At 34.3% G+C, this 72,089-nt stretch overlaps 2 protein-coding genes, 1 non-coding gene and 1 pseudogene across 3 annotated transcripts; all 4 read left to right on the top strand.

Annotated features, from left to right (window-relative positions):
• Positions 1–12,533: 12,533 nt before the first annotated feature.
• On the top strand, positions 12,534–13,859 carry LOC116133926 (annotated as a pseudogene).
• A 33,304-nt stretch (positions 13,860–47,163) lies between these two features.
• On the top strand, positions 47,164–47,269 carry LOC116134293. Its single transcript, XR_004128712.1, has one exon. It is a non-coding gene; the product is annotated as a small nucleolar RNA R71 (small nucleolar RNA).
• Positions 47,270–54,186: 6,917 nt separating this feature from the next.
• LOC116133705 (small nuclear ribonucleoprotein-associated protein B-like) lies at positions 54,187–55,681 on the top strand. The gene is made up of 2 exons (XM_031419396.1): positions 54,187–55,198; positions 55,416–55,681. Exon 1 carries the CDS (start codon positions 54,342–54,344, stop codon positions 55,179–55,181), a length of 840 nt encoding a protein of 279 aa, XP_031275256.1. The 5' UTR covers positions 54,187–54,341; the 3' UTR covers positions 55,182–55,198; positions 55,416–55,681.
• A 3,257-nt stretch (positions 55,682–58,938) lies between these two features.
• LOC116133400 (glucan endo-1,3-beta-glucosidase 13-like) lies at positions 58,939–61,963 on the top strand. Its single transcript, XM_031419106.1, has 4 exons — positions 58,939–59,227; positions 60,874–61,197; positions 61,625–61,655; positions 61,767–61,963. The coding sequence occupies exons 1-4, from the start codon at positions 59,176–59,178 to the stop codon at positions 61,864–61,866; spliced, it is 507 nt and encodes a 168-aa protein (XP_031274966.1). The 5' UTR covers positions 58,939–59,175; the 3' UTR covers positions 61,867–61,963.
• Positions 61,964–72,089: the final 10,126 nt, after the last annotated feature.

The following is a 72,089-nucleotide window of genomic DNA, read 5'->3' as shown; positions in this document are numbered from 1 at the left end:
GACGAGAGTCCAAAAAAATCAATAGACTCTCGTCCCTATATTATGGATAAGAGTCCTTTTACTATGGACGGTTGTCCACATTATATGGACGACCATCTATATAATTTTAAAGCATAAAGTATTGAACGTTAGTCCATCTCAATTTTTTTTTTTTTTAAATTTACAATTTCTTTTTCATGTATAAAAACCTATGGCTTGTCTAAGTCAAAATTTTTAGATGAAATATTCATTTTTTAAAGCACAAAACTTTTACATAAAATAAAGGAAAAAAAAAAAACTTAGATCTTTAAAGTACAAAGTATGGATGCCAGTCCATCTATTGAGGACGGTCGTCCATATACAATGGACAACCATCCAAATGAGATGGACTGGTGTCCATACTCAAATAATTTTTTTTTTTCATTTATAAAAAAAATGCAAGGCAAGAGAGATAGATAAAAAGTACTCACAATGTATAATTTTTTAAAGAAATTTTTTTATTAAACTAAAATTTGGGTATAGACGGCCGTCCATCTTACACAAACAGTCGTCTATTGTATACGGACGCCTGTCCATATAAGATCAATGCCCATCCATTATTTATTTTTAAACTTTTCTGGATGAGCGTCCATCTTATATGGACGCCCGTCCATAGTAAATGGACACCCATCCATTGATATTGTCATGGACGATCGTCCATTCGTGATGAACGATCGTCCATAACATATGGACGGCCGTCCGTATAAGATGGACGATCGTCCATTCACAGAATCAGTATTTTCTGTCCAACGTGGCCGCATCGTAGTGGATACCACGTCGTTCGGTAAAAAATCTCGGTGCACAAATTCGATGTCCTTAACATTAATCTTATTTTTATAATACTTTCTAATGTTTGAATTAAATTTATAGAAAAAATAATTTAAACGAGAGAGTCTAATGATTAAATATATGTATTATTACTTTGTGCATTTCATAAAATAATAATACATGGCCCAAAAATAAATTTGATTAGATTATTATAATTTACCAAACCAATATAAGAATATACACAATTGCTTAACAACTTATAAATTACACAAATTCAATTATCCTTGTAATTAATTAATGAGTCAGTTAAATATGATGTTAAACTTAATCAATGTTGGGAACTTGGGATAATGATATTTGTATCTTTTACAAATGGACTAATTTTATTAATTGTAGTAGAGATATTGTATTATTAATTAATTCATCAATTTACCTAGTAAATTATGTTAAGGTTGAATTTAGTTAGTTAATTTTGTGAAAAATTAATTAATTAACAAAGTTAACTAAGCCTAAGCCGCCATATAATTGAATAATTAATCAATTTATCTAATAAATTATGTTAAGATTAGATATAGATATATTTATTTTATGAAAAATTAATTAATTAACTGGGTTGATTAAGCGAAGTTTTCATACAATTAAATAAGTAATCAATTTAACTAGTAAATTATGTTAAGAGTGAATTTAGTTATATTAATTTTATGAAAAATTAATTAATTAACAAGGCTAACTAAGTCTAAACCTCTATACAATTGAATAATTAATCAATTTATCAAATAAATTATATTAAAATTAGATATAGATATATTTAATTGTGTTCGGGGAAAAATCTCTATGGAGCGAATTTCCCCGCAAAGCCTCGTTCATCGGGTCGGGCTGGGATGGGGATGAGAGTATTCCATCTTTATGGGCCGGGGACGGTCATGAGAGTGGATATCGGGGATGGGGAGTGCGGTCCCAAGCCCTGACCCAGCTCGCGTCCATCCCTAGTTTTAAGTTTTGATTCCAGATATTTAGTAACTAAAATTGACTGGTTCTAGTTCTGGTTCTCATTTCATTCCAGTTCTATGGGATTTAAGCTAATACACAAACTCGTCCACCTCTGGTGAAAGCAACATTGGAAAGAAAAGTAGACAGTTTAGTCAGAAAATAAAATCCACCTCATGGGAACATGTGTCCCTTTGAAACAGAAGAAAGCATGACATGTCAGCGAGGCCGGAAACAGAGAGTGGGGATGCACCTCATGGGAACATGTGTCCCTTTGAAACTTACCCTCTACAACAACAATTTTGGATTCTTTCATTTTCAACCTTTATAACAATTTTATACTTTAAGGGCCCCTGAAAGCTTTCAATCAAATTGGTGTTGTATAAATGTCTAGCAAAAAGTGCAGCAAGTGGCGGAATTCTGCATTTCAGCCATTTGATTTTCTTCAAATGATGAAGCATATACCCCCAATTGGAAAATAACTATTTAAAAATATATATATATCTCATGAATAATCATATTCCAGAATTTCAATATCGGTGGGATCAAAATACCATTCACTTAACTAAAAACCCAAAGTGATAATAACCAACTGATAGATATTTATTGATCAATCTATATAACCGAATCGAAATCAATAGGCTTTTACGATAACCGATAGAGTTTCTATCAAATATAATTTTGTTTTGTTTTATGATTTTATTTGATGGAAACTAATAGAAACCTTATCGGTTATTATAAATCATAGATTGAAATCGATATAGATTGATTCGATAAAAACCCTAATGGTTTTTATTGATTGGTATGGATCCGTTATTATTAGTATCGGTCACTTTTGATTTTTAGTTAAGAAAATGTAATTTGAACTATCTTATGCTAAAATTTTGAAATATGATTACTTTTATGAGAGATTTTACAAATGAGTTTTCTCAACTGAAAAAAAAAAAAAAAAAAAGGTTATTTAATATAATTTAGGATGATATTATCAATTTAAGAAGAATTGAATACTGGGTAGGATGAGGACCAAAGGAATGTGGTATTAAATAAAAAGGAGGCAAACTAGCTCAAAAATTAAGAGATATAAAGACATCAATCATGTGATGTTGGTATTGAAATGAAGCTGGAAAAATGATGAGAGAATCAACATTCAACCAAACTGTGGTGTGGGGCAGACAAAATGATCTGTCGTTTGATTTCATTTTTACGGATTAAAAAACAAAAAAGAAAAAAATTTAGATATTAGCACAAAATTCTAAACCATAGATTTTGATGATTGAATCAATGTGGTTAAGAAGTAATCACACATGTAAATGAGTAATTCCAAATTGCTAATCCCACTTTGGAGATCTTGTGGGCCAAAGCTTTATAACTTATTTTTTTTTTCTTTGGGTTTTTGGCATTTTGTCATGTTACTCTACTGTTTTTTCTCAGAAGTTGTCATCAATAATTGGACACTTGAAATATCACATTTTTAGGAGAAGAAAACAGGTAATTAACAAGAGCAGATACCAGGAATTTCTGGACTCTAAAACAAAAACAAAAGCAAGAGGATGAAGAAGCATCAAATGTTTTAAAGACTGTTTACATGTGCAGGCCAAAGGCCAACTGGATTTTTCTTTATTGTATATGAATCTTATGAGACAACTTTATATCATCTATATGTACTGTGAATCACTTTTTATATTTATGAATTCACATTTTAACAGTTTGTTCCACTTACAAGACAGCTGTGATAAAAAGTACGAGAAAATATAATGGCTTGCTTTTGGTTCAAAATTTTGGGTTTTTGGGAATTTTTTTTGAAAAAAGTTAAAAAAAAGTTGAATTGGGCGGGTATTATGATGTAGGATTTATAAATTAATAAAATACCATATGTGTTTATTTATTTACAAAAACCCCCTTATAGTAAAACATTAAAAGTTAACAAAAACACCCCCAACCCACCCTCAAATACGGACAACCGGCCACTACCGTCAGAGGGTGGCCGAAGTCATCGTATCGGGGCATGACCGACTGGATCTTGTCGGTCTTGCGCCGATATGGCCTTTTCCGACCAGATCCACGGTGGATCTGGTCGGCAAATGCTAGATCTACGGCTAGATCTGGCCATTAACGGCCACATCTGGCCGTATTTGCTCGTCAACGACGGCCAACAAATGGTTGTCGTTGATGGTCAACAACGACTGTTTGTTGGCCGTCGTTACCGACTAGTTATGGCCAAAGATCTGGCCGTCAACAGCCAGATCTTTGGCCTTAGATCTGGCCTTTTCCGGCCAGATCCACGGTGATCTGGCCGGAAAAGGCCAGATCTAAGCACTACCGGCCAGATTCAGCCGGTAGTGCGCCATCCTACAGATTTCGGCCATTTTCCGACAGTGGTGGCTGGAATCTGGTACTTGTGGATTATTGGAGTGTTTTTATAATTTTTTAAAAAATATTTAAGGGTATTTAATTAAATTAACAAATTTAGGGGGTTTAAAAAAATTTGAATAATATTGTGAGTTTTTTGGTATTTTACTGTTTAACTTTTTTGAGAATACTAAAAGTAGTATTCCCAATTGGCAACCAAACGAAGCCAATGATATTTTTCTAATTTATTTATTATTCTAAAACACTCTTCCTTCGTATTATTAGATACTCATGGAATCACACGGGTTTAATTTAACCCATTTTATATAACAGGGGCGTTTGGATCATATAATATTTTATTATAGGGGTATATTATATTAACGGAAAGAAAAATCACCTTAAAAATTACTGGGAATGTTTTGAAAATGTGTTTGGTTGGTTCAAATAAATTAATGAATAATATGTTTGGTTGGGAGGATAAATGAGTGGGTATGTTATATAGATTACTAAATTTCTCTCATTTTTAAATATTAATATAATAGTATTTATTATTATTATTTTTTGAACCATTTTTGAACCCCTTATATTTGAAATTTTGCTAAAACACCCCAACTATATAAAACTTTAATTTATAGCAAAATCATCCCTACCCACCCCAAGCCATTGCCGGCAGCAAGCCACCATCGCCGACTGCCACAGGCAGTAGACAGAATGGTGCACGATTGGCTATATATGGCCGGCCTTGCGTAAAAAAAGCCGAAAATGGCCATGGATCACAAATCCATGGCTGGAAAGCTGCTAGATTATGGACATTGCATGGCCAAAGATTTGGTCGTGAAACGGCCATAGAAACACTAGATCTGGCCGTTATAGATCCATGGCTGGAAAATGCCTTACTGATACATGACCGGTTAGATCCCGCTAGTCGTAAACCATTACAACAACTGACACCGGTGGTCGACGATGGTGAATCAAGGTCAGTAGTGGTCTTGTGTGGCTAGGGTTATTTTGTTAACTTTTAAACTTTTTTGTGGATGAGGTGTTTTAGCTAATTTCTCAAATGTAGGGGGGTTGGGGAATTGTTATTTGGTAGACATTTGAGGGCAACTGTGTCCAAAATGGTTTTTAATTAAAGGCAAAATGGGTAGAAAACTCAAATTACCCCGATAATGTTTTAATAACACCCCATAACAAGGTACTAAGATTACCCTCACATTATCAATAGTAAACACTATTTACAATAAAAGATTATAGTAATATTTTATTACTTGCAAACCAAACATAGGAATCTTGCAAAATAAAGGAAGATTACCACTGTTATCTTATTTACCCCTGATTCAAAAGGCCCCAACAGATATTTTTTTTTCCCTTCAAACTTATAAGGGTGCATTTGGATTGGGGGCATATAAGATAATAGGGGTAATCTTTGTTTAATTTGCATGATTTCAGTGTTTGGTTTGTAAGTAATAAAATATTATGGGTATCTTTTATTGCAAATATGGGCCGTTTGGATCGGAGGTATAAAAGATAATAGGGGTAATCTTTGTTTATTTTGTAAGATTCCTGTGTTTGGTTTGCAAGTAATAAAATATTACGGTAATCTTTTATTGCAAATAATGTTTACTTTTGGTAATGTGGAGGGTAATCTTATTACCTTATTAAGGGGTATTATTAAAATACTACCGGGTTAATATGATTTTTCTATCCATTTTGTCTTTAATTAAAAATCTTTTCTGACACAATTGTCCTCAAATGTCTACCAAATAATAATTAACCAACCCTCATACATTTAAGAAATTAGCTAAAACACCACAGCTACAAAAAAGTTTAAAAGTTAACAAAATACCCCCAACCACCCAAAACCATCGCCGGCCGTGACTTACCATAGCCCGTCGCCAACGTTAGTTGGATTGGTGGATTTGGCCGATCATGCGCCAATAAGGCCTTTTCTAGCCATGGATCACAAATTCATGGCCGGAAACGGCCAGATCTAGCATTTCTATGGCCGTTTCACGACCAAAGATGTGGTCATGAAACGGTGACAGATCTGGCCGTGAAAATGGCATGGCCAAAGATCTGGCATTTTCGCGGCTAGATCTGTGGCCGTTTCATGACCACATTTTTTGTTGTGAAATGACCATAGATCTGACCGTTTTCTGGCAATGGATTACATTTCCAGCTTTGTTGATGCATGGTCGGCCATATACGGCAAGTCATGCGCCATTCTATCGACGACAGCTGTGGTAGTGGCTAGCTACCGGTAGTGGCTTGGGGTGGGTGGGGGTGATTTTGCTATAAATTAAAGTTTTATATGACTGGAGAGTTTTAGCAAAATTTCAAATGTAGGGGGTTAAAAGAAATGATTCAAAAAATAATAATAAAAAAAAATACTATTATACAGTATTAATATTTAAAAAGGAGGGTAATTTAGTAATCTATATAACATACTCACCCATTTATCCTTCCAATCAAACATATTATTCACCAATTTCATTTCTAGTAATTTTTAAGGTGATCTATCTTTCTATTAATATAGCATCCCCTATAATAAAATATTCTATGATCCAAACGCCCCCTAAATGAATTAAAATTAACTTAAACCTATTTCCCTTTTGTCTTATGTGGGAAATGGATTTTGATTAAGACTTTTTTTTTTTTTATACACAGTAAATAAAAGATATTTGCATATAAAAAGGAAGTTTTTAAATATCCTATTTGAATGTATGACACTTTATAAAAAGAGGAGGGATGATCATCATTGTATGATCCACATTTAACAAGATAAATATGCTTTTCACATACATATTCAAATATAAAGTATAGTATAATTGGTAAATAAATATATGAGCAAATATAGGAAGACAATGCATTTATAAAAAGTTCATATATAATTAATGAAGTGAAGGAAGTATCGTAAGAAAGTAGCATAACTGAGAACACCCCGCCTTATTCCCGCTGAATTGTTAGGCCGACAATCGGACAAACTATGTCACACACAGACGACACAAACTCTACACCAACGTTTTCATATAATTAATTAATTAATTAAACATGCAGTATTAGTTGAAACTTATTTATTAAATTCAATATAATATAATACATTACTTGCAATAAAATAAATAAAATGTAAATGCAAAAGTCAAGAACTTGATACAATATAAGGACTGTAACAAGTAAACCCAAAAGAAATAAAAATAAAAATTTATAGGGAATGCAAACAGGAAAGGGAATCCGAGTTGAGTTGAGTTCCTCTTTCTTGGTACCATAAGCTGTTGAGATTGTTTCTGTCTGCCTCATTTTATACTATAATAAGTTTTAGTTCTACATATTCTGTCCCACCATCTTATATAAACAATTCTATTATTTAATTTAATTTAATTATTTTTGGGTGAATAATTCATTTTATTTCAATCAAAATTCTCTCCGACGACTTCGCATTTTAATTCCTAGAAATCTCCTGTAGATAAACAATTACTAAGAGACAAAACTTAATGAATATAATTAATTTGGTTAAATCATAGATCAGATTTATGATAAATTATTAATAAGTTATACATTATCATTTATTATAAGATAAAGTATATATGTTAATAGAATGGTTACGTGAGAGTATATTTCGAGATAAAATCAAATTTAATGGCTAAGCCAAGAGATAAGTAGCTCTTTAGGATAGCAAATTTCGAGATAAACGCTAATTATGTAACAACATGATCTCATCAACACAATTTTGTTTCCTAAATTTATACTTGAAATACTCCTCGTGAGGAATATTATTATTTTATTTGATGTAGGATTATTTTTTATTTTTTATTTTTGGTAATCGAAAATGTTTGGACCAGTTTGTGTACACCTTAATTAATCCTTAAAGATCTTAAAACTATCTGTTAGATAAGAGTCCCAGTGACCACCCCATTAATAGCATTGGGGGTTGAACTTAGGAGAACGTGTTAGATCATCATCTTGATATTTTATTGTTAAGCGAACTCGAACTTAAAAGATCATGTTAAATCCTTCTTTGCTCTTTTACTATCAGTAGTTTTTGTTGACGCTATATATTACGCACTTATTTTAATTCTCATTATAGAGTAAGAGTAAACAAATAAGAAGCCAAATGAATATGGGTAATCCAATAGCTATATTTTACTTTTATGAAGCATTTACAATCAATTCAAATTCACTTTGTGCATGGTGAATTCTCTATTTAGCATTATTAATTTTCGGGACTTTCGTTCTCTATTTTGAATGTAAATCCAACTGTTGTTCACTGGTTTAGGAACTTAATTAATAAATCAATGTCAGTTTATGGTATTTGTATATTATGTCCTGATTTTTCTAATAATAAAATTTTTATGACATTTACAGATGGAGGGCAAGATTCCATCAACTTAGGTTTAACAAATTTCTTCTTTTTTTTCTTTGTGATACATAATCTTATTAATGTTGATGTTTGATATGGTTTCCCTGTTTCAATAAATTGAGGATTTGGGTAAATTATTGTTAAGGTAAGTAGCTCTTTTGTATAGCCAATTCCGAGATAGATCCCTGAAGAAACGATATATAGATTCTTATATATATATACACACTCCAACCCTATACGGAAAAAACAAATCTCGAATAGTGGCTTAGGATCTAATTAATGATAAAGAAAATGCTTTCATTAATTTCTAATTGTTTGAATAAGAGAAAAAGTAGGAGAAAATAGGGATTTTCTAATTGTCAATAATTTTCTAATTCATCCATTTTAAGTGTTTATAGGTTGAAGTAAGAGGAGAAAGGGTGCTTAGTTGTTGCAAATTTGACTATTTCTTCACAACTTTGCGAAGTCTTGCAGCATTTTTTTTTTAAATTAGTGAGAACAAAATTAGAATTGCATGATTTTTGTTACAAGAATAATGCCCCTCTTTTTCGTAACAAATCCCTACTTTGATTCAACCAGAACTAATTTAATTTGCTTTGACTAATAAGATTTCTTGGAGAAATAAGAAGTAAATCAAATCTCACACCTTTATATCTAAACATTAACCCAATCCATGCTTATTTAAAATATGAGTAATTTAATGCCAAATTTACAACTTAGAAACTTCAATCTATGATTTAAGGTATCCCTTCATTCGTTAAAAATGGGAATTTGTTAAAACTCTATTCAGTTTGATATTGTTTAAATTTTTTAAATTTTAGTCGAGACAAGTCGATCTTAAATTAGATTCAATGAGATTTCAGTCTGATTTCCGGTGAATCCAATTAATTACTATGAATGAAAATCAATATGTTTTGTCAAAGAGAATGAAAACAATGGAACTTAAAGCCACAAGGGCAAGAAGTTATGAAAGATAATCAATTGAGTTGGTGGTCGCATGTGAAAGAGTTCATGGACTCTTTTTAACGCAGCGAAATGGTTATGGATGGGAGTTAAACCAATTTGCTTGATGATAAGAAAACAACAATAAAATCAATCAACTATGAACATAAGAGTAAAGCACACAATGAGATATATGGTTTGACTAAAACCACTTTTATCCTACATCCATGGAATCTAGTCCATATGTAATACCCCCCTCCAGCCGGGTACCCTCTAAGTATTCCATTAGGATGGAAAGTTAGAGAATTCACGCCTGGAAGGTTGTATAGTTTAAAACGTAAATCCTGGTAACAAACATGTACTATATGAAAATAAATAAATAAAAACTTCTCCTCTCATTTACATTACTTTCTTAATCAACTTGTCAAAATATGAATATATATAAAAAATATAGTTTAAAGAAAACAACAACATCAATTGTTTAATAGCGGAAGCAAATATAAAATATCTCCCATCATTTATAAGCAAAACATATTTATTATTTCATACAACTTAGATTATAAACATTAAACTGTATACATTAAATTCAAAAGCAACATCCTTTATATAACATCATAAGTTTAATTATAACAAAAGTTAACATGCATGCCCCCAAGCCTCCTTGACTGCCGCTCGCCGTTACCGCTTTAACCATTACCTGCAAAACATGGAAACTAGGGAAATGAGTGCTAATCACTCAGTAAGGGTATCGATCATTTAACCCTTTGTAACATTCTTAAACTTAGAAAGCATCTTATTTACTTGTACATGAACCAAACATTAATAACATAAAAGTAATATAATATAGTATATTCAATCCATATCATAATGCATAATGTAATTCATGTAATGCTTTCCTTTAATGTTCATGAATAATGCACATAAATGCCATGCATGTATAAATACATTTTTCTTTGAAAACTTTTTTACTGTCTGCCGATCGGACTAAGTTGAGGCATGGATTATAGAACCTTTGGCCGAATAGCTAACCTTAACTTATAACACAGTCCCCATGGTCATGCACGCTATGGATTGTTCATTTCTTTTGGTCTAGACATGTGCATGAGTGAGCTCAGGTTCCCCATAACATGCCAACAACTTCCATAAAATTTACACAGTGGCGGATTTAATTAATGACTAGTGGGGACCACGACCCCCATCAAACTTCAAAAAATTTCAGATTCTATATATATTTATATTTATTTGCATTTAGCCACTATAAGACTTTGACATTTTGCCCCCCTATAGAACTTTGACATTTTGGGAAAAGAACAGATTTTGTTTTTGATTTTTGAACTCTTACTAGTTACCAGAACAACAACGCACGCCAAGAACCTCTCTTCCCTCTTTTTCTCATGGTGCAGGTGCTCTAAAGACTAAACTCTCAAGTCTCTCTCATCGAACTCTCCTTCCAAGTCTCAACCAATAGTACTTTTCATCAATTTATCAAAAGGTGACGTCCCTAATCCTAAATCCCTAATTTTCTCTATTCAATCGATGTTTTACAGTTTTAGAACTTTTGTTATTGCATTCTTCCAATAAAATTGAGTATTATATATTTAGAATCTGAGATTTGAAGTATAACTAAACCTGAATCCTGCTCCTAATGGCCAACCAGAGTCGTTGAAAGGGCCCTTACCATTTAGCCAATGCGGCAATGCCCAGATGTCCCCACGACTACTCGTGAATTTTGAGAGACAAGAGTGATCCTGTAAACCTATTGGCAACCCACACTAGCTGACACCAGCCATCAGAAGTCTCTCTACAGACTACAGTACCTTTCCCCTGTTGTTTCTCCCTTATAGTAAAATATTCCTAAGAAGCAATATGTCTCAGTAAGAAACTAAGAGTAGTGTAAAAGATTCCAAGCCTGAATTTCCTATATAGTATAATATTCTTAATTAAATGATTTTAAGAGATAATGTTATCCATAAATCAAATTGAATGATTTAGTGATGATATCTTTATGTTCATGAGATGACAATGAATTATGTGGCTGTTTATAATTAGGCTGTTTGTTGTTGATTATTGTTTATGTTTAGTAAAAAAACAACCCAATATATATATATATATATATAAGAACCTATCCTTTTGCTGTATCAAATAAATTATAAGTTATATGGTTTGTGGTCCCTTGATGTTTGTTTGTGGTTTGTGGTGCCTTGATGTTTTCTTTATTGCTTCTCTAATGTTTGTAAGGCCATCACATTTTTATTGTTAAACAAAGTACAAATCAGTTTCAAATATTTTTTCTTGTTGCAGGGAGATCTTTGTCTATTCTTGAAAAGAAAATGAGCACTCAAACAATCTATAGCTGTGAGAATACTTGATACATATATGATATATCAGAACATTGGCACAAATAAATACAAACATAATCCAGGGACCACAAAGCACAAATATGGCAAAACAAAGCACAAAAATGGCAAAGGGCTATTGACTTGCATTAAATAAAATACATAAGATTTTTTCAAAACCTCAATGATAACATGTCAAATGAAAGTTACTACAAAAACTTACTAAAACTTATTATTAACATAAACAACTAATTATTTCTAGAACTTATTACAAAAACTTATTATCAACACACACACACACACACACACAAAGAAACTTAAAAGATGCATATTTAAGATTTTTAATCAAGCACAATGAAAAAAAGGACAAAAAAATATTAGTTCTTTCTTGACAATGTCAAAAACTTTTAAAACTTTATAAACATAAACAACTAATTATTTATTGTTTGTAAAGATTAGCTTGAGAAATCATTGTTTATGTATCTTTTCTTTCATCCTCATTAAATTACTTGACTAAATCAAATTTTATAAAAAGAGTTGACTTCTTTTTTTCTATAAATATGCATGATTCATGTTAAATGAGTCTAAAAGGAATTCAAACCCACAAAATGTCCCATTCTTGTTGTCTTTCCATTACTATGTATGTAAATCACTATGGGTTACTATGTATGTCTTATTGTTTTTCCATTACTATGTATGTAAATCACTATAGGTTATTATTCTTGTACAATTTCTTATTGTTTTATTTGTTTAGAACTTCTTATTAGGTATGCAATATGGATAAATTTCTCAAAAGAAAATCAGCAATAGAACAATCATCCTCATCAGTCCAAGAAAGTAAAGCTAGTGATAAAGAAAATGATCCATTAAAAGAAAGTCATGTAGAACTAGAAGCCATCTTGAAAGATCTTCCATCTGATCCAGCTCTACGACCTAAAATCAATCATTATCATCGTAATTATAGGGATGCAATTCGAAGATTGTACTTGCAAAAGAGTTGTTGCCAGCCTCGAAATCATGCATTTCCACTGACAAAATTTGGAAAAGGATATCGTCGATTTAATCTTGCTTGGTTTGATGTGTATGGCGATTGGCTTGAGTATAGTGTGACCAAAGATGCTGCATTCTGTTTGTATTGTTATCTTCTTAGACCTGCCATTATAAGCCAAGCTGGTAGTGACGCTTTTATTAGTGAATGATTTTGTAATTGGAAGAAACTAGAACACTCTCAAATTCATGTCGGCCAGCCAAATAGTGCTCATAACCAAGCACGACAGAGTTGTGTGAATTTAATGAATCAAAAGTAACATATCGAAGTGGCTCTATCTAAGCAATCAGATCAAGTTAGGACTGCATGCCGAACTCGCTTGATTGCATCCATTGTTTGCATTAGATTTCTTTTGCGTCAAGGGTTGGCATTTCGTGGTCATGATGAAACTGAAGACTCGAAGAACCAAGGTAACTTTCTCGGACTTCTTCATTTTCTAGCTCAGCATAATGAACATTTTAAGAGTGTTGTTTTGAAGAATGCACCTGAGAATCTTAAATTGACAGCGCCAGTGATTCAGAAAGATATTGTGAATGCTGCGGCAAATGAAACGACAAAAGCTATCATTAGTGATTTTGGAGATGACATATTTTCAGTTTTGATTGATGAGTCTTGTGATGTGTCAATTAAAGAACAAATGGCTATTGCCATACGTTATGTAGATAAAAAGGGTCATGTACTTGAGTGATTTCTTGGCATTGTACATGTTAGTGACACAATTGCAGTATCACTTAAGGTGGCTCTTGAGTCATTATTTTGTCAACATGGATTGAGTTTGTCAAGATTACGTGGACAAGGTTATGACGGGACAAGTAATATGCAGTGAGAATTTAATGGTCTAAAAAGTTTGATTTTGAGGGAGAATGAATATGCTTATTATGTTCACTGTTTTGCTTACCAACTTCAGTTGACACTAGTAGTCGTTGCAAAAAATCACATTTTTGTTGCTTCGTTTTTTAGCTTGGTTACTAATTTGATAAATGTGTTGGAGGTTCATGCAAGCGTTGAGACATGCTTCGGGAGAGCCAAGTTAATAAACTTGTTGAAACACTAAAAATTGGTGAAGTTAGCAAGGGACGAGGTTTGAATCAAGAGACAAGTCTAAAATGAGCTGGTGATACACGTTGGGGCTCGTATTATTATACATCGATCAACTTAATCCTTTTGTTATCCTTTGTGGGCGATGTGCTTAAGGTTATTGAAGAAGATGGTTTAAATCTTGAACAAAAGGGTGAAGTATGTAATCTATTAGATTTAATCTATTCCTTTGATTTTGTATTTAACTTACATATGATGAAAAGTATATTGGCAATTACTAATGAGTTGTCACAAGTATTGTAGAGAAAAGATCAAGACATTGTAAATGCTATAGCCCTAGTTAAAGTTTCCAAACAACAGTTACAATTATTGAGAGATGAAGGATGGGAATATTTGTTGAGTGAAGTTTCTTCATTTTGCCAAAAGCATGATATTTCCATTTTCAATATGGATGATATGTTTGCAATTCGAGGGCGGCTATGATGAACAGTTGAGCACATGACAAATTTGCATCACTATCGAGTTGAATTGTTTTATACTGTGATAGACATGCAACTTCAAGAACTTAACACTCGTTTCACTGAAGTTAGTACTGAGCTGCTTCTTTGTATGGCATCTTTAGATCCAAGTAATTCATTCTCTGCTTTTGACAAGCATAAGTTGATCTGTTTTGCCCAGTTTTATCCATATGATTTTTCTGCATTTGAGTTGATGGTACTTGAGAACCAGGCTGAGACTTATGTTATTGACATGCGTTCTTGTGATGAATTTTCTAAGTTACAAGGAATTTGTGATTTGGCTAAGAATTTAGTTTGGTTTAAAAAAGACATTTTGTATCCATTGGTGTATAAGCTTGTGAAACTTGCATCGGTTTTACCAGTTGAAACTGCGACTGTTGAAAGGGCTTTTTCTGCAATGAATCTTGCGAAAAGTCGGTTACGTAATCGAATGGGAGATCAATGGATGAATGATTGTTTGGTTACCTATATTGAGAAAGATTATTTGACACAATTGATGATGAGATGATTATCCAAAGTTTTTAGAATATGAAAACTCGTCAAGGACAATTGTAGAAAAAATGTGTTTTTTGAAGATATGTATTTGTATTTTGTAACTTTTTGTTGAAGCTCATCCTAATGAAAAAAAAAGTATGGTTATGATTGGTTTAAATTTTTTTTTTTTTTTTGTTTATTTTTTGCCCCCATTGAGTGAAATTCCTGGATCTGCCACTGAATTTACAAATTATATTCTTCACAAAAATGCATGTCTATGTACCTTGGAAGCATTTTGCTCAAACTTGGGATCAAGTCCCCCTTTTTTCATCATTAATATGCTTGACATGCTTCATTCTTTTAAAAACATACACTTTTCATATATGAACATATCATTTCATCATGGTCATTTTGTGGATGCATAACAAATTCATAGAAACATATCATACTTAGGATTGTTTATACATACACAAGCTCATACTTAGGTAATACATAACATATTACACACAACCTCCATGGTCATTCATTACATCAAATATATATGTGCATACAATCATTAAATAATCACAAAGATCACTCATTCAAACATGCTTCAAAACCCTTTAAGCATTATTTCCATACTTGGAATCAATCATGGATTATTAGGCTAAAAATAAATTAAGAAATTGGAAGCACTTTTGAGGTATTCATTCTGCACAGGTCATATTCAAGAAGGCATATCTTGAGTTATACACATCAGATTGATATGATCTTGGTCTTGTTTTAAAGATTAGAGAAAGGGCTACAACTTTTATGTTTAGGTCTCAACCAGTTCGATAGGTAAGATGCCCAAAAATCACTCAGAAGGCCACGGATTTGACAATGGCAACCATGGTAACATGCTTATTTTAAGGCCTTTCCATACCTATTTACCTCCACTTACTCCCTAACCTTTCCTAACCATTCTCCCCTGTGAAAACATGTTAAATGATCAATAATAACCTCCCTTGTAATATGTTAAAAACTCATGACACAACTAATTCCATTGATTGTCATCGAACTTTAATTTTCTACAATTCACATATAAATCCATCAATTGCAAATTATAGCATCAAACCAAGCTCAATTTATTTTGTGTAACAAGAATTAAGGTTCCCTAATACTAAACCTAGAAACCTAATTCTTATTTCATATTAAAGGGAGGTTTCCCTTACCTTGTGTGAAGAAACCACACTTCTTTGCAAATTTCCTCCTCCTTATCTCCAATTGACTCTTTATCCTAACATAAATTATAAGAAAACTTCAATAACTTGAAATACATAATATTTATATAAGATAAGGAGTTGAAATTTACCTCCTAATATCCTTAATAAAGGAAGAAGTATAAGACACTTGAAAGATTACAACTAGGAGACTTGAAATTTTAATGGAGGAAATAGAATTAATGGAGAAGTATTGAAGAAGATTATGGAATATTGTAGAAAAATTGAAGAAGATAATGGAAAGTGGAATAATACATGTGTTGGCCGACTCATACCAACTAAAATCAAGATTTTTTTTGCAAAAATTACTCATTTGTCTTTTGCATTTAATGACTTATAACATTATTTCCCTTTTTGCCCTTAATAATTTTCTTTTAATTACTCCTTAATCCTTCATCATCTTTATCTTGTCAAGCCAACAAAATATCATCATTCTTTTACCACTTTACCCCTAAAGCATGTGCATGGTAGTTAACTTAGTACATAAAAATGAAAAGACTATTTTACCCTTGGATGTATTGGTGGGGTTTACACCATATTGAAGCTAATCCACTATAATAAACATTCATAGTTCAATTATAGAGCCAAAGTTAAGCATCAGTTGTAAAACACTCCCTGTTATCACAACACTTCAACTTCACCCTCTGGTTGAACTTCGTTCTACGACGATTAGCTTTACTCTAAGAATCCTCATGGATAGCGTGAGCTCCCCTCAAGCTTCAATGGTTGAAGCTTCCCTTCAACTCCATGGCTTGAACTCCCTTTAAGCTCTTCAATCAAGGAGCCAAGTTCCTACTCTAAAGAACAAAGAACGTGATTGATAAAATAAATCACAATAAAGAGAACCTCAAACAAAATGAACTCTGAAAGTTTCAGAGCATTAATGGAAGTTCAGAATATCAGGTCTAAGGAAACGCAAGGAAGAAGATGAACTTTATATATCCTTGCAAGAACCAATTTCCATCGTACATGTGTCCAACACTTTTAAACAAACTTTCTTGGACCACTCTTGAAGAGAGTGGCACCTGCAAAGTAACATAACAATGCAAATATCATGCATAAAAATAAAATTTGATAAGCAAAAATAAAGTGCCACTTGCATTGAGAAAGACGTTCAACAAAATGTTTGTGCAGAAAGAAAAAATGTGCCCACATATTTTGCTCAACACAAACAAGGTGAACAAAATAAAGTGTGCAACATTTAACAAGATATTACAACATATGCAAACCAATAAATGAATTCACAATTGTGCTAACATAAAACAAATATGCACACGAAGTTCATAAGATAACAATAAAACTTTACAATCTCCCCCTTTGTCAAACTTATGAACAAAACACAATTTGAATTAATAAACAAGACAAACATGTCACGAATAAGAATAAACACAAAATGCACATGACATGAAAGAATATTAACACACCATATCTGAATCAAAGAAACCATACAAGAACATACATATATGTGGAATCAAAAACAACAATAAAACAAAAATTGTTCAAACTAAACAATGCTTCTCAACAATTCAATCAAAAGCAAAAACACACACTAAAAAAAAAAAAAAAAAAAACAACTGCGCAAACAACAAAACTTAAACAAATGGCAGCAAACAAGGAAAAGATTAACTTCCCTTCAAGCTTAAGGAGTTCAACAAAAATAGTAAAAAGAACCCCCCCTCAGGATAATCAACAGTCAATCCAAAAAAAAAAAAAATACTCCTCATGAGAAAAATCACCTCATTCCAACATCAAATCAAATTCAAGACTACTCCCCGTTTTTATTCATAAGTCAAGAGATAAACCTCAATGATGGCAACAACACTTCTTTAGCAGCAAAGTCTTCAGCAGCAAAGACTTGTTAGTGTAGGTGCCCCTAAGCCGATCATATTATTGTATGTTGACTCTATGGATCATGATTATTCAATCTATGAAAGGCATTGTTTATATTATGTAAACCATATTTCATATGTATGTATTAATATATGCCCTTAGAGTGGTTGAACCATGACGAGGGAATCAAGCAGTGATAAGTCTTGATTGTGAGATTCCTATGATCACTTATGATGGCCATTTTAGAAACGTTTGTGGCTGGAGTATTATCTTGACAAAGGGCACATATAAAATGGTAAGGATATCATAGCGTTGAACGACCTTATGGAGGTAGTGACTATCTCATATGTTAAGGTTGTTTGGTAACAACTTGGTGCAATGCATAGGTGCTTGTTATTCACTAGTTCACCATTGACCCATTAGAGGATTCTATATAGATGGTAACACCAATGTCCATGGAATACATCCTCTAACAGATGGGGGTGTATGTGGTCCTTAGACTTGAGATCACCGGAGCGTTGTGTGTTCCTATTGGTGTAGTTTGACACTAACCAAACTTAATCCTAAGAGGGTTATTAGTACGGGAGTGATTGGCTACATTGAGAAGTACATCAAAACTATGGTGGATCAACAAAGGGTTCACCACTCCTGTGTACATGAGATATTATCTCGGTGAGATTCCAGTAAAGGACAACGACCTTGAAATCTGTGGCCATAGTGGAATCAAGTTGAAGGTCGATTGGTCTGATAACCGAACCTGAACATGTCAAGGTGGTTTATACTTGAAGTCGACATTACTTCTATGCTTCAAAACTTGATGAGGTAATAGATGATGAAAGGATTTGATTGCACAGTAACCATATTGTTGACAGGTAGCGAATAAACTGAATCTGAATTCTGTTGGGTGGCCATGATGCCTTCCTAGGGGCCAATCTTGGTCTGTGTGTAATGAGATGATTGATTGGGCGTTAATTGCGATATTACACACTATCGACATGATGAGGAGTCTTCGGGTCACACACATAAAATGCAATCTAAAGAAGATAATATGTGAGGGGCATTTTCATCATTTGTTGACGAAAGAGTATTTTGGTAAATCTTACGGAGCAATTAAATTTGCTGGACAAGTTGATGCCTGGATCCATTCCCATTATATATATTGTAAATAAATAAACTGTCAATATTTAAACGTATATATTGGTGTATATATGTTTTAAATATTGAAAGAATGTCATTAAAGGATAAAAATAATAATGGCTCAATACCTGGGATATGATTTTGTTCCGGAATCATGGACACTAATCATTTAATTAGTGGAAGGGTATTATGGTAATATACCCTTCAAGGGATTTTAGAGCAACCCTATAAAAGACACTTTTCCCTAAAAAAAAAAAAAAAAAAAAACTCTCCCATTTTCTTCTCTTGGCCATGAATAGCAAAGGTTCGTTGAGAGAAGTTCATTGAGAGATTTTTTCTCTCAACCCTTTATCTCAGTCATCTTCTTTAGACTACACAAATCATCTAGTAAATCATTTGTGTTGAGGCATGCCTTTGTGTGGATATCGTCAGTTCGATCCTACACTTGGATTGTGAGTGTTTTTCATCCAAATCGAAAAAGAGGTGGAGCCTCCAAACGTTGGTAAGATTCTAACTCTTTCACGGGTCTTGATAGATTTAAAGCATGTAAACATCATTATATTCATATATGGATTTTGGGGCTTATAGGGTTTTAATCGGTAAATTTTGTTTTCCGCTGTGTTTATCTTTGATTAAATCCTTACAAGACTGAAGACAATGAATTCTTCAAAAGAGTCTTGGTGATGTTTAGCCCTTTTCTAGGCAAGCAATGCTTGATACTTTTCTTTAAAAAATGAGCTATCACAATTCAAGATTGACACAACAATGGAGATTGAAATAGCAAAGAGAATGATATGAAATCAGAGAGAAAAAGCTCAAAGCAACAGCAGAGAAAAGTTACAGCAAAAAGAAGGTAAGCACATAAATGAAAGAGATTTTTTAACAAACAATGTTAGAACTACCACTGACATGTTAGTACATTCATCCCAAAGTGGCAATCTTAATTCTAAAGCAGTAGACTTATTATTTTTGAGCAAAAACAAGAAGACCCTAAAAAAAAAAAAAAAAAAAAAAAAAAAAAAAAAAAAAAAAGATCAGTTTGGAAGTTCTCATAAGCTTTTAAAGAAACAAGTTATGCCGATCAATGTACAATACAAATGAATGTCTCAAACACACAAAAAATCATACATCACGATGATTTCAACCCACATAATTCAACACTTAAAGAAAACTCCCTCAAATCATGCAAGAGATAGTTGGCTTAATCCATATAATGAGTGTGTGAAGTGTCCTCAAGGGGGTAAAATATTACACATTGGTCAAATATTTAATGCAAACTCCCCCTTCCATCATGCCCTATAATTTTCTTTTAAGCTTTTCAAGACATATAATTTTTCTTCTTCTTCTTCTTTTTCTTTTTGACACAATGGACAAAAATTCTCAAAAGTAACCCCACGTAGCTTTCACACAAGCAAGTAGACAACCCTTTTATTGGTAGATCTTCCAAGACATAGGGGTCTCTACAAAAAAGAAGATTACTCAATACGGCTTTCACACTATCAAGCAAGGTAGCTCTTTCACAAGGTGATAGGATTTCAGCACAACAACTCAAGATAGAATAAGGTCATGGTAACGTGCCGAATGCTCCAAATTAATAACCTTACTAATCTAACTACTAAATTGCATATAGGGTGAGCAAGGGTCGATCCCACAGGGAATGCTTCGATTAAATCCTATATTCTGACCAATAACCACAACAAAAATAACAGAAAAATAAAATAAAATAAAATCCTAAACAGTAAACATGACAACAGAATAATGAAAGGGGTTGTAGACAATGCAATCTAAAGTGAAATGAATAAATCTCCAATGGTATAAAATATTAGATTAAAAACAACCAGTTCTCGGTTCAAGATCCATCTAAACATGCATTGTACATGAACTAACCGTAACATTATTCTATCTCGTTATTACGGAATTATTGACCCTAGGAAACAACAAGCTCTGTTACCCGAATTTTCCCTTAATTGTCACTACTGAAATAAGCTCTTCAATTAGATCCTAACCCTTGAACAACCTAGAATAAGCTCTCTAATTTTAATTCAATGGTAGCCTTAAGAATTAGGAAAATAGATCAATCCAAGCAACATCACGCAAGATCAGATTATTAAACTTAGGTATGTTATTCAAGGTGACAGATTGAGAACTTGTCCGTAATCATCTATCATCATGTGTTACTCATTGAATAGAAAGAGGACAATTACGTATCACAATTCCTAATTAACAGATGAAATCCGATTAAACAATTTAGTAGGCCATTACTAAATCACCCAAACAAAAATCAAAAAATAAAAAAAGAATAACATAAAAAATTCCAATAAGAACGAGATTAAGAACATTGTTATGAAGTTAAGTTACACCAATGACATGAATTCAGGCTTCAAAATCCCCTTGAACTGAAGAAGAAAGATTAGCCACACATATTGAGTAGAAAGTAAAAAACTCAAAGAAAAACATCCACTGACGTCCTCTCCCTTGTTTAACCTAACAACTCATAAATAAATAACGTGTTTTTCCTCAGTTCTACCCCAAGAAAAATGAAAATTACTTTCAGACCTTTCCTAAACGATAGACTTCCAAAACGTCAATTCCTTATCAGTATGGAAAAAAAATTGTAATCCAGCTTGCACCAGGATTATCACAATGTAAAAGAACTTTTCTGGGCTTAGTTACTTCATAAAAGTTGTAGTACTGGATGTTTAGATGAAATTAGGCTTCTGAATCACCTGCTTTCAATATTTGAAGCTCTAGTTAGGGCCATTCGAAGACTCAATACTCAGCCAGGAAATCCTTCCACAAATAGGATTCAGGTCCAGTTTTGCAACAACTATGAGGGCCCAACGAACTCGGATTCTCTCCATAATACCTTCCTGGAAGGCTTGATTCGTCTACTTTATTTTTCTGAAGAACAATTTTGCAATTGAGAAATGACTCTATGAAAAACCTGAAAAATGCAGCACTGGTCAATAACAAAAAATCTGTAATTTCCTAATCTTTTTAATATTTTCATAAAGTCTATCCAATAATGCCAAACTCACAAAATAACTCTAATCAACTCAACTAGGCATAAAAACTAACAAAAAACATAGAGAGGATAAAAAATATATAATTACACTCTTATCAGCAGCCCTTTTATTGGATGATCTTCCAAGACATAGGGTCTCTACAAAAAAACAGATTACTCAATACAGCTTTCACACTATCAAGCAAGGTAGCTCTTTCACAAGGTGATAGGATTTCAGACAATAACTCAAGACAAAATAAGGTCATGATGCTCTAAGGTTAAAGAAGTAAAGTCACATCCCAACACAAAAGCACACTAAAAAAGTGAGAACAAATCATAAAAGTGTTAACATTGTCAAGCAAACTTGTAAAATAAAAATAAAAAGAAAAACTTCCTTATGAAAAATCAAAGACAATTACTCAATTTGAAGAAGTCCAATGGACTCCTAAATTAATGAAATTTCGATAGTCTAAAGCTTTTGTAAAAAGATCAGCTAATAAGATTTTATGTTCACATGAGCAAGTGAAATGATATTTTCTTCAACTAAGTCCCTAATAAAATGGTGCCTAATATCAATATGTTTGGTTCTTGAATGTTGAACTAGATTTTTGGAAATGTTTATGGCACTCATGTTGTCATATATAGAAAACAATCACACATTCTTGAAAAAGAACTTAATCACATAACATCTGTATTGACCACAAAACTTGGGTGCAACAACTTCCTAAAGCAATGTCAAACTGTTCAAGCTCCATAGTAGCAACCCAATAGTCACCTTCAAGAGCTTGCTTAGCATTCTTGGGTTTTACAAAAGAAACATAACACAAGTTATTAATCTTATTCATTCTTTTCCTCATTGTTACCATTACCTTATATGGATTTCCAATTATAGTTGAGGGAGGATGAGCATTTTTTATCCAAGTGGATAGACTTTTTCTTGTTGAGGTCCTTCTCTGAGTGATTTCATCTGTGAGATCAACATTTAGTTCAATCTCATCAAATGTCTGAAAAGAGTTCAGAATTTGGATTTTCTCCCACTTGAGCTCTAGTTGTTTTCACATCTGGTGACAATGTTGGCACATTTATGTGAGCTTCTAGTGCTTGAGGTTTAGTCATTGATAATTTGACCAGGTCCTGGAAGTTCATGTGCCCAAGTTTCATATGCCACTATTCTACACTATTTGAGTTCACACTAAAATATGAAGCATTGCTAGACAACAAATAACAATTATCATTCGATATTTTTCCTCCTGACAATGAAACACCTTCACTGTTTAACACTTGACAAATAGATTTCAAAAATTGAACAACAAAGTATTTGTCACATATCTGACTAATACTAATCAAATTTGATTTCAACCTTTCAACATAGAGGACATCATTTAGCAGGGGAAAACCAGGTAATTCAATTAAACCTTTCCTAAGATCTTATCCTTCTTCCCATCTCCATAGTTTACATGCCTAATATCTACACTTTCAAGATTGACCAAAAAGGATTTGTTACCATTCATGTGTCTATCAAGGCATTTTTTCAAATATACAATGAGTTTAAAGCACGTAGGTCTTATGTGACCTTTCCTACCACAGAAATGACAGATTGAAACAAATTTCTTTACCTTTGCGCCTTATTTCCCAACAACAATATCAACAGCAGGTTCTATGGGTTTGACAAATATGCACGCATCAAACATGGATGTGCTAGCACTTGGAGTGCCTCCCACTCTAGATTTGTCTCCAAACATCTTTCGTTTACTAAGTAGTTCATCCAGCTTGTTAGAACCTACATTAAACTTCTCAATAATGGCCCTAGCCTCAGTTAGATCACACACAGTTTGATTTGAAAACAATTCTTTATTAGATAATTCAGAAGTTATAGACACAATTTTGTCATTCAGAATCTTTTTCTCCTTCACTAGACTTGAGTTTTCAGCTTCCAAAGATTTCATCTTCTTGATTTCTCTCAACCATAGGTCATACATCTGATTATAAACTTCTTTCTGCTTAGAGAGATACATACTCAAATCAGAAGAAACACTTTCATTCTTATCTTGATTTATAGTAAATGCCAAGAAATTTCCATCTTAAACATATTCATCTCCCTCAATCTCATTGTCTTCCTCATCACTCTCACTAGAAGAAGCAACCATCACTTTTCCCTTTTTCTTTAAAGAGTTAGCACATTCACTTTGGATGTGCCCATATCCCTCACACTCGAAACATTTTATGCCTTTACTCTTCTTTTCATTCTATTTTGAAAATTTCTTTGAAAATCCTCCTAACTTAGGTTGATCAGAAACATTTTTCACAAAAGATTGTTTTCCTTTTTGAAAAACATTGGATTTTTTTAATCCTTTTTTCAATTTGAAAATTCTTTGTAAGCAAAGCAACACTTTCATCATTCATCTCAATAGACTCATCATTGTCAAAAGCGTTTAACTCAACATCATGTTTAAGGGCTAGACCTTTACCTGACTTGGGTGTCTCCCCCCTTTTAAGATTCAATTCATACGTTTGTAGAGAACCAACAAGCTCATCAATGTCCATTGCGTCCATGTCTCTTCACTCTTCGATTGAAGTTGCCTTAGACAAGACTCTTCTTGGCAAGGAACAAAGAACCTTCCTAACAAGCTCAGAGTTAGAATATTTTTTGCCTAAAGCATAACACTCATTTGACACATCACATATTCTACCATGGAATTCAATTATGGTCTCATCCTCATGCATGGTCAGATTTTCAAATTCAGTAACAAGTCTTCTAAGTCGAGTCTTTTTAACACTATTAGTACCCTCATTCTTAACCTGTAATTTGTCCCATGCGTCCTTGGAAATTTCACAATTACCAATAATTTTCATTTGGTTCACTGAAATGGCATTGAAAATTGCATGGATGGCCTTGGAGTTAAAGTTACCTAGATCTAATTCATCCTTGGTCCACAACTCAACAGTTTGAGGCTCAGTCCTTTCTTGGGTTCTTTCCAGCCTTTAACAACAACAACCCATGCTCTCTCATCTAAATATTTCAAAAATGCTCTCATCATAGGTTTCCAATTTCGATAATTTGGTCCTTCTAGCATGGGAGGTCTATGAGTAGATCCTCTTTCATTAAAGAAACTCATAATGAAGAAAGATATTTGAACAATACATCAAAGGAACGATCAGATTAGATCAAGGTAAGCAATAACAGTTCAATAAAAAACAAACAAGAAACAAGTAGTTGTTAACACAATGAGAAAATACTGTATATCAGATCAACAAAAAATAACCAAAAACGAGCCGTTGTTAGCACACGAGAAAATAGTGTAAACGCAAAAACCCAGATTATACATAAACTCAAACACAAGATAGATCATCTGAAGCAAATTATTTGATCCTACTCTGATACCAATTGAAAGAGTTTATAGACTCTCTTTAACACAGCGGAATGGTTATGGACGGGTGTTAAACCAATTTGCTTAATGATAAAAAAACAACAATAAATCAATCAACCATTAACATTAGAGTAAAGCACACAAGGAGATACACGGTTTGGCTAAAAACACTTTTAGCCTACATCTACGAGACTTGGTTCAGATTGAAGCTAATTACTATGGTAAACATTCATAGTTCAATTACAGAGCCAAATTAAGCATCAGTTGTAAAACACTCCTTATTATCACAACACTTCAACTTCATTCTCTAGTTGAACTTCGTTCTACCACGATTAGTTTTACTCCAAGAATCCTCTTGGACAACTTGAGCTCCCCTCATGCTTCAATGGTTGAAGCTTCCCTTCAACTCCATGGCTTAAACTTCCTTTAAGCTCTTCAATCAAGGAACTAATCTCCACTGTACATGTGTCCAACACTTTTAAACAAACTTTCTTAGACCACTCTTGAAGAGAGTGACTCCTGTAAAGTAACATAACAATGCAAATATCATGCATAAAAATAAAACTTGCGAAGTAAGAAATAAAGTACCACTTATACTGTGAAAGACGTTCAACGAAATGTTTGCATAGAAAGAAAAAAATGTGTCCATATATTTTGCTCAACACAAACAAAGTGAACAAAATAAAGTGTGCAAATTTAACAGGATAACAACATATGTGTAACGCCTCACTTGAGGTACGTAGCTAATGTTTCTTCTTTTGCTCTTTTTTGAGTCGGTTTATTAGTATTATTGTTTGGTTGGCCTTTGATTGAGTGATATGTTGAACACTTGCCTTGAAATTGGTTGAAAATAGAAGAAGTTTAGTGTTCCAGGCTTCGCCGGGGTGAAGAAGAATCTTCGTCGCGGCGAAGAGGTGTTGAAACCCACGGGGAAGCTGCTGGACAGCTTCGCCGCGGCGACGTGCCGACCAAAATGCTTGTTAAGTTTTAGATATTTTCTTCCCTAAGGACAATTTGACCATTCTACCCCTAATTAGTAGGAAAAGTGGGGAGTAAAATGTAAGAAATTTTCATGGAGTATATGTTAATATGGGGGTGTGTTTGTAATGAATCAAAGGATTTAGATGGAATTCCCAAGGAAGAGTAAGGGCAAAATGGGAATGCTTGTGCATTAATTGTATTAAAAGGAATTAAGTCATTGCAAACCTTCATTCTTCTTCTCCACCGCCATTCTCTTTTCTTACTTCCTCTCAAATTCTCTTTCTTTTGTTCAAGGAGTTTTAGAGGGCTTTTGGAGTGATTTGGGGTAGAAAATCAATCTAAGGCATCCTAAGGTAAGGATTCTTGCTTTGGATGTGAAGTTTTGTGAGATTTTGTGTATATTTGAATATTGAGGTCTTTTGGTTGAATTGTTTAATTGTTTTACAGGTAGAGGAAGCAAGCAACCAAGAGAAAGGAATGCTATGAGATCTCTCTATCACAAGTAAGTAATCCCATCCCAAGTTGAGAATTGAGAATTCTTTGAGTAGAGATTTAGTAAAATGATGTATGCATGTTTTATGTATGTATTTGAGAATTGAATAGAGATATATGTCTACTTGTTGAGAAATTAAATTGAGATAAGTATTCATGATGAATTGTTATACTTTTCCTTTATAGGAAGTGTGGATGTGTGATGGGTTGAGATGATTAGATGAAATTGAGTATGTATTTTGGGAGTGTTCTTCTATGGTAGGAATAATGCCCATGGAAGGAATTTACTTCACTTTTGGATGGTTAAAGAGAGAAATAAGTTGAGTTAGAGAAGAGTTTTATATGCACATGAGTTGTTTGATGAAATGCCTAAGAGAAACATGAGAATGAGTTATGAACCTTAATTATTGCAACATTGCATATTGGCATTTCCTAAGTGCATTAATGAGCATGAACCATCCATATGCATTAATTGACTTAAGAAAGAGTAGAAAACTTTGTGTATGCACTTGCTCTATGAGTAGAGAACTTTGTGAATGCAACTATTCTAAGGTAGAGAGAATGAAAGTGCTAAAGTAGAGTGAAGTGAGAGAGCATTAGAAACGGGTTGATGCTTTGTGATCGTCACCCGTAGTTATTAGAAAACGGGTTGATGCTTTGTGATCATCACCCGATAGTTATTAAAAACGGGTTGATGCTTTGTGATCGTCACCCGAAAGTCATGAGAAACGGGTAGGTGCTTATGATCTCACCCGATAGTTATGAAACCGGTAGGTGCTTTGTGATCCCCACTCGGTAGTCCCTAAGAGCGGTTGTGCTGTGTGACCTCCACCCTACAGTCATGAGAGGGAGATGGTGGTGCTGGTTGAACGCCATCCGGCCGTACCTCCGGTAAGAGAGGCCATGACGTTTAGTAGAAACAATAGAAAGAAAGAAAGAGTGAGGAAGAATTAAGAGAAATAAATACGGGATAGTCAAATAGAGGGTTTACTTACTGAGCATTATTTGTGGCTCACCCCGTTATTTTCCTTTGGGGATGCAGGATCTAGGTGATGAGGCAGTTGGAGGGGCGTCGGCAAGCGAGGAGCAATAGCTACACTGTTTCCCTTGTTTTTGTCTTTGTAAATGGCATTTTTTAAATAATGCTCTTTGTCTATAAAAGACTTATTACAATTAAAAAGAAAATGTTTTGGCCCATTTTCTATTATAATTATGCATGCATTGTACTAGTTTACAACAATTGTTACAATATCAAACCAATAAATGAATTCACAATTGTGCTAACATCAAACAAATACGCACACAAAGGTCATAAGATGACAATGAGACTTTATAGGATGCTAAACCTTAGTTGCATCCCAAAGTACAAGCCTTCATTCAACAACCAAATAACATTTTATATTATCTTTTTCTGTTGTGGAGTTGTGACGTACGTGGCTCATATGCCACTTGATAGCAATTGGCAAAATGGAGGAATTGAATTGCATTTGGGAGGGAAGTTGTCTACTATAGAGTTGGAAAGATGGATTTATGAAGTTTTAGCTTATTTTTAGATTCGTTATAGCAAAGAAGAATCCACTTTCAGTAGCGAAGGTTTTCGTTACCAAATTCTAGAAGCTAAACAACTACAGTGAGAATTTTCTTGCTATAGCGAATCTGGGTTTGTTGTAGCTAGCTAAAACTCGCTGTAGCGAGCAAGACTATGTGAAGTGATGAAAAAGTCCATGTTTTAAGGATTTTTGAAGGCCAAAAGACAAGGGCAAGATGGGAATGGTCCAACAACTATATGAATGTAATTTTCAGCCCTAAAGTCCAACACAAGAGTGGCATTAAAGTTAGAGTGTGAGGCAAGTGAGTGAGAATTGAGGCTCAAGTAACCGATTCTCAAGAGAGTGTCACCACTAGGAAGAGCTCTAGGATACTCTATTGATTGCTTGAGGGACAAAGACTTGTAATTATAGTTGAATGGTTGCAAACATTGTACTCCTTTGATTTCATAGTGGGAACCTTTACCTTACTGCCTCCATGGACGTAGCCCAATTGGGAGAACCAAGTATATCTTGTGTTAGATTAAATTTCTCACTTAGAATTTCTCTTTGTTATGTGGTTGATTTTTTTGTCAAGACACTTAATTAGGTTCTTGGCTGTTTTTTTGTTGCCTCAATTAGAGATTAAATTGGTAACGGAAGCTAATTAATTAGTTTCGGTTGGTATCAGTTTATGTCAAATTGGGTTCAATATATAACAAACTGGTATTAGAACTCAAGGTCGTGTGGAAGGATGGCATCAACACAAGCGAGAGGATCAAGCTCATCTATGAAGTTTGTTGTGTTGAAGTTTGATGAAAATATAGGCTTCGGGTTATGGCAAGTTCAAATGATGGATTTATTTGTTCATGAACAAGGCTTGGATTTTGTCTTGGAAGGAAAGTCGAATGATATGGAGAAGGATGAGTGGAGTTGGTATGATTGAAAGGCTTGTAGCTCGATTCGGTTGTGTCTTACGAAATATATTATTCATCCCATTAAATATAAGAAGTCAGTGACAACCATTTGGTTGAAGTTGATAAGTAAGAGGGTATATCTCAAGAAACAATTTTATACATTGAAAATGGAGGAAGATACGTCTATGAATAATCATTTGAATGAGTTTGATAGGATTATGTTAGACTTTAAGAATATAGGAGTTAATTTAGAGGAGGAAGATCAATCATTTATTTTGTTGGGTTCACTCCCTAAGAATTATAGTCATCTAGTTACAACTTTGCTTTATGGTAAATAAAATTTACAGCTAGACGATATTACTACTGCATTACTATCAGATGAGATTATGAGCAAGGTCTTAGATGGTGATACACAAGAAGAAGGCTTTGTAGTGAGAAGAAGGAGTGAAAATAGAAAGAAGAGTGGGAAGGGTAGATCTAGGTCCAAATCTAAAGGGAAGAAAGAAGCAGAATGTTATTGGTGTTACAAGAAGGAGCATTATAAGGTAGACTGTATGGAATTTAAGGCTCATATAAAGAGACAAAAGGGTAAGGCAATCTAACAAGCTAGTGTAGTGGAAAGTGAGTCGGATAGTAGTAAGGGCGTGTTTACAATAGTTAAAAACATTTAGCAAAACGGTTGGCTCTTGATTCTTGATTTGGGGTTTCTTTCCCCATGAGTCCTAATGAAACATTGTTTTCATCATATCAAAGGATTGATAGGGGCATCGTTTTGACGAGGAACGATAATCCTTGCAATGTTGTTGGAATAGAAACCATTAATATCAAGATTTTTGATGGCATAGTAAGGAAATGTAAGACATGTCCTAGAGTTAAGAGGAATCTTATTTCCTTGGGTAGATTGGACACTGTAGGCTGCAAAATTGTTTCTCAAGGTGGAGCTATGAAGATAGTTTTGAAAGGACCCTTAGGTTGACCAATCGATTCCTCTTAGCTCAAGGAAATCGATTCTAGATAGACCATGTATCGGCACATTTGATTGTTGTTATAGAATGCATGCTATGATGTTTTACATTTTGAAAAACATGTCAAAACAACAATGTATGGTGAGACGTAATAAAAAAACCCTAAAAAATGATATTAAGTCAAACCTAATAACCGGATGCTTTCCATGACCATGAATTTAATCAAACCATTATTCCTCATTGCCTTGTTTGCATAAGTGAATGGTATACTTCTACCAGTGGGAGGTTAAAATATCATTGGAGTTTTCCTTAATGGTGATGGGTCTGACTTAACTGGTGTGCTTTGCTTGTTTACCTCAGCAAAGGTTGATAAGTACACTAGAGACATGATAGAGAAGTGCACTTGCAAAAGTGTATGTATGGCATGTAGTTCCACTCTATTGACTCGAGAATTACACTTGCGGATGATGGTTGGTGCCATCAAATTGTGTAATTGGTTTGTTGACTAAATTTACATTTAAGGCCATTGGTGGGTGCCAATGACTGATGTAAATTAAGTTTGTTGGCCTACCAATTAGCCCATTCTAGCGTGTTTGCATCAGCAAAGGTTTAAAATGGAATTAATGGGATCTCAGCCCACTAGGAAGTCCAACGAGCCTTCCCAAGTTTAATAGTGAGGGCTATTAAGCTTGAGTAAAATAGTGGGAGTAATTGTTTAATTAAAGACCTTATTAAATAATTAATTAACATGGTTTTAATTTTGTTTATTCTGCACTTATAGATTCTGAAAAATGAACACACTATCTTTGGGACCAATCATCGAGAAAGAGAACAAGCTGGATGCATCGAACTTCACAAATTGGTATAGAAATTGCGGATTGTACTTAAATATGAGAAGAAGTTGTACATCCTTGATGAGCCTATTTTGGCTATGTTTGGTCTTGAAGCTACTCAGGAGGAGAGAGATACCTACCAGAGATATCTTGATGGTGCCGATAATGACATAGTGTACAATGCATCATACTGGCATCAATGACGTTTGATTTGCAGAAGCAGAATGAACACTTGGATGTTATACCTATAATTACACATCTCAAGGAGCTTTTTTAGGATTGTGCTAGACATGAAAAAGTATGAGGTATCGAAGGTATTAAAATGATACCGCATGGCGAGGGTGCCTAAGTTGGCCCACATGTGCTTAAGATGATTGGGTACATTCAAAGGCTTGAGACTTTGGGATTTGTCATGGATGGAGAACTGTCGATAGATCTCGTTTTATAATCCTTGCCTGATTCATTCTATAAGTTCATTTTGAACTTTAATATGAACGTAATGGAGAAAACCCTTTCCAAACTCCTAAACAAGCTGAGTAGGATATGAAGAAATCCAAACCAGTGCTGTTAGTTTCTACTAGCTTTGGAAGGGGTAAAGGTAAAGGCAAGAGGAAGGATAAGGCAAAACCTAAGTCTAAGCCTAAGCCTAAGGATGCAATAAAGCCTGCTGGAGGCGTTAGCAATGACGAGAAGGTAGTTTGCTTCTACTTCAAGGCCTTTCTAGCGAGCAAGAAGAAGAATGCCTCTTCTTCTTCAGGTATGTATATGATTGAGATAAATTTATCTCTTATTACATCTTGGGTTATTGATACAAGATGTGGTTCTCACATTTATACTAATGTATAGGGATTGCAGCGAAGTAGAGTGCTCAACTGAGGGGAGGTGGACCTACGCGTTGGAAATGGAGCAAGAGTTGCTACATTAGCCGTAGGTGTTTATTATTTATCTTTGCCTTTGGGCCTTGTTTTAGAACTTGAGAATTGTTATTATGTTCCAACGGTTTCCAAGAATATTATTTATGTGTACACTTCGGATGATTATGGATATCATTTTGTGATTGCGAATGGATCAATGTCTATTAGTTTGAATGATATTCATTATGGAACTGCTAAATTACATAATTGTCTCTATGTTCTTGATTTAAATAATAAGGAAATACTCAATCTTGAAAATAAGAAAGCCAAGCATGATGATGTACCAAACTTATCTTTGGCACTGCAGACTTGGTCATGTGAACCAGACTCGCAAAGCAAAACTCCATAAGGATGAAGTTTTGGACCCATTTGACTTCCAGTCTTATGAGGTATGAGAGTCATGCCTATTAGGCAAAATGACTAAATCACCTTTCTCTAGACATAGTGAAAGGGCTACGGAACTGTTGGGCATCATCCATAGTGATATATGTGGATCGCTAAAAGTTCAGGCCAGAGGTGGGTACTCATACTTCATCACATTTACTAATGGTTTCAATAGATATGGTTATGTCTATTTGATGAGACATAAATCTAAATGCTTTGACAAGTTCAAAGAATTTAGAAAGGAAGTATAGAACTAATTGGACAAGAATATTAAGATTCTTTGTCGGAGGAGAATACTTAAGCTCAGAGTTTGATGAATACCTGAAAGAATATGGGACAATATCTTAGCTCACTCCACCTTATACACTTCAGCACAATGGTGTATCTAAAAGGAGAAATCAAACCTTGCTTGATATGGTTTGATCTATGATGAGATTTACGAGTCTGCCTACATTATTCTGGGGATAAGCTTTGGAAGCTATGACTCACACAAAGAATCATGTGCTGTCGAAATTTGTGGATAAGATGCCATATGAACCATGGAATGCACGAAAACCCACATTGTCTTATCTAAGAGTTTCGGGTTGCGAAGCTTATGTCAAGAAATTGACATTGAATAAGTTTGCCTCAAAATCTGATAAGTGTATCTTCGTGGGGTGGAAACTAAAAGATACTACTTCTATCACCCAGAAGAACAAAAGGTATTTGTTGCACAAACTAGGGTGGTCCTAGAGAAGGAATTTCTTCTCAAAAGAGATAGTGGGAGGAAGGTAGAACTCGATAAAGTTATGATTCCATAAGATACAACAGATGAAGGAAGAGATGATGTTCCATCTGAGGTGGTTGAACATCATGAAAAGGTTACTCCACACATTGTGCAACAAAGTGAACCACCTTCCGTATCACAGGAATTACATAGATTTGGGAGAATACGTCGCAAGCCCGAGAGATATGGTTTCTCGTGACTTGGCATGGCGATGTATTGGTCTATGAAGACGATGAACCCAAACCTACAATGAGGCAACATCGGATCCAAATTTTGTTCAATGGCTCGAGGTTATGAAATCTAAAATAGACTCCATGTACTAGAACCAAGTCTAGACTCTGGTGAATCCACCTGAAGGGGTAAAACCAATAGGGTATAAATGGGTCTTCAAGAAGAAGATTGACATGGACGATAACATGCAAACCTATAAAGCATGATTGGTTGCTAAAGGTTTCAAACAAAAGCATGGCATTGACTATGATGAAACCTTTTCACCGGTTGCGATGCTGAAGTCCATTCAAATTATGCTTGTTATAGTTGCATATAACAATTAAGAAATTTGGCAAATTGATGTCAAAATCGCTTTCCTGAACGAAAACCTTGTAGAGGATGTCTATATGACAGAACCCGATGGTTACGTTTTTTACGGACAAGCGGAGAAGGTATGCAAGCTGTAAAGATCCATTTATGGACTTAAGCAAGCTTTGATGAGCTAGAATATTCATTTTGATAAAGCTATTAGAGAATTCGGTTTCATGAAAAAACGAAGACAAGCCTTGTGTATACAAGAAGATCAGTGGGAGTGAAATTGTGTTTTTAGTGTTGTATGTTGATGACATCCTTCTTATTGGGAATGACGTACCAAACTTGCAGTTAGTAAATACTTGGTTATCCAAGTGCTTCTCCATGAAAGACTTAGGGGAAACAGCTTATATCCTTAGTATAAAGATCTATCATGATAGATCGAATGGACTATTGGGCATAACTTAAAGTACGTATATTGACAAGGTTTTGAAGAGATTTAGCATGGAAGAATCCAAGAAAGGATTTCTTCCTATGTCACATGGCGTATCTCTCTCTAAGGATATGTGTCCTAAAACACAAGCAGAGAGAGATAATATGAGTAGAATCTCATATGCATCTGCTATTGGATCAATCATGTACATCATGTTATGTACTCAGATTAATGTCTCATTTGCCTTAAGCATTTGCAGCAGATATCAATCGGATCCAAACGAGCGACATTGGACCGCTTTCAAGAATATCCTTGAGTACTTGAAGAGAACTAAGGATGCATTCTTGGTTTATGAAGGGGAAGAAGAGCTCATTGTTAGATGATATAGTGATGCTAGTTTCCAAATTGATAAGGATGATTTTTTATCACAGTTAGGGTACGTGTTTTGTCACAACATGGTTGTAGTGAGTTGGAAGAGCTCCAAGCAAAGCATTGTAGCAAATTATACAATGGAAGCTGAGTACATTGCATTATCCAATACAATCAAAATTGTGGTTTGGATCAAGGAGGTCATCACTGAACTTGAAGTGGTCCCAAGCATTGTTGATCTAGTAGAGCTTTACTGCGACAACAATGGTGCCATTGCTCAGGCTAAGGAACCATGGTCTCACTAGCAATCCAAAGACATACTCAGACGTTACCATTTGATTAGGGAGATTGTTCAGAAAGGTGATGTGCATATATGTAAAGTACCTACTCATGATAATGTAGCAGATCCATTGATGAAAGCTCTGTCATAGCAGAAGCATGACAAACACTTAACATCATTTGGTATTAAATACATGAATGATTGGCTATAGTGCAAGTGGGAGATTATTAGTGTAGGTTCCTTATAGCAAATTGAATTGTAGCTATTGACTCTTTGTAAAAAACAAACACATGTTAATAGTAATAAAGGCAAATTCTCCATACCATTATGCTTATATTATTCAATATATTGATATATGCCTTTAGAGTGGTAGAATCATGACGAGGGTATCAAATGTTTTAAATCTTGATTGTGAGGACCATATGATCACATATGATGGCCATTCTAGAATCGTTCATAGCCTTAATATTATTCTGAACTAGGGCCTAGATAATACGGTAAGACTATCATAGCATTGAACAACCCTATCAAAAGGTAGTGACATCTTGCATGTCAAAGTTGTTTGGTGATAACTTGCAGCAACGCGTGGGTGCTTGTATTTGGCAAGTTCACTAGACTGACTCACCAGAGGATTCCATATAGATGGTAACCCAGTGTCTATGAAATATATATCATCTAACGGATAGTGGTGCATGTGATCTTTAGACTTGAGATCACCAGAGCGTCATGTGTAAACCTAACGAAGGGTGGTACATCGATATAGTTTGATACTAGCCTAACGTAATCCTTTTTAGGGTTATCAGTACAGTAGTGATTGGCTATATTAAGAAGTACACTATGGCTATGGTGGATCGACATAGGATTCATCATTCCTAGGTACAGGAGAAATTATCTCGTAGTGTAATTTGATAAACGGCAACGACTGTAAATCTGTGGCCACAAAGGAATCGAGTTGTTTCTCAAATCCAATTTTGTTTGGTCATTGGTCCAATGATCGAATACAGATATGTCAAGGTAGTTTATTTGAAGTTGACACTATTTCTAACTTCAAACGTTGATGAGATAATAGATGATGAAAAGATTGGATTGCACGGTAACCATATCATTGATAGGAAGCTATTTTGTTGAATCTGAATCTATCGAGTAGCCATGATGCCTTGCTAGGGGCCAATCTTGGTCCGTGTGTAGTGAGTCGATTAATTGAGTGTTAATCGTGATATTACTCACTGTCGATATGATAAGGAGCCTATGGGTCGGTCTCTTTAAGATGTACATTCATCTTTAAGATGAATGGGCATATTGGTAACTTTGTTGTGCAATTAAATTTTCTGAGGTTGTGGCCAATGTCAAATTTTAGTATTTGAATAATTTAGCAAAATTATAATTTTATTTATTAGAAATTAACATTAATATTTAAATCTAATAATTAAATTGGGTCAATATGTAATTCTACCTAAGTTTGGATTTAACTAAACTAAAGGGGTTGAAAGGATATTTTAATTATGCTATAAAAGCGTAATTGAAATTAGGTTTTATTATTTTTCACCTAACCTAGCCGTCACTCACCAAAAGGAGAAGAAAAACTCTCTCAATTTTTCTTAAAATTCTTCCTTGAAACAAGATATTGATTCTAGCAAATTTAATTTCTTGTAATTGTTTTTCTGCTTTCGTATGGATATTGGGTGCACGATTCTATTCTTGAATCGAAAGCGAAATTCAAAGATTTTAAAGGAGCCTCCAAACAAAGGTATTATAATTAAATCCTTGTATGGTTTTAATTTAAAGTTTTGTAATATGTAAATAAAATATTTAACTCTTGGATTTGTGGGTTAAGGATTTATATCGAAATTTTTTGTTTTCTGCTGCCTTTGATTCGTTATCAAATCCCTATAGATGATATCTTGATTGCTGCTACGAACATGACCAATATCAACAAGTTCGAATCTTAACCCAGTCAAGAGTTTGAGATAAAGGACATAGGCGTAACTAGAAAAATTCTAGGCATGGTGATTATAAGAGAGCGAGAGAGTGGGAAATTGTGTTTAACACAAAAAAGGGTATCTTGAGAAGGTAATCTCATGGTTTGGGATGGAAAACTCTAAGGAGGCTAGTATTGTGTTGGCTACTTATTTCAAGCTTTTGGCATTAATGTCTCCAAGCAAGGATGAAGAGAGGGGGTATATGTCACAGGTTCCATATGCAAGTGTAGTGGGTAGTTTGATGTATGCAATGTTGTGCACATGTCCAAGCATTGCCTATATGGTGAATGTTATTAGTAGATATATGGCCAATCCTTGTAAGAAGCATTGGTATGTGATGAAGTGGTTATTAAGGTATTTGCAAGATACCTTAGATGTAGAACTAGTACTCAGCAAAGGTGTTGTTGAGGATAGTTTACATGTCAGCAGTTATGTTGATTCAGACTAGGGCTGTATCCGAGCCGAGCTATTTGAGAACAGTTCAGGCTCAACTCGAGTGGTGCTCAAATTCAACTTGGCTCAATTCGAGTCGAGATCAAACTCGAACCGTTCAAAATGTCAACGAGTTGAGTGACGAGCCTATTGGTACTCGGCTCGTGCTCAAGAGCTTTTTAGGGCTCGTGAGCTCGTGACCTTTTAGGGCTTGTGAGCTCACACAAGCTTTTGAGCTCGAATGATGTTTGTGAGCGTAAGTTGGCTTGCATAAAGCATAAACCTTTCCCCCCAAATATTATTCTATTTCTACCCTAGGTTGTCGTCACCACTCACCTCCCGTTCAACTTCCAGTTAATCACCGCTATCACCAGTCAATCACTACCATCACCATTCTTCATCCAACCCCCCAAATCATGAATGAAAACCATTATTTGATTCACCTTTCTCTCTTAAGAAGTAATCGCAAAACTAAGAGGTATCATGTTCGTCTTTTCCCTTGAATCTGGCAATCTCTTCATGGCTGAACCATCTCTTATAATTGTTGTTACTCTTTCCTCTTCCAGATTTCGTTTTTAGCGTCTTCTCACTAGGTTACTCGCTGCTAAGTCAGATTGAAACTTCTGGGTCTTAAAATTAGGTGTCCAATAGCTAATTTCTTAAGATTATAGGTCGGTTCTTTGTAATTCAACACCACGACTTTCCTTTCATTTGTTTTTTTTTTTTTTTTATTGATTTGATTTTTAGTTTTGGTTATGTGATTCTATTCTCATCAACACCACGACTTTCCTCTTATTTTTGTTGTTGTTGTTGAAGTTAACTTACTCATTGTTCCATCTGAGTGCGGAAAGTTCCATTTATTCTTGAATCTTTAGTGTTTTTACTTTGTTTTTTTATGCTTTTAAGATTATGTGCTTTGAGATTAATCAATAATGTGTTCATTGGGAAATCAGATTAGATTCTGTGCAAGTTGTTTACAATGGGAATCCAATATAACTATTTTCTCTGTAATAAGTGGTTCACACTTCATGTATACATTGGCTACATGCTAAAGTTGTTAAATTATTTGCTAGTTGGTTGAAAAATGAAAGTGATTGTAAACTATTTTTATCATTTCATGCAAGTATATTGGAGATAGACATGGTTTGGTGTTTGTGTTGAAGTATCATGCTGATGAGGGGAAACTTATTCAGTTGCCATATAAGATATCTTCCATTCATTGAGTGGAGATTAATTCTTGGCACATGGATCGTTGTATGTTTTTGTGATATAGTGAAGTCATTCATTGTGATGTATTTAATGTAATGCAGTTTTTTGATGTAGATCTTTTGTTAAGAATCTTGAGATTGTATTTTGATTATACACACCTTAGTAGTTGATGGCTTCACCAAATATTGTTTCTCCCTAAATTTCATGCTCTGGTGAATCCTTTTGTGGGTCGTTCAATATAGATATACACATGGAGGAGGGGAATACAACTGAAGTTTCACATGATGTAGGAGGTTACTTTTGTAAGTAGGCATTATGGTTGTGTTTGTGTTGCTTGTGTATAAAAACATACATTGTTTAGTTTGGTTTGAAACTTTGAATGTGAATGTGAATCTTACTACAGTAGTGCAGCTTGATGTATTTGATTAACATTGTTTTGTTTAGTTTGATGATGCATTTTCTTTGAGGCTCTGGAAATTTAATTTTAAATTTGAGTGTGAATGAACTGATTCAATTTAGAGCTGGAAGGGAAGCTCCTATTCGAGCTTGAATATGAGTCTGTGTTCGAGCTTAACTCGAATTTGAGCTGAGCTCGAGCTCAAATAAGGCTCGACTAACAAACAAGCCAAGCTTGAATCGAGCTTGAACTTGGTTTTCCCAAGCTCGATGAGCTTGGTCAATATTTCACAAATCGAACTCGAACCCAGTGGTTTTCGGCTTCGGCTTGTTTGCAGGCCTAATTAAGACTGTGCAAACGAATGTAAATCCACTAAAGGTTATGTTTTCACATTAGGGGAGGGTTTAGTCAGTCAGAGGTCTATGTTACAAGAGAATGTGGCTTTGTCTATGATTGAGGCAGAATATTTGACTCTAATAGAGGCATCGAAGGAAGCATTAGGACTTAAAGGGTTGCTTGCTGATTTAGGCTTCTCACAAAAGGTTTTGGATGTGCATTGTGTTAATGAAAATGCAATTTGTGAAACCCAAATATGGCAAATATTCCTAGAGGATGGGTGAATAGGAATCAATGAAAAAAAAATGCGGAATAAAAACTTTCTCCTACCACACAAGTTATAATCAAGTATCAACAATAAAGATAAGCAATAAATGTGAGGGAAATATTAAATGAGTTGAGAGAGAAGAAATGCTTAGAGTTTATAGTGGTTTGTGTTAGAGTAGATGCCTTAGAGCCAATCAATTATTGTAGAATTGACTCTTTGTAATAATGTTCATTAATCAATAAAAGGCATTGTATCCTATATCGCTTAAATCATTATTATTGCAATATGTATTGATATATGTCCTTAGAATGGTAGAACCGTGACGAGGGTATTAAGTGTTTCAAATCTTGATAGTAAGAACCCTATGAGCACATATGGTGGCCATTCTAGAAACGTCCGTAGCCCTAGTATTATTCTAAAGTAAGGGCACAGATAATACGGTAAGACTATCATAGTGTTGAACGACCCTGTCGAAAGGCAGTGACTGATCTCACTTGTCAAGGTTGTTTGGTGACAACCTGGTGCAACACATGGGTGTTTGCTGTAGGCGAATACACCGCAACAAGTTCACTGGACAGACCCACTAGAGGATTCCATATGGATGGTAACCCCAGCGTCTATGGAATAAATCCTCTAATGAATGGTGGTGCATGTGATCCTTAGACTTGAGATCACTGGAACGCCTTGTGCACCGATTGGTGTAGTTTGACACTAGCCTAACGCAATTCTATTTAGAGCTATCAATACGGTGGTGATTGGCTGCATTGAGGAGTGTATCAAGACTATGGTGGATCGACAGAGGATTCATCACTCCCGGGTATGGGAGAAGTTATCTCACGGCGCAATTCAGTATATGACAATGACACTAAAACTGTGGCCACAATGGGATTGAGTTGTTGCTCTATCGGATTATAATACAGGTCATTGGTCCAGAAACTGAATATATAATATCGAGAGTAACTGAAGGTTGACACTATTTCTATACCTTTGTCTTGTCGAGATAACGGATGACGAAAGGATCGAATTGTACGGTAACCATATCATTGACAGGTAGCTACTTTGTCGAATCCGAATCTATCGGGTGGCCATGTTGCCTTGCTAGGGGCCAATCTTGGTCTGTGTATTAGTGAGACGATTAATTGGTGTTAATCGCGATACTATACACTGCCAGTATGATGAAAAGCCTATGGGTCACACACATAGAAGATAATTTAAGACTCAGGAAGAAAGAAGGGCGTTTTTGTCTTTTTAGGCGAAAGGGTATTTTGATAATTTCACAGTGCAATTAAATTTGCTGAGGTCGTAGCCTTTATTTAATTTATTAGAAAAATTAAATAAGTGAAATTACATTTAAATATGTGTTCGCATATATTTAATTAAATCATCATTATTGTTAAATGTTAATATATAGATTAAATATATATTAATTGATTTTAATTGAGATAATGATGAAATAAAAATAAATATCTAATTCGGAGTGTTTGGTAACATGGGGTGTTTGGGTTGGAGCCCAAGCCTATTCCATATGGGAATAGGGCATTAAAATAACACTATAAAAGAAAAATGTTTCTTTGTAAAATGAAAGAGATTTTCATTAGTTTATTTTTCTTTGAAAAGGCATAAACACAGCAGCCCCAAATACTCTCCCATGCCAGTTTTTGGTTTAGCCTAACATCAAATCTATTTGATTTTTCTTCTTTAATCTTAATGCTAAGGAAGATCTAGCAAATCCCTCTTTTGTTCTTTGGGATTGTCTTAGTGTGGACTACGTGGGTTCGATCCTACACTTGGGTCGGTAGCAAAATGTTCATTGACAAATTTGGAGGAGCCTCCAAACGTGCGTATGTATTTCTAAACTCATGATTAATTTCTGCAGATTTCTATTTTAACATAAACTGTAAAATTGTACCTTTGATCTTGGCTCAATGGGAACAATCCTTGTTGTTATGTTTTGTTTTCCGCTGCGTATATGGACCGTTTCCTAACTGTTTGAAGCTATATCCACAAGCCTCCTACATTAACTTCTTCAAGGCAACCTCCTTGAAGTTCCACTAAAATCAGATTGTGCCCTTAACACTAGATTTACAAGATTTTGCCCCTTACAATAGTTTGATAGGATTTTGCCTCTAGATTTACAGGATTTCACCCATAAGATGTATGAAAAATAGTTTGTGACTAATTGCCTTTGAAACTAGGCTTATATACACAATAAGAACAATAGTACTCTCAAAGGTTTTCAATGTGAGTACAAGTGAGAGTTAATGATTTGGATTTTTAGCTCAAGGGATTATTTGAGAATGTTCTTGATGATAAGACTTTTCTTTCTTTGATATCCTCTCTATCTTTCTTGCAATAAATAGCTCTATTGGTTGCTTGTCTCTCCCTTGTGAAATAAAGAGTAGTTGTTCCATTTAATACACTTCTAAAAAGCTGCAGTACCTAGAGAAACAATCGTTCTACCATCACAAATAGTCATTCCTAACATAATGAATACTTTTGCTCAGCTTTAGGGTTTATGGGATGATTGATCCACCATTGTGAATGAGCGTTCCACCATCGTGAATGGTCATTCCACCATATTGAACGGTCGGTCCATTGGCTCCTCAAAATCCATAAAATTTTCAAAAGCATGAACGGCTTCTTGGAGTGTTGTCGGTCTACCAATGAATGATCTTTGGTTAGGGATGGTCATAGTGCGTGGTCATTCCGGTTGTAACACTTGTACTTTAAATTTGATTTCCAAGATTGATATTCAAGACTATTCTTCAAAACTTGTCAAAAGCGCGAAATCATTTGAATTTGAACATCTTGACTTTTGACTTAGTTGGAACGATTGTGCAATTTGGTCGTGCCATTGCAAGCGACTTGACATGATTTTGGCAGAGGCATGAACGATCTTCTGGAAAGAGGTCGTTCTGTGTGGAACGTTCATCTAGGTAGCTTGTGAAACTAAGTACAATCATTCCTTCTTCTTGAACGACATACCATCTAGAAAAACTGCATTTTTGTTTTAGTTTTGGCTCTTTTCACACATTTGCATGTGTGTTAGATTTCAATGAACCTTTTGATTAGTTTTGGAAAATCAAAACACATGAGGGCTCAACATAATTCATTTGGCAAAGAATCAAGTGCACCGTGCTAGGACAAAGCACATAGGTATGTAATATCACTTTGTGAGGGAGATTGTCAACAAATGTTTCTTTGAAGAAAGTGAGCACCAAATACAATTCGACTGATATGTTATCAAAGGTTGTAGCTTTGGTCATGTTGGAGTAGTGCTCAAACTTGAGTAACATCCTACATTGTTGATGGGACGTTTAGGCGCAAATGGTGGTAAGGTGTAGTGTTCCAGAAGGGTTATAGTGTCATGATTCACCAAGGTGGAGGTTTGTGACGTATGTGGTTCATATGCCACTTGATAGCAATTGGGAAAGTGGAGGAATTAAATTGCATTTGGGAAGGAAGTTGGTTGCTATAGAGTTTGAAAGATGGAGTCAAGAAGTTTTAGCTTATTTCCAGATTTGCTATAATGAATCCACTTGCTATAGCGAAGATCTTCGGTACCAAATTCTAGAAACTAAATATTTATTAGGGTTTGCTGCAGCAAGTGAGAGTCTATAAAGTGACGAAAATGTCCATGTTTTTAAGGTTTTTTAAAGGCCAAAAGACAAGGGCAAAATGGAATGTCCCAACAACTATATAAATGTAATTTTTAGCCCTAAAGTCCAACATATGAGTGACATTGGTGTTAGAGTGTGAGGCTCAAGTAATCCATTCTCAAGAGAGTGCCATCATTAGGAAGAACTCCAGTATACTCCACTGATTACTTGAGGGAGATAGACCTGTAAACAGAGTTCAGTGGTTGTAAAAATTTTACTCTTTTGATTTCATAATGGTAACCTTTACCTTGTTAGAGTAGGTGCCCCTGAACCAATCATATTGTTGTATGTTGACTTTATGGATCATGATTATTCAATCTATGAAAGATATTTTTTATATTATGTAAAGCATATTTCATATGTAAGTGTTAATATATGCCCTTAGAGTGGTTGAACCGTGATGAGGGAATCAAGGAATGATAAGTCTTGATTGTGAGATCCCTATGATCACTTATGGTGGCCATTCTAGAAACTTCTGTAGCTGTAGTATTATCCTGACCTATGGCACAGATAATACGGTAAGACTATTATAATGTTGAATGATCCTACCAGAAGGTAGTGACAAATCTCACATGTCAAGTTTGTTTGGTGACAACTTGGTACGATGTATGGGTGCCTGTTATTCACGAGTTCATTAGACTAGCCCATTAGAAGATTTTGTATAGATGGTAACACCAATGTCCATGGAACACATCCTCTAATAGATGGTGGTGCATGTAGTTCTTAGATTTGAGATCATCGGAGCGTCGTTGTACGTATTAGTGCTGTTTGACACTTGCCAAACATAATCTTGATAGGGTTATCAGTATGGTGGTAATTGGCTACATCGAAAAGTACATCATGACTATGGTGGATCAACAAGGGATTCATCACTCTTGTGTACAGAAGATATTAACTCGGTGAGATTCTGGTAAAAGACAACGACCTTGGAATCTGTGGCCATAGTGGAATCGAGTTGAAGCTCTATTGGTCAATTGGTCCGATAACCGAATCTAAACATGTCAAAGTGGTTTGTACTTGAAGCCAACATTACTTCTATGCTTCAAACCTTGATGAGATAATAGATGATGATAGATTTGATTGCATGGTAACCATATTGTTAATAGGTAGCGAATACGCTGAATCCAAATATGTCGGGTGGCCATGATGCCTTGCTGGAGGCCAATCTTGGTCTGTATGTAATGAGACGATTAATTGGATGTTGGTCGCAATATTACTCACTACCGACATGATGAGAAACCTTGGGGTCATGCACATAGAAGGCAATTTAAAGAAGATAATAAGTGAGGGGCTTTTTTGTCATTTGTTGACGAAGGGGTATTTTGGTAAATCTTACGAAGCAATTAAATTTGCTGGAAAGGTCGTTGCTTGGATCCAATCCCGTATTGGAGTTAATATGTAAGTATTTATTTAAATATGTATATTGTTGTATATATATTGTACATAAATAAACCGTCAACATTTAAATGTATATACCCGTGTATATATGTTTTAAATATTGAAAGATCATTATTAAAGGATTAAAATAATAATGGCTCAATACTAGGGATATGATTTTGTTTGGAAATCATGGATACCAATTAAATAATTAGTGGAAAGGTATATTAGTAATATATCGTTCAAGGGATTTTAGGGTGTGCCTATGAAAGGGCACTTTTCCCTAAAATCCAATATCATTCCATTTTGGCTGCCCAAGCAGAAGTTCATTGAGAGAAAAATTACTCTCAACCTTCTCACTCACCCATCTTCTTTAGACTTCACAAATTAATCTAGTAAATTGGTTAGTGTTGATTCTTGCCTTTGTATGGATATCGTCGGTTCACTCCTATCCTTGGAGTGTGAGTGTTTTCATCAAATCAAAAAGAGGTGGAGCCTCCAAACGTAGGTAAGAATCTGAAACTTTCATGGGTTTTGGTTGATTCAAAGCATGTAAACACCATAATACTCATATATGGATTTTGGGGTTTCTAGGGTTTTAAGCGGTGAATTTTTGTTTTCTGCTGCCTATTTCTTTGATTAAATCCTAACATACCTTACCACCTCCATGGACATAACCCAGTTGGGAGAACCATGTATATCTTGTGTTCGATTAAATTCCTCACTTAGAATTTCTCTTTGCTTTGTGGTTAATTGTTTTTCAAGACACTTAATTAGATCCTTGGTGTTTTTTTGCTACTTAAATTTGAGTTTAGATTGGTAAAGAAAGCTAATTAATTAGTTTCAATTGATATCAATTTAAGTCAAATTAGGTTCAGATTATAGTAGGTCATATTATTAATGCTATACAGTACTTTAAGGCCTTGTTTGGGTTGAGGGATTTTAAAATCCATGGATTCAAAATCCATGTATTTGATAAATTCCATTGTTTGGTTTAAATATAAAATCCATGGATTTTTTATTCAAATTTCCATGCACTCATGTTTGGTTAGATGAATACACTTCATGGATTTGATAAATAGTTTCCAACTTTACCCTCAATATCCAAAACCAAAAAAAAATCAACTTTAATCTAATTAAATATAAGTTAAATTATATTTGATAGAGAAGTCCAGTTATAATAAACGATTTTTTGTGATTTGGTAAAAAAAATAAAAAAATTCCAAGTTAATATAATATATTATCAACTATCTTCATTCATGATAACTTTAATAGTTGAATAATTTCATATTAAAACATATAACATAACTGAAAATTAGAGGTACCTCTCTGTCCTCTTCCATATTAAGAACTACGAAGTCCACCGGAAAGATAAACTTGTCGACCTTTGACAAAATGTCTTCAACAATGCCTTTAGGTTGCTTGATTGATCTATCAGCAAGCTGGAGTGACATTTTTGTCACTTCTCCAAGTCCCAGCTTCCTGAAAATTGATAAAGGCATCAAATTAATACTAGCACCTAAATCACACACTACTTTATCAAAGAATGAATCGCCTAATGCACAAGGTATAGTAAAACTCCCTGGATCTCTTAGTTTAAGAGGTAATTTATTTTGTAGTATGGCATTGCATTCTTTAGTGAGCATAATTGTCCCATGCTCCTCGATCTTCCGCTTGTTAGAAAGGATGTCTTTTAAGAACTACATTTGTGCTAAGGCTTCAGCAAATGGAATATTTATTTGCAATTTCTTAGAAACCTCTAAAAACTTTGAACATTGTTGATCCAATTTATCCTTTCTAACCCTATTGGGATAAGGAAATTTAGATACATCTTTTTCAACAACAACATAATCAGAATTTGACATACCTTTTCCTTTACCTCTTGTAATTTCCTTTACCTTATTCTCTGTCTCTTTTTCTAGATTCACTTTTTTTTCTTCAATAGAGACCAGTAACTTTGCTTCACTTTCCACCTTTTTTGAGATTCTTCTTCACCAATCACTTTTCTATCCCTCAAGGTTATGGCCTTACATTGCTCCTTCGAGTTCTTTTCTGTGTCAGTCGGTAAATGCCCTTGTTGCGTACACGAAACAATATTGGCCAATTGGCCAATTTGAGCCTCTAAATTCTTGATGGAAGCCCATTGATTCTAAATTCATGTTTCTGTAGTACTCAGGAACTTCGCCATCATCTCCTCTAAATTTGATTTCTTCACTTGCGATTGAAAACCTGGCAGTGGAGGTTTCACTTGATTGTTGTTACTCCAAGAGAAATTTGGGTGATTCCTCTACCTTGGATTATATGTTTCACTGTACGGATTGTTATTAGGCCAGTGAAAATTTGAAACATAATTAGCTTGATCAGATATAGAATTAATAACAAACATGTTACTTGATTGACACTCATGGTTAGGGTGATCTTCCAACAAAAACCACACATAGAAGCAATTATTGCAGGTTTTTGTATTTGAAGTCCATCAATCTTCTTATTCAATGCCTGCATTTGTGCTGCCAAAGCTATGATAGCTTCTATGTTATGAACACCCGCGTTCTTGTCATAGGAAACTTCTCTGATGGCCATTGATAAGAATTTGGAGCCATTTCCTCCAGCAATTCATAAGCTTGGTCTGGTACCATCCACAACAGCATTGATCATATTCTAGACTTCACTATTAAGACCATTATAAAACATCTGGACTTGCAGCCCGGTAATTAATGGTGGGGATATCTCTGGAGCATGTCCTTGAACCTTTCCCATGCTTCATATAATGACTCTATATCCACCTGCACAAACATAGTAATATAATTACACAATTGTGCAGTCTTTGTAGGAGGAAAATACCTACTCAGGAATTTTTGTGTCATCTGCTCCTAGGTTGCAATCGGGTCTACTGGTAATGAGGTCAACCAACTCTTAGCTTTGTCTCTTAATGAAAAGGGGAACAATCTTGGTCATATAGTTTCATCAAAAACTCCATTGTGCTTGGAAGTATTGCAAATCTCCAGGAAATTTGCGATATGTAAGTTGGGATTCTCATGTGCCAAACCACCAAACTGCACCGACTGCTGAATCATCTGATGATTGCTGGCATTATCTCAAAGTTGTTGACGTTGACCACTAGTTGTTGAATGCTTGAAGTTGCTCCATTTAGAGATGGGGTAGAGTACTCGTTCAATGTACGAGTTGCTTGTGGTGTTCCATCATTTCAGTTATCGCGATCACCCATGATCTCACTTTTGATTGCTCTCTTTCTTGCGTGAAAAGTGCACTCTATCTCAGGATCAAATTCTGGTGGCATCTTTCTAGAAGCTTTGGTCATACACTAGCAGAAACACCTATAGGTTTCCAATGAAAACAAACAAAATAAATTAAAAGAAAAAAAAAAAAAAAAAAACTCAAAGTAACAGATAATCTTAGAATAATAAAAAACAATCTAATGATCCCTGACAACGGCACCAAAAACTTAATGTGATTAAATCAACCCTAGCAAGTGCACTATTCATATTCAAGTAATAAAGTGATAAGTTAAGTATCGTCCCATAGAGATCAAAGCAATTATTCATAATTACCTAAAACTACTTACACGTTATTTGAGAAAATGAAATTTTAGAGTGTAAAACTATTGGATTAAAAAGAACTAAACTAAACAAGTAAATAATGTGAAGAACTTTGCAATATTAATGAAGTTAGGGTATGGATTTCCCCCTAATTATGCTCGACAACTACTCTTAATACACATTTGTGCTATGAATTGGTAGGATTCTTCTAAGGTCAATTATCCTTATTCAGGTATAATATTCAACTTAATACAGATCCCAATTCGGTTACTTTGAAATTAAGAAGCATAAATTTATTCATCCCTTATGACTAATCTGCCATATTCGGTTATGAATTAAGCGGACCACAAATTAATCCTAGAATCTATATTCGATTACTTCTAGTTTTAATATGCTATGCAATGTTATTCCAATAAACAATTATGAATACGAATTAAGCAATAAACCCCCAACTTCTCTATTCGAAACATCATTAAGGTAATTGAATCAATCTAAAATTCATAAAGCATTAAATATAAACTCTTGTAGAAATTCATAAACATAAATCTGGTATTAAGAATAAAAATTGTTCAAAACATAATTAGGGTTTCATCTCCACTAACAAAAGAAATTTACTTCATCCTAAGAACAAAGAAATAAACAGAGAAGAAAGAAAACATATTTAGACTTGAAAAGAAACAAAAATCAAACTTTTAAATCTGATCTTCAGTCTTCAAGCCCCAAGAATGTGTCTTCTTTTCTCCAAAATATGCAAAATTCGACCCCTTTCAATTAATCTCAACCATACTTATATACCCAAAAGAGTCTTAAGTGAAAAAGGAAAGAAAAACTAAAAAAAAAGGCCCTAATAGTTTCCGACACGACTCTGGCCATGGCCAAATTTAAGTCATCATGGCCTAGGTCGTGGTTCTCTCCGTCCACTTAGTTTTATCTTCATTCCACCACCGTGGCCATGGTGAACTACCAAGGTATGGTCGTGACCTTAAAAAATGTCGGGTAATCTCAATTTCTTCAAGCTTTAAGTCTCAATTTCATTCCAATGCTCCGATCTACTCAATTAAAGCCTAAAAAACACAAAAACTATTCAAATCAATAACTGACTATTCACATTTCAAACTTAACAAAACCTAACATCAAAATAAAGAAAACAAATGAGAAATTAACTAAACTGCTATAAAACAACCCTAAAAACACTCAAAGTATGCAACTTATCACATACTTATATAGAAAATTAGTGTCAATATAATGCACTAACACCATGTCCAAAAACATACTCCTAAGTCATTCATAGCTATCTCATTCTTTCTTGTACAGTATCTAGACTTTTCTTCTCCCGATACTCGAATTTTAATGTATGTTCCATCCAAAGCACCTCAACAATTCTACATTATAAATTTCAATGTTAGATAAATTTTTAATTTATTACAAGTTAAATAAACAAGGTGTAGGAGTAAACCTTGAAATACTTCCATCTCTCATCTGTGTTGCTTTCAAGGACAGGTACTGGCTTTTCGAATAATATATGATGAAACCGAAGAATGGAACCCAAAACTGCATTAAATTGCCTTGTAACAATTTCTCCAGATCTACGAAAGAATGATTGCAATTGTCTATTCTTCTCATGATGGCCTATTGTATATAAGAAAATGGCAACCATCTATTCAAGATCCAAACCCTTGGTTGGTTATAACTTACCAACATCTCTAATCATCTCACGTAACTTCCAAAATGTTTTTCTATTCATTCTTAGTAAGTTTATTGTTTGAACATCACTTTCTCTTATGGAATATTTAATATTGCTCAACCTAACAACTCTCTCTTCAACTGATTCATCATTCAAGTAGTTAATGGTTCTAAGTAATCTCATACCAAGCAATGTAAATTTTTGAATCATAATGGCCATAAAAGCTCAAAGGTTCAAAAGCATTTCAATATATATGGCAGCCATTGCAATGCCAATTCTTCTCCTATTATTTGGTAGACTAGCCATCTCAAATCCCTAATACATAAGTAAAAAAAATAAAATAAAAAAATACAGAGACATGATCATTAAACCCAATATTTAAAAAAAATATTGGGTTTAATCTCAAATCCCTACTACATAAGTAAAAATAAAAAATAAAAAAATACAAAGACATGATCATTAAACCCAATATTAAAAAAAAAAAAAATGCTTGGTTTGTTTGACTATGTAATTAGAAAACAATTTCTTTCACCAATTTAAAGTACATTTGAATACTAAAATGTATACCTACAAAATATAACAACATGTGAGGAATGAGAACAATCTCGTTTTTTGTGTTTGTTTATTATTATATTTTTTTTTAAAGAGGTACCTAATTATACAATATATAAATCTTTTGTGTTTGTTTATTATTATATATTTTTTTAAAGAGGTACCTAATTATACAATATATAAATCTCAAGCATGTATAGCACAAGAAAACTTATAGACGATATTGTAAGATAGAACCAGAGTTTGTCCCCAATTTATATGTTATGGGACTCATTGCTTTGCAAAATGACCTATTTATATGACAAGCTTGAATGGCTATTTGCAATGGTGTTGTTGATTTAATATTTCATAAAAAACAAAAAGTCAACATCAATAAGTTTTTAACCAGGCAACAAAAAGAATCACCATGAAAAATTGAAATAATAAAAAAACATTTTGCAAATAAGAAATTGAAAATAATTAATTAAATGAATAGAAACTCACAAATAGATTATTTATTTAGTATGTTCTGAAGATGCTGATGATGCAAAGGTGAAGAGCTCAAATAGAGAGAACAACATATATATTTCTTTTAATTAGGGCAAAAAGGTAATTACTAGCATATTAAATTATTAACAATGATAGTATTGGGAAATTAAAATATTAACAAAATCCTTCATTTTATTAAAACTTATGGATTTGGCAAAATCCCACTTTATCATGTGGGATTTTAAAACCCTAAAAAATGAAGGATTTTGAAGGTGGTGGGTTTTCTAACGTCCATGGATTTCAACTTTTTTTTTTTTTTTCTAAACCAAGCGAATGATTTTACCAAATCCATGGATTTAACGAAATCATTCATTTAGAATCCCTCAATCCAAATGAGGCCTAAAAAAAAAGTACCTCAATCCAAACGAGGCCTAAAAAAAAAAAAAGTAAATTTAGAGTAACGTTATTAGATATAATATTTTTAGTTAATTTCAGCGTTAAGTTGCCCAAGTTAATTTTGCCACTCTTAGTCCAATGGCATTGCGACTACCAAACTAATGATAACAAGCCTATTTGGATTCATTGGACATAATTAACAATAATATTATACTTACAAAGATTTTCATACAAAGTGATGTAACAAAAAATGAATGGAAAAGTGAATTTAATGAAAATCTTTGTAAAATTTCTTTATAAGTATAGTATTATTCCATAATTAAAGCACTTATACATATGAATTTAATGTTGAGATTAAAATATAAATGGTAAGAGATAAGGAACTAAGTTTTATAATTTTTTAGTTATATTCAAATAATTGTTTACATCTATAAATATCCCTTCTTTAAGTTTAAGATGTATTTTTCTATTTTGAAAAAATTGATAAAAGAGACTTAAAAAACTTAAATAATCGCAATACATTAAAGGCCCGAGGCGATTAAGATTTGACGTGGCCGAAGGCCTTTACCAAATATGAAAGAAAGTAAATATGGGCGCCGTTATGGTCCATTTGAAAGAAAATGGTTTCGAAACACTGGAAAATAGCAGTTGGGCCGATGAGTGTATCCAACATTCTTTGGTTTTTACTTTTTACTCACTTACTTAATACTTATTAGACTTTAATATCATTTAGCACGCTGGTAAAATATATATATATATATATATATCACTTAGCACTTAAAATGTCGTGAAATTTGATTGTTTATCAAGCGGGAAGTGATTTTTTAACCCCACTCATTTTATTAATTGTCCCCATTTAAACGCAAAATTTGTATGAAAATACATAATAGTTTCTATTTAGTCTGCATTTCAATTTATTGACATATCTCAAATTGATTAAGTCTACTAATTTCACCAATCAATCATGTTCTAGTTTATCTCAAAATCTATTATATTAGCTTCTTCTTTATTTTTATGTTGCCAGTAAATGAATATTTTTTTTTACTTTCTTTTTATTGGTGTGCTCAAACATTTTATTATTCTCTCTTCGTAAATATTCAATTAATAAAAATAAGGATGGTTTTAAAACATAAAATTGCTTTTAAATTAGATATAAAATAAAATTTTCACCTCAGAATTGAAGATAGAGGCAAATGGTGGTCCCGATGGAGCCAATTTAGGTTGAGGGTGGCCCATCGCCCTCCCTGGGCTTTAAAAAAAACAAAAAATCTGCATTCAGCAGTGTTTGTTTCCCTACTCTTATCCTATGGTATTCAAAATATATGTTTGTTTCACTATTCTCAAAATTTAATCATATTCTATTTAATTTAAAATATTTAGATATTTTTAACCATTTAGATTTGTTAATTTAACTAAACACTTATAATAATAAAAGTTTATAAATAGCCACCATCGTCAACATTTAATAGGTGGATGGAAGTGTTTTTTTCAATTTTAAAACTTTTATTATAGGAAGTGTTTAACTAAATTAACAAATATATGAGATTATAAAATAATCTTATCAAACACATTTTCAAATTCAAATCATATTCTCAGAATAATAATTCAACTCAACTTTTTCAAAAATAATACTTAAGATAATAAAACAAACACGGCATGATTTTCTTTATTTGCTTTACAATATATTAGTAAACTTGTAATTGTATTAAACAAAGAGTGTTAACAATAACTATTAAAATTCTATATTTATCATTATAAATAAATAAAAAAAATTGAACTATATTATTTTTTGATTTTGCCCTCCGCACTTGAATTCCTGGCTGTGTCACTAATGGAGGCTACTAGACTAAAATCATTTACCTTTCCAAATTGATCATGTCTAAAAATTTTTTTTTATACATTTTTTTTATTATTTATTCTTATACTAGTAGAGTAATTATAAGTTTACTAGGATACATTTTAGACCCTATAATTTAGGTCAATTACAAGGACAAATTTATTTTTCACTAATAAAATTGTTCTCTAACTAAACATACATTAGTTTAATACCAATGGGAGAGGGCATATTTGACTTTTCCTCACTAAATAAAATATTAAAATAATAAAAATATTTATTTGAAACATAAAATAATTCCTTTAATTTTATTTTCAAAAAAATCTTATATTTAACCCTAATTACCCTAGCGATCAAGCAAAACCCAGCTCCCACTCGCAAACACAACAACTATTTTTGTCGATGTGGCTGTAATTTGCAAACCCACCGATCAAATGTAGTAATAATGATAAAAAATAGACAATGTCCGCCAGATTTGTTTGTCTTGATGAGCCTCCGAAAAGCATTTAATACTTTTTTAACATAAAATGAAAAATAATATTAAAGGGTTAATCTCATGATCAAGAATATTTCTTCTTTTATTTTAGAGTCAAATTTTGAGGTCATCTATCACATTTGTGATTTATTTTGAAATACTAGATTTATAGAGTGTTTAATGGACAAACTAACTCAGACACCTTAGTCATAAAAAAATAAAATAAAATAAAAGAGAACACAATTTTAAACACATTTGTCTAAGTTTCACAATTATCGGAGGTTTCAATTAGGTGGAATTTGCATTTAAAAGTTTAGGGTTCCTGAAAACTGTTGCATAGGGTGATAATTTAGACTAAACCAGTGGAACTAATGATAGATCGGCGAAATCTGATCACAATGGTGCACAAAAGAAACTTTTACCAGGTTGAAATGTAACAATCTCCAACGGTTTTTCAATTTTTTTAATAATTGATTTAACTTTTAAAATGAAATCAAAATTAATTTTTTAAATGAATTAGTAAATTCAAATAAATATTTATTATATTAAATTTCTTGATTCATTTTTTGAAATTAAATATAAATTAATAGTGTGTTATAATGCACTAAACATTCTATTATATTTTGTGTCTTATTATATAATATATTTTATTAATATATGGCCGCTGGTCTTTAAACCTGGGCCATTTTAAGGAATCCTAGTAAGCCCAAGCCCGCCAATAAATCCGGGTTAGCTACTTTACTGAAACCCAAAACCCTCAAATAATTCAATTGGAATAGAACCTCTTTTACCGAAGAAGAACACCAGAATTACAAAACCCTAAAACCAAAACCTCTACTCTTCTCAGGTCTTCGATTTGAAGAAGGAGAAGACCTGAAAGCCAACACCCTAAAATCAACAGAAACTACCAACAACTTTACAATGTCGATGTCTAAGAGTTCGAAGATGCTTCAATTCATAAACTACCGGATGCGCGTGACCATCCAAGACGGTCGCCAGCTGATCGGAAAATTCATGGCCTTTGACCGTCACATGAACCTCGTTCTCGGAGACACTGAAGAGTTTCGTAAGCTTCCCCCAGCTAAGGGCAAGAAAAATAATAACAATGAGGAACGCGAGGACCGTCGCACTTTAGGTCTCGTCCTTCTCAGGGGTGAAGAAGTCATTTCCATGACCGTTGAAGGCCCTCCTCCTCCTGAAGAGTCACGTGCCAAGGCCGTCTCCGCTTCCGCCGCTGCTGGTCCCGGTATTGGCCGTGCCGCTGGCCGTGGAGTCCCCACTGCTCCGCTTGTCCAAGCCCAGCCGGGTCTGGCCGGACCCGTTCGTGGTGTTGGTGGCCCTGCTCCTGCCATGATGCAGCCACAGATCGCTAGGCCACCTGTCAGTTACCCCCCTGCTGCCCCGCCCGTGATTCGTCCGCCTGGTCAGATGCCTCCAGCTGGTATGTTTCAGGGACAGGCTCCACCACCCATGCGGGGCCCACCGCAGCAGGTTCCCCCGCCTTTTGGGGTTAGGCCGCCGCCCCAGCAGTTCTCTATGCCTCCACAGCAGTTTGGGGGTCAGAGACCAATGGTGCCGCCTCCACCTGGGCCGATGATGAGAGGACCTCCTGCTCCTCCGCAAGCTCGACCGGGAATGCCCAATGCACCTCCGCCGCGTCCTGGGATGCCTCCACCGCCTGGTGCTTCGATTCCTGGTTTCGCACCTCCTCGTCCTGGGATGCCACCTCCCCCAGGAAACCCTTCGCAGCAGCAACAGTGAGCAGCAACATTGATGGGGTATGCCTGCTTCTTGATTTTCAATCATATTGGATTAATTGATTGAATTATGCTGTTAATTTATGTTTATGATCTTAGGTTTGTGTTGTTGGTAGGAAACTATTGTTTGAAGGATTGTAGATTCAGTATTGTTTTTTATAACTACAGCTAAACTATGCATTTAGCTATACGATGTTGGGCTTACTCCTGATTGACTTCCATTTCTTCATTGTGGCAGGAGTTGTGAAACTTTTGTAGCGAAGGTTCTCGATTGGAATGTTCTTGTCATGCATAAGCTTGCTTTGAGTTTGGTAGTGATTTAGAATCGTATGGATCTTCTTACTCCACTAGTTGAGGATTTTGTTGATGGTATTATAATAGAACAATATGTTTGTTTTCGTAGTGTATGGCCAATGGAAACAAAAAGGGTTGTCGATCAAATATTCTTGCTGTGTAGGTGTTTTGAGCGACTTATTGTTATCCTATTATTGTGTTTATGGTAGGTGTTCTCTCTGTCTCTCTCATGGTTTGACTTGTTGCATAATGTAAGAAATATGCTGCATTCACCGCAGTGGAGACTACACTTGTCCTTGTGTGGCCATGTTGTGACAGTAATATCTTTTATAGTTTACCTCAGCGGTAGTTAGGTTAAAGTAATGGGTAATGCTATTTGTACAAAGAGAGTTTGTACAAACTTATGTGGCACACCATGAAGCATGTCATGTGATATTGTGACCCACGTAACTTAATGTCACATTAATGTTATGTGAGCCCTTATGTCACGTGGCACTCACATGGTGTGCCACGTAAGTTTGTACAAACTCTCTTTGTACAAAGAGTTTGTACAAATAGCATTACCCTAAAGTAATTCATGTCTTCTAATTGCATTACCATTCAATTGGGTATAAATGTTCTTTTTTTTTCCGTAACTGTTCTATACTGCCATGCTTTTATTGTTTTAATTTGAGTCTCATTGCATTTCTCTGTCATCTTTTGACCTGTAATTATGTTGGTGCTTGTGCATTTGTTTGATATTGACATTTAGTTTTCTTGAGTGTTACCAAACTTTTATAACTATGCTCTGGTTTGCTATTGATATGTTACAAACATTGCAGGATAAGGCTGAAATTTAACTTGTGTTATACTGTTTCTCTAGATTGAACTTTACAGTTCTTATTTTTTAAAGCAGAAAGTTGGAGTTTCTTCTAGTAGGAAAAACCTATTTTATGGTTTATGTAGATATTTCAAACTTTCTTCTAAGCATTTTTGCTTCAGTTGTCATCCATCCTAGAGACATGCTATAACTAAAAGTGCAATTTTAGGAGCCTTTAAGAGCATTTTTATTTTCATGGATTGATTTTATTTTCCTCCTGTAATTTTTGGATTGTTTATGTTGACAGGTTAGTTGTTGGTACAATGGTACCTATGCTTGGACTAATTTCTGTTCATATTTTGAAGATGTTAAGTGTGGTTATAAGATCAGATCCCGGAAATGTTAGTGTAGATGTAGGATTATATCTTGAAAATGTTAGTATATAGGATCATATCTCGAAATTGTAAGTGTAGATATAGACAATTGATAGAGGAGCTTCAAAACTTAAACTTTGGCCTCTGTATGGTTGAAGTGTTAGTTTTTCTCTTATGTTTTTCCGGTGAATATCAGTGTGTTATCGCCGCCTTGTTTGTTACAGAGCTATAAATGCATCGTCTCTTAAGACTGTTTTGCTCTGGTTTGATGTTGGCCATGTTTATCCCCACATGCTTATTTTTATTTTTTATTTTTTCTAATATGCAAGTCCAACGTTCTTATACTTATTAGGAACATAACCATACTGTTGATTACTTGGCCACCATGGGCCTTGATTGCCCAGATTTCACATGGTCAACTTATGATATCAATTCTCTCTTATTGCATAATAGTCGAGGTTGTCCAAAGTGTAGATTTTCATTATTTATCTTGTTGCATTAAATGTTTCGGACTTAATTTGTTATTGTTTTTGTTTTATGAAATGTGCGGAAAATTATGTACATTATCATTGATTTAAAACCCGACCCTTTGTGAGACTCGGTAAGATGATCGGGTCATGGGTCGACTGGTTCAACCGGTTGGATTGGTGGCGTTAGTAATAATTTTATTTTTAAAAAATTGTAAATTAATCCTTGAAATTTTAATATATTACAAAAATCCTTAAAAAAATTAAATTCAGTCCCTAAAATTTTTATTTATTAAAAAAATGCCTTGAAAATTACTAATTAATCTTTAAACTTTTGATATATCTCCAAAACCTGAATCGGATCGGAGAAGTTGTCGGGTCTTGATTAGACCGATTGGTCCAGTCTGGGTTTTAAATTAGTGTACGTTATACAATTATGTCATAAACACGATTGAATATTTAGAATGTGTGTTGGCGGTTTTTCTTGGTTTGAAATTGATGTCTTATCAATATTGACTATAACTCGTGCTTTCGGTGTGTACGAATTGATATCCAAGTCGATAACCACTGTTGTCCTAATAAGCCACACATAATATTATAATGTTACATTCAATGTTTTAAAACCTGGCCGAGCCGAATTGTTGGAAGTAGCCCATTTTGTTATCCGGAGAATGGAGGAACTGCATCTGATTCCATGGAAGGAACGTAGCCAAATCTGTATATATCGAAACATATGATTAATGTTACTTAGCCACTTATAAATAAAATCAACAAATTATGAGTATTAAGAAGTATTTGTCAAGCCATACGGTACATCTCCCTTCTTATTCAATCCTACTCACTCCAGGTGCTTGACTTTGACATATCGTTTATCTAACTACTTATGTAATGATGTATACGTCTATTCCTACACATAAGCACCCTATGAATTATGATTAACTGAGTGCGGTAGCTGACTAACTGCATGACTTCCCCCTTAACGACCTTTCTACTATTGCTACTTCGCGTGAAACCACCACGCGAAGTCGGCGACACCCAAATCGCATCCTCCATAGTCCATTCACGCCACATACCAACCCACAAATACAGTTTAACCATAATTCAACTAAGCGAAATTCAATAAATAAAATTGAATACTTTTTTAATATTGAAGCGGAATTCAAGTCTATCGTCGTTGCCGTTAAGGCTTTCAAGCCTTTCACGGCAATTGTGAGGCCTCTGGTGGCCTTAAGTTGCATATCAGAGGCCCCCAAGGCCTCTCAGTGGCTACCCTCCAATTGTGTCTCAAGGTTGTTTCAGATGACGACACTAACGACAAAAGGTAGTTGGCGATTAGGGGGTCTGGGTCTTTTGTTATTTTGTTGAAGGGTAAAATCGTCTTTGCACTTCTTAATAGACTTTCATTAGCGAAACTGGACGGAATGGGGGCTAAGGTCTTATTTCCTGGACCAACGGGTTCTTTCATAGTTCCTCAAACGCATGGTGGGTTTACGAAAATTTCGGAAAATTTTAATTAAGGGATTATAATCCCATCCGAACTGAAACCGATAGCTTTAAATTTAAGGCCTCGAGGCCTTGGTCAATTTGACGAAAGTAGCCTTAACAAGTGTCTAAATTGCAAGAGAAGTTTCGCATGTCGGAGTCAATTAACCAATTTGTCACGAATCATACAAAACCTTCTGGCTAACCTAGATACTATATTTTATTGTACGAACAATTAATTAATTAAAAAATAAAAAATAAAAAGTTTGACAAAGTTAGCACAGTACCAATACTTTAGCTTCTGAAGAATTCACTGATCACACAGACTCTCTGAGCTAGCACACATTCATACAGCAAAAAGAAAAAAAGAAGATAATTTCCTTAGAAGAAACCGATGATTCCTCATAACTCTCCGCCATTTATACCCCCCTCATTATCACTCTTTAAGTTTCATATCCAAAGATCGTGGACGAAGAGTAACTAGAGAGAGAAGAGAGAGTTTCAGCTTCTTTATCTTTAAGGATAACTACTGGAGAGCTAAAATTTCTGTCCAGGTGAAGGAGGCTTTTTGGTGTTTTTACCATGAGAAAAAACATAATTCTTCAGTGTCTTTTACTTCTGGAATGCTATCTGGGTATGTTCTTTCTCTTGTTATAACCTTAATTTCCTTTTATTATTAGTTCTAGTTTCTTTTCCTTGGTCTTGCTTTTCTGGGTCATTTTTTTATTTTGTTTTACGTTGTGGTTCAGTTGGTTTTCCTTGCTTTGCTTATCATCTCTTCAGTGAAGGTTCAGAAACTGTTTCCTTTGTCCATAACAACACTTTTATTTTCGAGATTATTTTAAAGTCTTAAGAAAAAAAATTGCTTTATTTTAGAGGCAACAGTGAACAGTCTACAGTCTGTTTATCATTATGAAAGTTAAGCCTTGTACAAAAGTTGCCTTCATATTTCTCTCTGTGTCTTTTTATTTTCCTTCTATTATGTGTACATTGATAAACCGTTGTTACTTTTAGCTAGCATTGAAATGGTAGATATTTTTGACTTTAAAGGAGTGAAAAGGAACAAGAAAAGCATTATATCTCCAATTAAGTATATTATTTGTTCCATTTAATCATCAAAAATCTAGTTATTAGAGGTAGAAGAAACCCCATAATTGACAAAAATTGAGGTAAATAATATGCAACAGCTCAAAAATCCTTAGATAATTTGCATATCTTCTTTTGTAATTAATGTCTTAATTTTCGTTATTCCTCTCTGTTTAATGATTTTAATAATTAGAGGGTGTAATCATAACTGACAAAATAAATTTGGTAGTTCAGTTTTTCTTGTTTAGCTTGATTTCTCATTTATGGTAATTTCAATGATATTTTTAATTTCTTTAATGCACTTTATAGTTCATGACCTAATGTTAATATTGCCTATAAAACGCTCTTTGATAAGAGCTTACAACTGAATTATAGTCATATAAATAGACAAAAACAAAGAATAAAACAGTTATTTTACATCAATTTTATGCAATTTTTATTTGTTTTTATGACTTTAAGCAGAACATTATTGCTTTGATAAGTAGTGGGAGAAATATTTAAGTTTATAGATTTTTATTTTATTTTATTAAATTGGGTGAGAGAGATAAATAATCGAGATGATAAAATATTGCATATTGATGAAAAGACAATAAAGAAAAAGAATGGAGGCGGAGGCAGAGCAGAGGCAGACATACTTTGCTTCCCCAATGCATCTTGTGTTGTTCTATGTGAGGACATTAAATTGGATTTTTAATTAAGACTATTCATAGCTTTACCAAGGACTATTATGACGGTTAAACGATTGATGCTGCATGGTTTAGAGTAGTTTATACATCTTAATTTCATATTATATTGTTTTGATTGTCTATACATTGTTGGCTATTACGAATACTTCATCATTTTTATATAATCCTTTATAATTTCTTTAACTTTTTGGTGCCAATTATGTGATTACTGATATGACTTCATAACATTCTTATAAAACAATGCAATTAAGAGACAACTTTTCTATATATATTATAAACATATCAAAGTTTAGATACTCAAATTAAGAATATTGAGATATTTTAACATTTAGCAAAGAAAAGAAAATTTAATTAATCTGGTGGTTGTTTATGTTGAAGCTACTTTTCAGTTTTATGACCTTATTGTAATATCTATGGTTTGCTTCAATAGCTTTTTGGTAACTATTTCTACAGAACTTATATGACCTTAATGTATATGTTTTTGTTACCTTGGTTTATAAAATATTAGCTTCAACAATGGAGGCAGCAGATGCAGCAGTTCCAGTTACAGTTCTGTCACCTCCAGAAGGAAACACAACTTTCCTTGATGGAACAACATGGTGTGTGGCCCTTAATGGGGTTTCACAGATTGATTTACAAAATGCATTAGACTGGGCCTGTGGGTTGGGAATGACCAACTGCAAAGCTATCCAAGAAGGCGGATCATGTTTCGAACCAGACACGCTTGTTTCTCACGCCTCCTATGCATTCAATAGCTATTATCAGCAGAATGGCAATTCCGATATCGCTTGTAATTTTGGAGGAACTGCCACTGTAACTAAACATAACCCCAGTGAGTGATCATTTTGCTTTCTGCTTTCTTTGTCTATATATAAGTGGACAGGAATTTTAAATAACGAGCAAGATTTTTAGGCACACAACGTTTCAAACATTAGATAACTTACTGTTATTAAACATTAATGTGGCTGTGATGCATTTTTTAAAGTATTAAATCTTTAACACCTTTAGTTTATCTGAATACATTTAGTTAAACTATATAATTGATGTAACTTGGATCTTAGGAATCTTTGAATCTCCTTTATGCTGCTTCTAGTAAGTGCTTCAAAAGGTCACCTGTATCACTAAGCATAAGTTCCTTATTCATGAAGTTTCTATTTATTATAAGCTTTAAGAAAATGAAATCAATGACATGCACATGAGTTATTCAAATTTGATGAGAGAACTTCAGAACTAACAACTATATATGCCGCTGATTACAGGTTACAACAAATGTGTCTATGCCGCCCCGGGGTATGTGTTGTGAGCACAAAAGTTTGTTTGTATAAAATACCTCTAGGTATACGTTTTTGTTTGTTTGTTTTTTTATGTATAAATAATTTTTATTACTACTTTTATTTTCAGATCTTTAGGCTCTTCAGCACCTTCGTTGTGCAAGCAAAAACCAAGCTTTATTTGGTGGAAGACTGTCGGGGTTCTACTACTTTTGTACTTGACAAGCTGACCAACAAAGCAGGATGGTCTTTGCACGCTTATGCCAAACTATATTCGTTTTGTTGCAACGGAAATTTGAAGGCAAAAAAAAGGTGTTTATATTAGCGTTTTGTAGTTGTGATTAGCTTAAGTTATTCCAATCTTGGTTCTTAGGCAGGGAATCTTATTATTATGCAAATTCTATCTTTCCTTTATATATTTCTTTTTGGTCCCCTTAATACTTTTTTTAAACGTATGTATCTTTGTTCCTGAGCCTACTTTAATTTTACACCTTCGGTTTAAACTTATCGTCAAACTTACCACTGAGATCAAGTTACGCATTTTGATTAAGTAGTATTCTTTAAATCTAAATCTAATCATCTAATGTGAAACTGTGATATCTCATCATATCTCATTTCAAATATAGAGGAAAAAGAAAAAAAAAAAAAAAAATAGAAAGCTGCACAAGTTTTATCTGAAGAATATTATAAATTTAATGAGTGTAAATTCGGATCATTACAATGTTGGGTTTGATATGTAATGAACAGGAACAAATCCATAAGCTGGAATTTTGCTTTGTGCAGAGTAGACTGCTTTAAACAGAGTTTTATCCTTCGAAAGTTTTCGAGAAAATCAAGAGACAATAAAGAACCTGGTACGATGCCTCTGAACTTTACCCAAGTTGTTTTATAAATAAAAGAAGCAAAGCAAGTAAAGTTTGCACAAAATATAAAATGTAAAATATATATAGATGACGATGGTGATATGAATTGTGTTTTCGTGAACGAAATGAAAGCCTAGGGCAGTGTTATCTGAAGTCTGAACTAATGCATGTCAGTTCGTCAAAGGCGCAGTAATACGGCAGCGGGCAGCCCTTTAAGCTCATGTCAGCTTTTCTTGCGGTTTCTTTACTAAATTTATATATATATAATTTTTTTTTTTTTTTTCTTCGTTGTATCTTTTCTTACCTATCATTTTGAAGAAAAAGTTGGAACAACGGGACAATTGTCTAAACTCCCTATGCACTTCTTGACATACACTGGTAATAACTCAATTGGATATTTAATTAAAATGGGTTAATGCCAATTATACTCCCTTCGGATATTAATTATATGGGCTAATGCCAGTGACAATCCCTACCTCAGACTCAAGTACTGTTTGAAACCCTTAATTATTAAAATTTTAATAATATTAGATTCACAACCTTCTCTCACAACTTCTGATGTGATAGTTCGTCATAAGTTTAGCTTGTAAATGAATCGGCGGGACCTATACAAATAGGCGACCATTTTGCGAGCTGACCAATGACGAATTATCACATTGGGAGTTATAAAATTGAATTGTGAACCTAGCATTATTTGTTAAAATGTTTGTATTGTCCTTGAAAATTTTTAACTATAGACTTTTTTATGTTGATTATGTTTTACTTGAGAAATATCTGAAATGCCCCTTAATGCTTTTTAATTTTACATAAATACATTAGTATAAATTTTCCTAAAAACTTTTTTTATATTTTTAAACTTTACATTCTTTTTCTAAGGTACTTTAAAAAAGAAAATAAAGAAGGAACTTATAGAATATGAAAAAAAAAAAACATTCATATAGATATTCTATTGTAATTTACATAAAAATATAAGTTTCAAAAAATAACGTTGTGCGGTAAATCCGGAAAGAATAATTTTTATTTTGGCCTGGAGATATCTTGCAATATGGACTCCACTATTAAAGCTGAAGATCTCATTATTTTTTATTTGAGTTTATATCCAATTCAATCTTGTAACGGGTGCTATATAAACCCATTTATAACCTGTTTTAGAGATTCTCCCTCCGGAGAGAGAATCTGAGATAGAGACTGAGAAAAGAGAGAGCTCGAGAAAGTTTACTTATTGAGATAACTCTTGGTAACTAGCTCAGAAAAACTCTTTGTAACTTAGTTCGTCAATACATTTAATAACATAACAGTGGACATAGGTTTTGCCGGATAAGCAACCGAACCACTTTAAAAATTCTTTCTTGTTTCTGTGTTATTCTAAGTTTATTATCCCACATCCATCATCGTATTATCCACTTCGCTGATCCATCGGGATCACGTATACATCTTATGTGGTTCTATCATTGTCAATTGCGTACCTCTGGTTGTTGCAGATTCCACATCAAAATTTTGACGCTAGAAGGAGAGGCCCCATAGAGCTCTTTGAAATTTGTAGTAGATATTGCCCAACTTTCTAGATTTGTTCAATATCAATCATGCCTCGTACAACCAGATCAAAAAGTAGAACTGCAACCAGTCGCGCCGACAACGTTGGTGTTGTTGTGACTATTTCGTAGGCTAGCAAGTGCACCAGTAGACAAGTAATAAAGTGATGCATAAAGTATCGATTCCCACAAGGACTAAATGCTAAATAAACAAATAAATTGACTAATCTTAATTGTTAATTGAGATAACGAAATTGGTGATATGAATTTAAATTAAAAACAAGAATTGCTAGAAATTAAACAATTAAATAACAAAGACAAATATCACTATATGATAAAAATGTTAAGGGTTCGATTCTACCTAAACTGATGTTGACAGACATGCTATATAAAAATCAGATTCAAGAAATTTATTGATCTAAAGATGACTAAATCCCTCAATTTAACACAATTGTGAAATTCATTAACGGTCAGGTTCTGCACTCGTTTAAAACCTACACTGGCCACATAAATCTCATAAGACTCTCCCAATTATTCAATTCAATCTATGGTCTATGCCATTTTAACGATCTAAAGTGATTTCACTGCGCGATTTATCATCACATCAATAAAACAGTTGAACACAATGAAACCCTATTCAAAAGATTTATAATCTTCACCGCTCGATTCATCATACAATAAGAATCCTAAATAATTAAAGAAACATCAAATCCAAAAGTATTAAGCAAATCACATAGATTCTTTTTTAACAATAAATTCCAGAATACTTTGATAGAATTGAAAATTGTAGGATTTCAAGATTAGAATATGATCAATTTAGGAGTTATCTAAGTCTTATCTAGTTTAAGAGATTGAAATAAAAAGAGATAATATTAGTCTAGAGGCCTAATCCTAGTCTAAGAGTTATCTACTTAGGTCTTAGTTCAATTATATAAATAGAGAGTTTGTAATTCAATTAGATATGATTGAAATAAAAGATTATCATGATTTGTTTTCTCCTGATTTCATGGTATCAAGCCAGGTTCCTCTAGTCGGAAATATTAATAATGGTGAAACTGCTATGACTGTTAGAAAACAGGAGAGAAGTCCAAATCCCCCAGGGAGCAGGAGTCCTCCAAGGGATTCAAGGTCAGGATCCTCCTCAAGCAGCAAGGATCAGCTTCATCTAACTGGTCATAATAATTTGGACCAAGACTCCATTCAAATTAGTGTTCATAAACTAAATGGTAGAAATTATGTACCATGTTCTCAGGCTATGAAATTAATGATAAGAAGGAAAGGAAAGTTGGGCTACTTGACTGGAAGTGTTAAAGCTCCAAAAGAAGATGATCCAACATATGATAAATGGGATGCCGAGAATAACATTGTTATGACTTGGTTGATCAACTTGATGGAAGAAGAGTTTGGATGGCTGTTCTTATTTCTTCCCACTGCGAAGGACATTTGGGAGATGGCAAAAGAGACATATTCAGACCTAGGAAATGTAGCACAAGTTTATGAGTTGAAAACAAACTTGAGGGAGACCAACTAGGATGGTATGTCGGTCATTCAGTACTACAGTATTTTAGCTCAATTATGGCAAGAACTGGACATGTTTGTGGAGTCTGATTGGAGTTGTACTCTGGACAATGTTAAATATAGAAAGTTGTTAGAAAAGGAAAGAATTTTTGAGTTCTTGGTTGGACTGAATAAGGAGCTTGATGAAGTACGAGGTAGAGTTATGGGCAAAGATCCTTTACCCTCTATTCGAGAGGTGTTTGTAGAGATCAGAAGAGAGGAGAGTAGGAAAAAAGTAATAATGGGTGAATCTACTTCTTCTGGTATGTCAAATCTGTTACCTAGGTCAGAAGGTTCAACCCTAGCATCTAAGGGTTGGAAGAATTCAAAAGGAGATCAGAAATTGTGGAGGAAAGGAGAGAAACCATGGTGTGAGCATTGCCGTAAACCAGGGCACTCTAAGGAGACCTGTTGGAAATTACATGGTAGGCCAAAAAAGTTTACAAATTGGAAGGCTAATAAGATTGGAGGGAAAGGTTTTACTGCTGAAGTTGAAGGAAATATTGTCCGGAATTCAGAAGGAAATGAGTCTATACCATTCAACAGAGAACAATTGGAGCATCTGCAGGAACTTCTCAATCAATCTAATTTGGCTGGACACTCATGTTCTTTTGCTGAGACAGATAACTCCCATACAACCTTACGTGTAGATCTTGAAACAGATAAGCTATGGGTAATAGATTCTGGAGCCTCTGATCATATGTTAGGTAGTTCAAATGTTTTTATATCTTATACCCCATGTTATGGGAATTTGAGTGTGATGGCTCAATGGCAAAGGTGGCTGGTAAAGGCATAGTGAAGCTTTCAAGAAATCTAACTTTAAATTCAGTTCTCCATGTGCCAGAGTTAACTTGTAACTTATTGTTTATTAGCAAATTAACTAAAGTACTTAATTGTGTAGCTAAGTTTTCCTTTACTTGCTGTGAATTTCAGGATTTTCTATCGGGAAGGATGATTGGCAATGCTAAAGCAAGAGAGGGACTCTACTACTTTGATAAAGCAGAATATGAGAATAACGGTGGGAATAAAGACATAGTTTCTAGGTGTAATTATATCTCTAGTTCAACTGATTTGGAAATTATGCTATTGCATCGTAGACTAGGACACCCTAGCATTCCTTATTTACAAAAATTGTACTCATTGTTATTCAGAAATAAAAGTTCATTTTCTTTTAAGTGTGAAACTTGTCAACTTGAAAAACACACCAGGTCTATTTATCCAGCTCCTAACTATAAGAGTTCTAGGCCTTTTTCAATAATTCATAGTGATATTTGGGGCCATCTAGAGTTACAAATATTGTAGGGTCTAAGTGGTTCGTTATGTTTATTGATGATCACACTAGAGTATGTTGGGTATACCTGATGAAAAACAAGTTTGAAGCAGATCAATTGTTAAAAAACTTTCATTCAATGGTTGAAACTCAATTTCAAGAAAAAATCCAGGTTTCACGGACTGATAATGGTAAGGAATATTTTAACTCTATCCTAGGAAACTACCTGTTGCATCACAAGATTGTACATCAAAGCTCTTGTGTTAATAGCCCACAACAAAATGGGATAGCTGAAAGAAAGAATAGGCATCTATTAGAGGTAGCTAGAGCCTTAATGTTTACCATGAATGCACCTAAGTATTTATGGAGTCATGCGATTTTAACAGCTGCATATTTGATAAATAGGTTACCTACTAGAATTCTGGATTTTCATACACCTCTTAAGACTTTGCTAGAGACCTTTCCTAGTTGTAGGATCCTAAATACTTTACCCTTAAAGGTGTTTGGATGTACTGCTTTTGTACATGTTATGTCTCCTAATAGAGAAAAGCTAGAACCTAGGGTCATTAAATGTATCTTCCTTGGGAGTCCTGTAAAGAGAAAATTATATGTCTCTAGTGATGTTACATTTTTTGAGTCCCATCCATTCTTTCCCATTTCCCTTCAGGGGGAGAATTTGAGAGATTGTGAAGGTCATTCGTGGGAAGTAGTGTCACCTTTACAACTGCACTTGAGTTAATCTCAACAGTCTCCTAGTCCAGGTCAAAGTTCAAAGTCACCTAGTTCAGGTCAAGTTCCTATAGGTCAGCCTAGTCCTATAAGAATGAGTTAGTCTCCTAGTCAGCCCAGTTCAGGTTAGGTTCTTGTAGGTCAGCATAATTCAGGTCAAGTTCCTATAGGACAACCTAGTCCTATAAGGATGAGTTAGTCTCTTAGTTAGTCTACCAATTTAGGTCCTACTTCAACTATCCAGCCCACTCTTGATAAACCAAACTCTTAAGAAAGATTGGAACTAGGGGGAGGTTTGGAGAGATTAAATTAGCCGGGTCTCCAACGTTATTCTCGGAGAACTGACTATCAACATGGAAGGAAACCTAATGATCTAAATGAGCAATCATCCCAACCGAAAGAAACCAGTGATTCATAGTCACAAGATAAGGAAGAACTATCTTCTGATGAGTCTAAGTTAGGGCATGATGATTTACATTTACCTATTGCACTAAGGAAGGGTGTTAGATCCTGTACATTGCATCCTATTGCTAAGTATATGGCCTATGATAAGTTGGTAGATGATTTATTGGCATTCACCACTAATCTCTCAGTTGTGAAGGTTCCAGCAACAATACATGAGGCATTAGAGGATGAAAAGTGGAAGAAGGCTGTGATAGAGGAGATGGAAGCTCTTGAAAAAAACAAGACTTGGGAGCTGGTGAGTTTACCTGAAAGGAAAACAACTGTGAGCTACAAGTGGGTGTTTTCTATTAAGTATAAGGCAGACGGAAAAATTGAAAGGTATAAGGCAAGGTTGGTGGCAAGGGGATTTACGCAAACCTATAGAGTAGACTATCAGGAGACCTTTGCTTCGGTGGCTAAGTTGAACACTATCAGGGTGCTCTTGTCTCTTGCAGCAAATCTAGACTGGCCTTTACAACAACTAGATATGAAAAACGTGTTTTTGAATGGTGAACTTGCAGAAGAGGTATACATGGAAATGCCACCAGGATTTGAAGGGAGTGGAAAGGATGGAAAAGTGTGCAAATTGAAAAAATCATTATATGGCCTAAAACAGTCTCCACAGGCCTGGTTTGAAAAATTCACAAAGGCTGTTAAAAGGTATGGTTTTACTCAGGGGCAGACTGATTTAAAACCTTTGGAGGTAAGATTACTATTCTAATTGTTTATGTAGACGATATTATTATTACTAGAGATAATTTTGAAGAAATGGAGGCTGTTAAGAATGTTCTTGCTCATGATTTTTAATTGAAAGACTTGGGGTAGTTGAATTATTTTCTTGGTATGGAGATTGATATGAGTAAAAAGAGAATTTCAGTTTCACAAAGAAATTGTTAGAGTAGGTACTCTAGAGCCAGTCAATTATTGTAAAATTGACTCTGTAATAAATGCTTATTTATCAATAAAAGACATATTCTTCTATATCGTGTATGTAATGATATATGTCCTTAGGATGGTAGAATCGTGACAAGGGTATCAAGTGTTTCAAATCTTGATAGTGAGAACCCTATAATCACATATGGTGGCCATTCTAGAAACGTCCGTAGCCCCAGTATTATTCTGACCAATGACACAGATAATACGATAAGGCTATCATAGTGTTGAACGACACTGTCGAAAGGCAGTGATTGATCTCACTTGTCAAGGTTGTTTGCCGACAACCTGGTGCAACGCATGGGTGCTTGCTAGAGGCAAGTTCACTGGACAAACCCACCAGAGGATTACACATAGATGGTAACCCCACTGTCTATGGAATAAATCCTCTAATAGATGGTGGTGATGTGATCCTTAGACTTGAGATCATTGGAGCGCCTTATGCACCAATTGGTGTAGTTTGACACTAGCCCAACGTAGTTCTATTTAGAGCTATCAATACGGTAGTGATTGGCTACATTGAGACGTGTATCGAGACTATGGTGGATTGATAAATGATTCATCACTCCTGGGTATAGGAGAAGTTATCTCACTAGTAATTTAGTAAATGGCAATAACACTAAATCTGTGGCCACAGTGAGATTGAGTTGATGCTCAATCTAATTTAATATTCCTGTTATTGGTCCAGTAACTGAATACAAACATGTCAAGGATATCTGAGGTTGACACTATTTATGTACCTCAGTCTCAATAAGATAACAGTTGATGAAAGGATTTGATTGCATGATAACCATACCGTTGATAGGTTGCAGTTTCACTGAATCTGAATCTATCGGTGGCCATGATACCTTGCTAGGGCCCAATCTTGGCCTGTGTGTAGTGAGACGATTAATTGGTGTTAATCGCGATACTACACACTGCCGATATGATGAGGAGTCTACGGGTCACACACTTAGAAGATAATTTAATAATCAATCTGTGAGAAAGGGTATTTTCGTCTTTTAGGACGAAAATGGTATTTTGATAATTTCACAGTGTAATTAAATTTGCTGAGGTTGTTGCCTGTATTTAATTTTAATATTAAAATTAAATTAGTGCGATTATATTTAAATATATCCACGTATATATTTAAATGAATTATTATTATTAATTAAATATTAATATATTATTATATATTAATTGATTTTAATTATAATAATAATTAATTAATTAAAATACCATAAAGAGTGTGTTTGGTTGCAAGGGTAAACTAGGGTTGAAGCCCATGGCTATTCCTAAATGGAATAGGGTTTTAATTGTTGCACTATATAAGTGCAACTTAAATTAAAACATATGAGAATTATTCATTCAATTAAAAACCTAGCCACCCTATCTCTCTCTCTCTCAAGAAGAAACTTTTCTTGTTCTTCTTTCTTGATTCTTGAAGACCTTGATTGTTCTAGCAAAATAATCAAGGGTTCTGCGGATTATCTTCGTGTGGACTTCCGTGAGTGCGATCCTACTTTGGATCGATTGGCAAAAAATCACGTGAGCAGTATACGGTGAACAGTACTGTGAACTTTAACTGTGAACCGTAACCATGAACAGTGTTCCTATCCAAAATCAGAGATATTCGAAGAAGCCTCCAAATGTACGTAAGTATTCTAATCCTTGAATGGATTTACTTTATACAGATTTTTGTTTATAAACATGTAAACGGTATAATCTATACTCGGATCTAGGCAAAGAAAGGTAATTGATTTACCGATTGAATTTTTGTTTTTTCGCTGCGTATGGTAGATCAATTACTTACAGAAAATATGTGCTGGATTTACTAAAGGAGACAGGTATGCTAGGTTGCAAGCCAACCGAGACTCCCATTGAACCAAATCTGAAATTTGAGAAAAAGAGTGGTGATGCTCTGGTTGATAAAGGTAGGTATCAAAGGCTGGTTCGGAAGTTGATATACATATCTCATACTAGACCTGACATAGCCTTTCCAATGAGTGTAGTAAGTCAGCATATACATAATCCACGGGAGAAGCATTTTGAGGCTGTGAGTAGAATTCTGAGGTACCTTAAAATAACCCATGGGAAGGGGCTATTTTTTGGTAAAAAGAATGAAAGGAAGGTAGAAGCATTCAAAGATGCGGACTGGGCTAGTTCCGTGGATGATAGAAGATTGACATCGGGTTATTGCACTTTTGTTTGGGGAAATTTAGTAACCTGGAGAAGTAAGAACCTAAAACGTGGTAGCTAGAAGTAGTGCTGAGGCTGAGTTTCGTGCTATGGCTCATGGGATTTGTGAACTAATATGGCTAAGAAGACTTTTGAGAGAGCTTGGAATCAAAATTAAGGAGCCTATGAGGTTGTATAGTGACAACAAGGTTGCGTTTGGGATATCACACAATTCAATGCATCATGATATGACTAACCACGTTGAAATAGACAGACATTTCATCAAGGAGAAGATAGAAGATAAGCTGTTATGTGTTACCTACTTGCCTACAAGTCAGCAAATAGCATATATTCTTACCAAAGGACTGCCTAGACAGTTGTTTGATAATCTAGTTTCCAAGCTAGTAATGATAAATATCTATTCACCAACTTGAGGGGGAGTGTAGGATTTCTAGATTAGAATACGATCAATTTAAGAGTTATCTAAGTCTTTTCTAGTTTAAGAGATTGAAATAAAAAAGAGATAATATTAGTCTAGAGTCTTAATCCTAGTCTAAGAGTTATCTACTTAGGTCTTAGTTCAATTATATAAATGGAGAGTTTGTAATACAATTAGATATGCCTGAAATTAGGGGTGAAGGAATCGAAACCGGAACCAGAATCGGCTGGTTCTTGAAAAATGGAACCGGTCAGTTCTGATTCCTTGTTAGCTGGAACCGAAACCTATTTTAAAAATTGAAACAGGTCTCTATTTGTTTCAAAAATCACAAATAAACCCTTACAATATTACAAATACACCCCTATTTCACAATGAATCTTGACCGTTGGATTACATCTCATGTACCAATCACTTTGAAAAGCTTTTTTTTATAAGCCAAAACCCTAGGCCCTACCTACAAACAAAAACAAGTTAAGTTCTCTCCTCTCTTCTCTTATCTTCTTCTTCTCCACACAAAATCCTAGCCAAG

This window comes from Pistacia vera, unplaced genomic scaffold (genome assembly GCF_008641045.1).
Source record: "Pistacia vera cultivar Batoury unplaced genomic scaffold, PisVer_v2 Contig108, whole genome shotgun sequence".
Lineage (NCBI taxonomy): Eukaryota > Viridiplantae > Streptophyta > Magnoliopsida > Sapindales > Anacardiaceae > Pistacia > Pistacia vera.
The sequence above is the reverse complement of the archived record's forward strand: the minus strand, read 5'-3'. Positions and strand labels throughout refer to the sequence as shown.

What these genes read in the sequence shown, in the direction of transcription:
- LOC116133705 (XM_031419396.1), top strand. Translation starts at nt 54,342, where the DNA reads ATGTCGATGTCTAAGAGTTCGAAGATGCTTCAATTCATAAACTACCGG.
- LOC116133400 (XM_031419106.1), top strand. Translation starts at nt 59,176, where the DNA reads ATGAGAAAAAACATAATTCTTCAGTGTCTTTTACTTCTGGAATGCTAT. An exon ending in ACTTCTGGAATGCTATCTGG is followed by an intron (nt 59,228 to 60,873) that starts GTATGTTCTTTC and finishes ATAAAATATTAG; the next exon opens with CTTCAACAATGGAGGCAGCA. An exon ending in TGTAACTAAACATAACCCCA is followed by an intron (nt 61,198 to 61,624) that starts GTGAGTGATCAT and finishes CGCTGATTACAG; the next exon opens with GTTACAACAAATGTGTCTAT.